The sequence below is a fragment of the Oncorhynchus mykiss genome, chromosome 32 (genome assembly GCF_013265735.2).
Source record: "Oncorhynchus mykiss isolate Arlee chromosome 32, USDA_OmykA_1.1, whole genome shotgun sequence".
NCBI classification, from domain to species: Eukaryota; Metazoa; Chordata; class Actinopteri; order Salmoniformes; family Salmonidae; genus Oncorhynchus; species Oncorhynchus mykiss.
Genome location: NC_050572.1, coordinates 36,584,441 through 36,656,529, shown reverse-complemented (window position 1 = coordinate 36,656,529; position 72,089 = coordinate 36,584,441). Strand labels below are relative to the sequence as shown.

Below are 72,089 nucleotides of genomic sequence, written 5' to 3'. Positions count from 1 at the left end.
AATGAGAAGAAGAGACTTGCTTGGGCCAAGAAACATGAGCAATGGATGTTAGACCGGTGGAAATTTGTCCTTTGGTCTGGAGACCAAATTTGAGATTTTTGGTTCCAACCGCCGTGTCTTTGTGAGAGACGCGGTGTGGGTGAACGGATGATCTCCGCATGTGTATTTCCCACCGTAAAGCATTGAGGAGGAGGTGTGATGGTGTGGGGGTGCTTTGCTGGTGACACTGTCTGTGATTTATTTAGAATTCAAGGCACACTTAACCAGAGAAACAGATGTCTCACAAGTCCTCAACTGGCATCTTTATTAAATAGTACCTGCAAAACAACAGTCTCAACATCAACAGTGAAGAGGCAAATCCGGGATGCTGACCTTCTATTCTAGGCAGAGTTCCTCTGTCCAGTGTCTGTGTTCATTTACCCATCTTAATGTTTTCTTTTTATTGGCCAGTCTGAGATATGGCTTTTTCTTTGCAACTCTGCCTAGAAGGCCAGCATCCCGGAGTCGCCTCTTCACTGTTGATGTTGAGAAGTTTTGCGGGTACTATTAAATGAAGCTGACAGTTGAGAACTTGTGAGGTGTCTGTTTCTCAAACTAGACACTCCAATGTACTTGTCTTCTTGCTCAGTTGTGCACCAGGGCCTCCCACTCCTCTTTCTATTCTGGTTAGAGCCAGTTTGCGCTGTTCTGTGAAGGGAGTAGTACTCAGTGTTGTACGAGATCTTCGGTTTCTTGGCAATTTCTCGCATGAAATAGCCTTCATTTTTCAGAACAAGAATAGACTGACGAGTTTCAGAAGAAAGTTCTTTGTTTCTGGCCATTTTGAGCCAGTAATCGAACCCACAAATGCTGATGCTCCAGGTACTCAACTAGTCTAAAGAAGGCCAGTTTTATTGCTTCTTTAATCAGCACAACAGTTTGCAGCTGTGCTAACATAATTTCAAAATGGTTTTCTAATGATCAATTAGCCTTTTCAAGTGATAAACTTGGATTAGTTAACACAACGTGCCACCGGAACACAGGAGTGACGGTTGCTGATAATGGGCCTCTGTACGTCTGTAGATATTCCATTAAAAATCAGCCGTTTCCAGCTGCAATAGTCATTTACAACATTAACAATGTCTACACTGTATTTCTGATCAATTTGATGTTATTTTAATGGATTAATTGCTTTATCTCAACAGACCAGAGTTTAAATAGACAATCAAGTGTTTTATTTTTCATTCATTTACCTTTCAAAATCCCTTCAGTCTTTTGGAATGCACCAAAGCAAGCCTGTTAAATGTATACTGTTAAATGTATATTACCAATCATAGTTAAAATGTAAAAAATTGTTTTTACAAATTTTATGCCAACTTGCATATGAATGCCTGCCGAACTGCTCATTTGATGAATACATCATTTAAAACGGTCGGACCCTAAAAATATGACTCAATAAATCATTTACGGGGTAACTATCGGGCCTGTTCGCAAGGCATATGGCAGCTCCACAGGACTTAAAAACCTCTGAAATTGCTTTGGCAAGCCGCTCAAGGGAAGGAGCAATAGAAAGGGGGAATAAGTCATTACGGGACGCTCTGCTATACTCCGTCTGAAAACACTTTGGAGCAGCCTTTTTTTCTCTCCACACTGCCTATATGGAATAAGTGTTGATCTCAGTCATTATTGACTCGCCCAGCCATCTCATAACCTAGCTATTGACTGAGCTATTTGGTGCAGCAAATTATACTGCTCCCACAGAACAGCTTTATATTCTAGCACTAGCCATGTGAGTACAACTACTTGGGAAAAGACTAGAGTTACAGAATAGGGTTTTTGATTAAATGAAGAAGTGCTAGTTGTAGCAGTTGGACAGAGGCAATATGGGAATAATAGACCTATCTAGGGACAACCTTGTTAAATTGAATGTCAAGATGCTTCGAGTTATACTTCGTGTGAAATTGCATGTGGAATGTGATTGTTATGATTCTATATATTTGCATACGGTATACGAGTGCAATATTGCAATGTGCTTATGAATGCATACTTTATGTTTATCACAATTATCACCATCATCATATAATACAGTATGAATGCCGAGATATCCCTTTCTTATACAGTTCTCCTGTGAAACGTTCTCACGTTCTCCCCTCTCTGACTGGACGTTGAGTCAGATCGTTTGTTCAGTGTTCCTGGATAGCTGGGAAGTGTGAGGTGTTCCAAGCGAGTGCCTGAAACCTTCTGTTCGACCACCCGTGTAAAAACACCTCGTACACAGAGTCACGGTGCTGACTTCATTGTGTCTACGCAGCAGCGGAGAGGGGAGGGGAGGTATAGGGAAAGGGGAGAGAGCGAGAGAGCGATGTAAAGAGGTGAGACTAAACCATGCTGCTGCACTAGTGTTTTCTCTCTCAGTGGGTGCCCAACAAACACCAGGGCCGGGATGAGAGGGGCCTAGAATCACACAGACCAGTCTTGGCTCGAACCCTGCACAATCTCCCTTCCAAACAATGCAACCAAGTGTTAAATGTACGCATGCCAGCCCCAGCCAGTTTAACACAACATCACATGACAATACGTGGAGCCTCGATGGAGAAAAAGACATCACAGAATGCATTATTCATTGAATTTATTGTATAATTCCATAGATATGCATTACATAGTTACATATACTGTATAGCCTGTCATTGATTACAAATGTTTCCCTCAGTTCCAATAAATATTGAATCTATAGTATTAAAAATGAATATTTTTCTCCCCCTTTTTTTCTCTCCCCAATTTCATGGTATCCAATTGGTAGTAGTTACAGTCTTGTCTCATCGCTGCAACTCCCGTACGGACTCGGGAGAGGCGAAGGTCGAGATCCACACAACACAGCCAAGCCGCACTGCTTATTGACACCAAAGGAATAGGGAAGTGATGGAGAGAGGAGGAGAAAGAAGAGGAGGAAGAGGGGAGTGATGGAGAGAGGAGCAGAAGGAGGAGGAAGAGGGGAGTGGTGGAGAAAGGAGGAGGAGGGGAGTGATGGAGAGAGGAGGAGGAGTGATGGAGAGAGGAGGAGGAGTGATGGAGAGAGGAGGAGGAGTGATGGAGAGAGGAGGAGGAGTGATGGAGAGAGGAGGAGGAGTGATGGAGAAGGAGGAGGAGGAGGAGTGATGGAGAGAGGAGGAGGAGTGATGGAGAGAGGAGGGCGGGAGTGATGGAGAGAGGAGGAGGAGTGATGGAGAGAGGAGGAGGAGTGATGGAGAGAGGAGGAGGAGTGATGGAGAGAGGAGGAGGAGTGATGGAGAGAGGAGGAGGAGGAGTGATGGAGAGAGGAGGAGGAAGAGGGTAGTGATGGAAAAAGTAGGAGGAGGAGTGATGGAGAGAGGAGGAGGAAGAGGGGAGTGATGGAGAGAGGAGCAGAAGGAGGAGGAAGAGGGGAGTGGTGGAGAAAGGAGGAGGAGGGGAGTGATGGAGAGAGGAGGAGGAGTGATGGAGAGAGGAGGATGGGAGTGATGGAGAGAGGAGAAGGGGAGTGATGGAGAGAGGAGGACGAGGGGAGTGATGGAGAGAGGAGGAGGAGGAGGAGGGGAGTGATGAAGAGAGGAGGAGGAGGGGAGTGATGGAGAGAGGAGGACGAGGGGAGTGATGGAGAGGAGGAGGAGGGGAGTGATGAAGAGAGGAGGAGGAGGAGGGGAGTGATGGAGAGAGGAGGAGGGGAGTGATGGAGAGAGGAGTAGGGGAGTGATGGAGGAGGAGGGCGGGAGTGATGGAGAGGAGGAGGAGGGGAGTGATGGAGAGAGGAGGAGGGGAGTGATGGAGAGAGGAGGAGGGGAGTGATGGAGGAGGAGGGCGGGAGTGATGGAGAGGAGGAGGAGGGGAGTGATGGAGAGAGGAGGAGGGGAGTGATGGAGAGAGGAGGAGGGGAGTGATGGAGGAGGAGGGCGGGAGTGATGGAGAGGAGGAGGAGGGGAGTGATGGAGAGAGGAGGAGGGGAGTGATGGAGGAGGAGGGCGGGAGTGATGGAGAGGAGGAGGAGGGGAGTGATGGAGAGAGGAGGAGGGGAGTGATGGAGGAGGAGGGCGGGAGTGATGGAGAGGAGGAGGAGGGGAGTGATGGAGAGAGGAGGAGGGGAGTGATGGAGAGAGGAGGAGGGGAGTGAAGGTGAGAGGAGGAGGGGAGTGATGGAGAGAGGAGGAGGGGAGTGATGGAGAGGCGGAGGAGGGGAGTGATGGAGAGAGGAGGAGGGGAGTGAAGGAGAGAGGAGGAGGGGAGTGATGGAGAGGCCGAGGAGGGGAGTGATGGAGAGAGGAGGAGGGGAGTGAAGGAGAGAGGAGGAGGGGAGTGATGGAGAGAGGAGGAGGGGAGTGATGGAGAGAGGAGGAGGGGAGTGATGGAGAGAGGAGGAGGGGAGTAAAGGAGAGGAGGAGGAGGGGAGTGATGGAGAGAGGAGGAGGGGAGTGATGGAGGAGGAGGGCGGGAGTGATGGAGAGGAGGAGGAGGGGAGTGATGTAGAGGAGGAGGGCGGGAGTGTTGGAGAGGAGGAGGAGGGGAGTGATGGAGAGAGGAGGAGGGGAGTGAAGGAGAGAGGAGGTTTTTCTGTACAATAGCCCATGGACCCACTTTGTTAAGATAACAGAGTGCCACTGCCGCAGCGCTATCACCTGGGGCAACAGCCAATCGGCAGCACTTTTCCAGAATCCTATAGGGGTTCCATCTCTCTTTTCTGACCCCCCCCCCCCCCCCCCCCCCCCCCGCCCCCCCTGTAGGTAATGAGATGGGTCCTGCATGCCTAGTTAAGTGTGCACATTATCCATAACCTGATCATGGAGAGATGGAGATAGAGAGAGGGAAAGAAGGGTGGAGAGAGAGAGAGAGTGAGACGGAGTGAGATAGAGCAGGGTGGGAAGAGGAGAGAAAGCATTTCGGAGAGACGTGGGGCCTTTTTGAAGAGGACACGGGCGCTGCACAATCATGGCATACTTCAAACAGCCTTCATTAAAACATTGCCTGGAGACCAGAAACCCCCGCTCCTTCTCTCCACTTTTCTCTCCCTCTTTTCTTCTCTCTCCCTCTTTCTCTCCTCTCCTCAGCTGCAGTGACAGCAGGTAAAGAGGGAGTGAAGGAGGGAGGGACAAAGAGGAGAGAGAGAGAGGGAGATAAGAGAGAGATCAGCGAGGCAACAAAACGGGGTCTTTGGAGTGGATAATGTATTTTCTTAGGGACTGTTTTCTCTTGTGGTTGCTCATGTATGCCCAGGAATCCTTTCTGATCCTATTTTGTTCTTCTCTATGGTGAGGTTACAGAGAGAACAATATGTGTGCATGTGCTTGAGTGAAGAATTCAAATGGGACCAATGCCAATGGCTAAGGATTGTCGGAGCCTACTGTAGCTTGTCTGGTCCAAGTGTAAAAAAAACATTAAGAACTCCTGCTCTTTCCATGACATAGGCCGACCAGGTGAATCCAGGTGAAAGCTATGATCTCTTATTGATGTCACTAGCTACATTAGTGTGGATGAAGGGGAGGAGAACCGGTGAAAGAATGATTTTTAAGCCTGGAGACAATTGAGACATGGATTGTGTATGTGGGCCATTCAGAGGGTGAATTGGCGAGACAAAAGGCGAATGCATGTGCATTTGAAGGGGGTATGGTAGTAGGTGCCAGAGAGAATAAGGGTTAGCTTCAGGATAATGTTATGACCATGAGGACAAGAGGACAGTAAAGTATCTCCCACAAACAGTACAATATTAATAACTCCTTAATCCACAGTACTCGTAGTATAAAAACCTTTCCTACCATCATCGGGTTCAACATTTTATCTGACGAATATCTCATGAATATAGCATTATAACTTGAATGCCTGTTCTACTATTCCTGACAGCAGTCTTCAGATGTATATCGCCACGGGTTAGATGAGTTGAAATTATAATCGGCATGAAAAACGTTGTTTCATTTTCCATTATTTGTTAGCAGGCATTTTGCTGCTCATCACGACGGAGGTGTACTCCTGAGAGTTGGTGGAAGATCAGTGACTCGGTCCATTGGTAATTCATCAGAGTACAGCAGACTTGATTAGACGTTTGGACGTCGACATGGGCCAAAGGGAGGTAATGAAAGCAGGAGTAGCTCGTCACTTAGCGGCACACGGATATTTGTCACCACTCGATGATGCGGCCGAATTGTCGAACGCGATGAAAACAGCTTGGTGACAGAAGTCAGTTAAAAAGTGTCACGACAGCTTCATTCGTCTCATATATTGACGTGTGGAAGAGAAAACGAATGACACTTCGAATCACCTTTTATCCTTCTTTTTACATGATTAATAAGGCAGAAGAATATTGAAAATGTTTTAAAAGTTTGTTTAAAAAAAAAAATCCAATGTTAATGTCTCTGGGCAGTAGATAACGTGTCCTTTGCGAGAATGAAGATGCATTTTCCGATGTCTTAGGAGAGACATTTCTTGTTGCTAAGGTAATGAGATCTCCAGGGGTCCGGAGCTCACAAAAACTGTTTGTGATGAATAGATAATTATACATGGGGAGAAACAAAGCAAAGATAGGATCAGCATGTTACACGTATCCCGCTCATTGCATTGCCTCTGTGAGGGGGGTCGACACTATAAAGTGTATCTGATGCAGCTTTGATTCTCCTTCCCCTTCGTCTCTATCCGCAGCACAAAACGTACAATATGTAACAAATTTGCAAAACGTATGATATGTTACGACTTCCAATTTGTTGTGGCTGTCATTAGCCAGCTAATGCTAATGTTAGCTCACTCTAGGGGTTAGGGTTTAAGGTCAGGATTAAGGTTAGGAGTTAGGTTAAATCACTCATTCCACGGAGGGCCGAGTGTCTACGGGTTTTCGCTCAACCCTTGTACTTAATTGATGAACTAAGGTCACTAATTAGTAAGGAACTCCCCTCACCTGGTTGTCAAGGTCTTAATTGAAAGGAAAAAACAGTTAAGGTTAGGGGAAGGGTTAGCTAACATGCTAAGTAGTTGCAAAGTAATTCAAATGTAGTAGCTATGTTGTTGCAAAGGTGTTAACCTTTCACTTGTGAGTTCCAAATATCTCTTACAGTCACCACCAGAGTGAGGGAGAGGTTCCAAAATGTGATTGTTACGCAACAGGACAGTTAACCCAAGCCACCTTCAAACTGCCTGCGAATTATATATAGTCTATGTTGCAACTAACAACAGTTTGAATTGAGGTGTGCTTCACATAGAAGGAGCCCATTTCACTGTTGCAAACAATTTATGTTTGCGGCTTTACTAAGCCGGACAAACATCTCTCTTCGACAAGAGCCCAAGCACTTCTCCAGTGTTTCCCCAGATCAAGTATGTAGACATTTGAGCATCTCCTGTCAGAACAGAACCTGCACAAACTGTGTCCCCATGGCACATTTTCAGGCTGTCGCCCACATTGCCTTCGTTGTTGTTTTCCTTATTAATAATAACTTTGGACATGTGTGTGTTCCTATCAAAGTAAGTACCTTATTATGTTATCATTATAGTTTCTGTATATTGGGTTGTCATTTCTACTTTTATTTTTTATTTTTTTCACCTTTATTTAACCAGGTAGGCTAGTTGAGAACAAGTTCTCATTTGCAACTGCGACCTGGCCAAGATAAAGCATAGCAGTGTGAGCAGACAACACAAAGTTACACATGGAGTAAACAATTAACAAGTCAATAACACAGTAGAAAACAAAGGGGGAGTCTATATACAATGTGTGCAAAAGGCATGAGGAGGTAGGCGAATAATTAAAATTTTGCAGATTAACACTGGAGTGATAAATGATCAGATGGTCATGTACAGGTAGAGATATTGGTGTGCAAAAGAGCAGAAAAGTAAATGAATAAAAACAGTATGGGGATGAGGTAGGTGAAAATGGGTGGGCTATTTACCAATAGACTATGTACAGCTGCAGCGATCGTTTAGCTGCTCAGATAGCTGATGTTTGAAGTTGGTGAGGGAGATAAAAGTCTCCAACTTCAGCGATTTTTGCAATTCGTTCCAGTCACAGGCAGCAGAGTACTGGAACGAAAGGCGGCCAAATGAGGTGTTGGCTTTAGGGATGATCAGTGAGATACACCTGCTGGAGCGCGTGCTACGGATGGGTGTTGCCATCGTGACCAGTGAGCTGAGATAAGGCGGAGCTTTACCTAGCATGGACTTGTAGATGACCTGGAGCCAGTGGGTCTGGCGACGAATATGTAGCGAGGGCCAGCCGACTAGAGCATACAAGTCGCAGTGGTGGGTGGTATAAGGTGCTTTAGTGACAAAACGGATGGCACTGTGATAAACTGCATCCAGTTTGCTGAGTAGAGTGTTGGAAGCCATTTTGTAGATGACATCGCCGAAGTCAAGGATCGGTAGGATAGTCAGTTTTACTAGGGTAAGTTTGGCGGCGTGAGTGAAGGAGGCTTTGTTGCGGAATAGAAAGCCGACTCTTGATTTGATTTTCGATTGGAGATGTTTGATATGAGTCTGGAAGGAGAGTTTGCAGTCTAGCCAGACACCTAGGTACTTATAGATGTCCACATATTCTAGGTCGGAACCATCCAGGGTGGTGATGCTAGTCGGGCATGCGGGTGCAGGCAGCGATCTGTTGAAAAGCATGCATTTGGTTTTACTAGCGTTTAAGAGCAGTTGGAGGCCACGGAAGGAGTGTTGTATGGCATTGAAGCTTGTTTGGAGGTTAGATAGCACAGTGTCCAATGACGGGCCGAAAGTATATAGAATGGTGTCATCTGCGTAGAGGTGGATCAGGGAATCGCCCGCAGCAAGAGCAACATCATTGATGTATACAGAGAAAAGAGTCGGCCCGAGAATTGAACCCTGTGGCACCCCCATAGAGACTGCCAGAGGACCGGACAGCATGCCCGCCGATTTGACACACTGAACTCTGTCTGCAAAGTAATTGGTGAACCAGGCAAGGCAGTCATCCGAAAAACCGAGGGTACTGAGTCTGCCAATAAGAATATGGTGATTGACAGAGTCGAAAGCCTTGGCAAGGTCGATGAAGACGGCTGCACAGTACTGTCTTTTATCGATGGCGGTTATGATATCGTTTAGTACCTTGAGTGTGGCTGAGGTGCACCCGTGACCGGCTCGGAAACCAGATTGCACAGCGGAGAAGGTACAGTGGGATTCGAGATGGTCAGTGACCTGTTTGTTGACTTGGCTTTCGAAGACCTTAGATAGGCAGGGCAGGATGGATATAGGTCTGTAACAGTTTGGGTCCAGGGTGTCTCCCCCTTTGAAGAGGGGGATGACTGCGGCAGCTTTCCAATCCTTGGGGATCTCAGACGATATGAAAGAGAGGTTGAACAGGCTGGTAATAGGGGTTGCGACAATGGTGGCGGATAGTTTCAGAAATAGAGGGTCCAGATTGTCAAGCCCAGCTGATTTGTACGGGTCCAGGTTTTGCAGCTCTTTCAGAACATCTGCTATCTGGATTTGGGTAAAGGAGAACCTGGAGAGGCTTGGGCGAGGAGCAGCGGGGGGGGGGGGGGGGGGGGGGGGGGGCTGTTGGCCGAGGTTGAAGTAGCCAGGCGGAAGGCATGGCCAGCCGTTGAGAAATGCTTATTGAAGTTTTCGATAATCATGGATTTATCGGTGGTGACCGTGTTACCTAGCCTCAGTGCAGTGGGCAGCTGGGAGGAGGTGCTCTTGTTCTCCATGGACTTCACAGTGTCCCAGAACTTTTTGGAGTTGGAGCTACAGGATGCAAACTTCTGCCTGAAGAAGCTGGCCTTAGCTTTCCTGACTGACTGCGTGTATTGGTTCCGGACTTCCCTGAACAGTTGCATATCACGGGGACTATTCGATGCTATTGCAGTCCGCCACAGGATGTTTTTGTGCTGGTCGAAGGCAGTCAGGTCTGGGGTGAACCAAGGGCTGTATCTGTTCTTAGTTCTGCATTTTTTGAACGGAGCATGCTTATCTAAAATGGTGAGGAAGTTACTTTTAAAGAATGACCAGGCATCCTCAACTGACGGGATGAGGTCAATGTCCTTCCAGGATACCCGGGCCAGGTCGATTAGAAAGGCCTGCTCACAGAAGTGTTTTAGGGAGGGTTTGATAGTGATGAGGGGTGGTCGTTTGACTGCGGCTCCGTAGCGGATACAGGCAATGAGGCAGTGATCGCTGAGATCCTGGTTGAAGACAGCGGAGGTGTATTTGGAGGGCCAGTTGGTCAGGATGACGTCTATGAGGGTGCCCTTGTTTACAGAGTTAGGGTTGTACCTGGTGGGTTCCTTGATGATTTGTGTGAGATTGAGGGCATCTAGCTTAGATTGTAGGACTGCCAGGGTGTTAAGCATATCCCAGTTTAGGTCACCTAACAGAACAAACTCTGAAGCTAGATGGGGGGCGATCAATTCACAAATGGTGTCCAGGGCACAGCTGGGAGCTGAGGGGGGTCGGTAGCAGGCGGCAACAGTGAGAGACTTATTTCTGGAGAGAGTCATTTTCAAAATTAGTAGTTCGAACTGTTTGGGTATGGACCTGGAAAGTATGACATTACTTTGCAGGCTATCTCTGCAGTAGACTGCAACTCCTCCCCCTTTGGCAGTTCTATCTTGACGGAAGATGTTATAGTTGGGTATGGAAATCTCTGAATTTTTGGTGGCCTTCCTGAGCCAGGATTCAGACACAGCAAGGACATCAAGGTTAGCAGAGTGTGCTAAAGCAGTGAGTAAAACAAACTTAGGGAGGAGGCTTCTGATGTTGACATGCATGAAACCAAGGCTTTTTCGATCACAGAAGTCAACAAATGAGGGTGCCTGGGGACATGCAGGGCCTGGGTTTACCTCCACATCACCCGCGGAACAGAGAAGGAGTAGTATGAGGGTGCGGCTAAAGGCTATCAAAACTGGTCGCCTAGAGCGTTGGGGACAGAGAATAAGAGGAGCAGGTTACTGTAGCATAACGCACTGTATGTATGCATGGAGCATAATGTATTTACTGTTTAATCACATGTTTTCAAGTACTGGTGACAAATCATGCATTCCGCTTCGTGCATAGATTGTAATGGACACATATGATGTGTGTAAAATACTTTTTGGAAGATTGTACTGATTATGATGAGCTAAATGCCAGGTATGTGTGGCGCCATGTTTGTTGATATTACACAATGCATTCCGGTTGTCACGTAAACGTCTGTCAGACCAAAGATGTTATAACAAAACGAGGTGAAGGGATGGTTCACTTGACTGACTTAGATTGTAACTGTTGTTCCTCAGGGTTGCCAGATAATACTCCAGGGGTATTATTTTTGTTTAACTTGTAAACTTCTCCTGTATTTGGCCTATATTTATTGATGAATCCCCCCACAATACCTTCCCCCATTTCCACCCAACAGTGCTGTTTAGACGCGTTTGTTGCATCACACATTCTGTTGCTATTGTTCCAATCACATGTTTGCGGTCAACAACGGTCACCTATATGTGATCGTTTACATCAAAGGGTTAATTAGCTAAAATGCTAAAGTTGTCCGTGATGAGATTCGAACACGCAGCAATTTGGCTTGCGAGACATTTGTGTTCTACACCTACTCATCCACCCGACCAACTACCCTCCTTTCGTTTTTGCCTAAGTTACCTATAATACTAATTGGAGTGTCTCAGATTGATGTTTACTATGTTATGTCTAGTCTATGAGACCAGTCTGCATGCTGCGGTTACCGAGAACCAGAGTCGAAGAACACGGTACAGCATAGTTCCAATATTGCTTCAGATACCAGAACTAGAGGCCTGTAACTTTACTAAACCCTGATGACAAAATGACCAAGTGTGACTTCTACCATTACCTCTACATATTTTTCCTTGTAGCCCTGGATAAACCCACCTCGTTCAACTCATTGAGGGCTTGATGATTAGTTGACGAGTTGAATCAGGTATGCTTGTTCAGGGTTACAATAAAAAACGTGTACTGTTTGGTGTACTCGAGGACCAGCGTTAGGAAAACACTGATTTATACAACGAATTTCCATGGGCTCAAAGCTCAAATCCATGAGTCTTTCTCTCTCCTGAGCATCCAACTTAATTAGAATATAATGATTATAAACGGTCCTATCAGAAAGGCCTTAATCAAAACAAAACTTTCATTTTTCAAAATAGGCCTCCAATGAGCTGGTGGTATTAAAATTAAGCACACTATCGTGTTCCTTGGTGGAGGGAAGAGGAGAATGCTGCCGTGATGATTTCTAAATCCTATCAGGGGGTACTACGGTGGCACATTGGCATTTATTATCAGTCAGTGTTTAATCAAGCGCCGGAGTGATTAAGTAGCGAATTGAGGAGCTTGTCATTTCTCAAAATTGAGTTTGTTGTGTGTGTGAGCAAGGGATATTATTCGTTATCATCTCACAGCCGTTTAATGAGTAAGATTCTAATTCTGTTATTTTTACAAAACTAAATTATTTTTTTACCATTTTGTTTGACATTTGAACTAACTTTGATTGGCAGATTTACGGCTTTGCTCAAACTGAGACACCGTTTAAAGCTGCATTATGTAACTGTTTGGGAGACCCAACCAAATGCACATAGAAATGTGAGTTATAGATCTGTCATTCTCATTGAAAGCAAGTCTAAGAAGTGTTAGATATGTTCTATATGCGCAATTTCTACGCATCCTGTTCCTATGTTGTTTGCGTCTTTTACTTCCGGTTTTGTACACCAGCTTCAAATAGCTGAAAATACAATATTTTTGGTTATTGAAAATACAATTGAAGTCGGAAGATGACATACACCTTAGCCAAATACATTTAAACTCAGTTTTTCACAATTCCTGACATTTAATCCTAGTAAAAATTCCCTGTTTTAGGTCAGTTAGGATCACCACTTTATTTTAAGAATGTGAAATGTCATAATAATAGTAGAAATAATTATTTATTTCAGCTTTTATTTCTTTCATCACATTCCCAGTGGGTCAGAAGTTTACATACACTCAAGTAGTATTTGGTAGCATTGCCTTTAAATTGTTAAACTTGGGTCAAACATTTCAGGTAGCCTTCCACAAGCTTCTCACAATAAGTTTTGGCCCATTCCTGCTGACAGAGTTGGTGTAACTGAGTCAGGTTTGTAGGCCTCCTTGCTCGCACACGCTTTTTCAGTTCTGCCCACAAATTTTCTATGGGATTGAGGTGAGGGCTTTGTGATGGCCACTCCAATACCCTGACTTTGTTGTCCTTAAGCCATTTTGCCTCAACTTTGGAGGTATGCTTGGGTTTAAGCTTTAACTTCCTGCAAACCATAGTCTGTTTTTTTTAATGGTGGTTTTCAAGCAGTGGCTTCTTCCTTGCTGAGCGGCCTTTCAGGTTATGTCGATACAGGACTCGTTTTACTGTGGATATAGATACTTTTGTACCTGTTTCCTCCAGCATCTTCGCAAGGTACTTTGCTGTTGATCTGGAATTGATTTGCACTTTTTGCACCAAAGTACGTTCATCTCTAGGAGACAGAACACGTCTCCTTCTTGAGCGGTATGACGGCTGCTTTGTCCCACAGATGAACGTGGTACCTTCAGGCATTTGGAAATTGTTCCCATGGAGATCTACAATGGATAATTTCTTTGGATTCTTTGGATTGTCCCATGATGTCAGAGCAAAGAGGCAATGAGTTTGAAGGTAGGCCTTGAAATACATCCACAGGTACACCTCCGATTGACTCAAATGATGTCAATTAGCTTATCAGAAGCTTCTAAAGCCATGACATCATTATCTGGAATTTTTCAAGCTGTTTAAAGGCACAGTCAACTTAGTGTATGTAAACTTCTGACCCACTGGAATTGTGAAACAGTGAATTATAAGTGAAATAATCTGTCTGTAAACAATTGTTGGAAAAATTACTTGTGGCATGCACAAAGTAGATCTCCTAACTGACTTGCCAAAACTATAGTTTGTTAACAAAAAATGAGTGGAGTGGTTGAAAATAAGTTTAAATGACTCCAACTTAAATGTTTTTAAACTTCTGACTTCAACTGTATATTTTACAGCTGTTTAGACGGTACAATTATTCTCTACACTTTAGTTTGCTTGTTTTGTCACATAAACTGAAATTAGGATAACTATTTGAATTGTATCAACAAGGAAATGGAAGAGCGATTTCAGCATTATGCACCTTAAAAGAACAAAATGGCCCCAATGTAGGTTTTGGTGTCCAACGATCCATGTAACATCCCTCTAGCTTTAACTCAAAAGTTAATACGCAAAGGAAACTATGAAACTTTATAGTTTGCGTTGGCTTCGTCAATGATTAAACGAGTTACAGCCAGGTATGTGATACATTAACACCCTTCTCATCTGAGCATCGGAAATGTTCAAAACCTTATCAAGCTAAATCTGTAAGCATAAATCGTGTCATTACCGTAGGTTCATCTGAAAACGAAAGCTGTTAAGGGTTTCAGAGATCGCAAAGTGTGTTTTTCACGGGATTCTGACACTAAACGTAGTTTCAAGTAGCTAACTGTTCAAATGATGATAAATGTCTTGCCTGGAGAAAGACAGTGCATGATATACAGTACCAGTCAAAGGTTTGTCTTTATTTGTACTATTTTCTACGTTGTGGAATAATAGTGAAGATATCAAAACTATGAAATAACACATATGGAATCATGTAGTAACCAAAAAAATATTAAACAAATCAAAATATGTTTTATATTTGAGATTCTTCAAAGTAGCCACCCTTTGCCTTCATGACACTTTTGCACACTCTTGACATTCTCTCAACCAGCTTCATGAGGAATGCTTTTCCAACAGTCTTGAAGGAGTTCCCACATATAATGAGCACTTGTTGGCTGCTTTTACTTCACTCTGCGGATGCCAGGTCATCTGATGCAGCACCATCACTCTCCGTCTTGATCAAATAGCCCTCACACAGCCTGGATGTGTGTTTTGGGTCATTGTTCGGTTGAAAAACAAATGATAGTCCCACTAAGCGCAAACCAGATGGAATTGCATATCGCTGCAGAATGCTGTCATAGCCATGCTGGTTAAGTGTGCCATGAATTCTAAATAAATCACTCTCAGTTATCACTGACAGTATCACCAGAAAAGCACCCCCACACCATCACACCTCCTCCTCCATGCTTCATGGTGGGAACCACACATGCGGAGATCATCTGTTCACCTACTCTGCATCTCACAGACACAGCGGTTGGAACCAAAAATCTCAAATTTGGACTCATCAGACCAACGGACAGATTTCCACCGGTCTAATGTTCATTGCTCTTATTTCTTGTCCCAACAAGTCTCTTTTTCTTATTGGTGTCCTTTAGTAGTGGTTTCTTTGCAGCAATTCAACCATGAAGGCCTGATTCCCGCAGTCTCCTCTGAACAGTTGATGTTGTGATGTGTCTGTTACTTGAACTCCTTGAAGAATTTCTTTGGGCTGCAGTTAACTCTAATTTATCTCATTAACTTATCCTCTGCAGCAGAGGTCTTCCATTCCTGTGGCGGTCTTCATGAGAGCCAGTTTCATCATAGCGCTTGATGGTTTTTGCTACTGCACTTGAAGAAACTTTCAAAGTTCTTGAAATTTTCCAGATTGACTGACCTTCATGTCTTAAAGTAATGATGGACTGTCGTTTCTCTTTGCTTATTTGAGCTGTTCTTGCCATAATATGGACTTGGTCTTTTACCAAATAGGGCTGTCTTCTGTATACCACCTCTACCTTGTCACAACACAATTGGTCTGCTCAAATGCATTAAGATGGAAAGAAATTCCACAAATTAACTTTTAAGAAGGCTCAACTGTTAATTTATATGAATTCCAGGTGACTACTTCATGAAGCTGCTTGAGAGAATGCCAAGAGTGTGCAAAGCTGTCATCAAGACAAAGGGTGGCTACTTTGAAGAATTTGTTTAACACTTTGTTGGTTACTACATGATTCCATATGTATTATATTATAGTTTTGATGTCTTCACTATTATTCTACAATGTAGAAAATAGGTAAAACAAAAATAAAAAACTTGAAAGAGTAGGTGTGTCCAAACGTTTGACTGGCACTGTATGTGTTATATTAATTGTTGCGCAACCTTAGAAGACAACATTCACCGTATCCATACATTTATTGTGCCTCGTTGGTACAATCAACAGGGAGGAAACAGTAGTTCACCTCCCCACAGGGGCCAATTACAGTATCAGGCCATTTTGCGGGGTGAGACTGCTTTTCTTTTCCTTTTCACTTCCTCGCCTGTCAAAACTTGAATCCAATAAAGTGTCTTCAACAAATGAACAGCTCTTTGAATGACTTTCTCGCAATCCTGAGAATGAAGAAAAGTGGGCAATCGAGAGAAACATGCTGACCGCATGAGTGATGTAGCGGCAACAACAACAAAAAAGGGTGGGTAAAAATAGTGTTTACGCGAGAGCGTTGCATACGTGTTATCTGACCTTTAGGGTACTTGTTGTGGCGTGAAGCTAGAAGTGGGGAGTTTGAAGGTGTACCGGAGGCGGTATTGTTGGGAGTTTAGGCCAGAAGAAAACTATTTGGTACATAAATTGTAGGGGCCTTAGTTGTCTTGGTGCGCTTTCACACTTCATTACACCATGTTCAGCTGACTTTGGTCTTAGATCTGTCTGGTCAATTCGGATGAAGTATCTGTAACGGCTGTTGTAGGTGGAAGAAGGCGAGGACCAAGGTGCAGCGTGGTACGCGTTCATCCGTTTAATAATGGAACTGAACACTGATTAACAAAAACACAGATAACAACCGAAACAGTTCTGTCTGGTGCAGACACAAAAACAGAAAGCAAACACCCACAACCAAAATGGGGAAAACAGGCTACCTAAGTATGATTCTCAATCAGAGACAACGAACGACACCTGCCTCTGATTGAGAACCATACTTAGGTAGCCTGTTTTCCCCATTTTGGTTGTGGGTGTTTGCTTTCTGTTTTTGTGTCTGCACCAGACAGAACTATTTCAGTTGTTCTCTGAACCAAACACATAGAAATATAACATAGAAAAAAGAACATAGACCACCCACCCCAAATCACGCTCTGACCAACCTAACACAAAGACATAAAAAAGGAACTAAGGTCAGAACGTGACAGAATCAGTCCAGAAATGCAGTCATTTAGCTGCCTTGCAATTTGGCACAGAACAGCTTAGAACTAAGCTCTTTCCACTGATGCCTAATAATACCATCCATCCATCCATACAACCATTCTAACCACCTCTTATTGGCACAGATGTTTGGCAATGATAGGTGTTGTCCAGTAAGGTTCCTGTGGTGTTTGACCCCGTTTGTGGCCATACAGATGACTGTAGTGGTGTGTCAGTGGCCCAGTGGTGTGTCAGTTGGCTGTGTTTGGTTCACTGAGGTGCTATGGGTCCACACCGGCCCTGGCTTAGCCTCCAGCCATGAGTCCTTATGAGGCTTGACAGCGTGTTTACTTTGGACGCCATTTCCTAGAAGTTTCTGCATGGTTTGGCGCTCACTAACAGTTGATGGCCGGCCTCTTTATTGAATTAGTTCTGTGTCAGAGCGTGAGAGTGAGAGAGGGAGAGAGATAGAGAGAGACGGAGTGGCTTTTGTCCTCTTTCGACATCCACCTAAACCCCTTTCCCTACTCTCTCTCCTACTGAGAGGGTCATGAATTTATGTTCCACACTCTGACATATGCACACGGACACTAACCCCAACACAAACATCAACAGAGTCAACCATTCAGGGGGTTATACATTGTGGTCGCACACAAACAGAAGTGGGGAAACTGGATGGATGTGTCGGAGATCCTATTGGATCTCTGCTTTATTCTATTGAGATGCCTCTCTTTGGGATGTGTTGTACATGTATCGCTTTCAGGGCAAATATCACATACTGACGTATAACGACCTTGTCCTGTATAGAGAAGCGTATTCGTACAGCGAAACGACCCGTGCTTCAACCAGTGATAGCATGTCTTCCTTGACCCATTGATCAAGCAAGAAAAGACACAAAAACTCACATACGGTACTCTCCCACGCTACCAACTATAGCACACCCACATCCCGCATCCTCCCACTTCTTCAAAGAGAATACAAATGGCTTCTTCAATCCCAACACTTTGAAGCATGGAGGTCCTCGCAGCCATTATTCAACTGGAGCGTGAGCAGCCCCATTCTGAATGAACTAACCTTGATCGCATGCTAGTTGTAGTGCGCTGGCACTCTAAGCCAAGATTTCAGATGCTCTTTAACCTGTCATCTATGAGCACTTTGTAGTGCCACCTTTTGCTTTTTTTTTTACAGCTGTAAGTCGCTTGGGGTATGTCTCTATCAGTTTTGCACATCGAGAGACTGACATTTTTTCCCATTCCTCCTTGCAAAACAGCTCGAGCTCAGTGAGGTTGGATGGAGAGCATTTGTGAACAGCCGTTTTCAGTTCATTCCACAGATTCTCGATTGGATTCAGGTCTGGACTTTGACTTGGCCATTCTAACACCTGGATATGTTTATTTTTGAACCATTCCATTGTAGATTTTGCTTTATGTTTTGGATCATTGTCTTGTTGGAAGACAAATCTCTGTCCCAGTCTCAGGTCTTTTGCAGACTCCATCAGGTTTTCTTCCAGAATGGTCCTGTATTTGGCTCCATCCATCTTCCCATCAATTTTAACCATCTTCCCTGTCCCTGCTGAAGAAAAGCAGGCCCAAACCATGATGCTGCCACCACCATGTTTGACAGTGGGGATGGTGTGTTCAGGGTGATGAGCTGTGTTGCCAAAAAGTTCAATCTTGGTTTCATCTGGCCAGAGCACCTTCTTCCACATGTTTGGTGTGTCTCCCAGGTGGCTTGTGGCAAACTTTAAACAACACTTTTTATGGATATCTTTAAGAAATGGCTTTCTTCTTGCCACTCTTCCATAAAGGCCAGATTTGTGCAATATACGACTGATTGTTGTCCTATGGACAGAGTCTCCCACCTCAGCTGTAGATCTCTGCAGTTCATCCAGAGTGATCATGGGCCTCTTGGCTGCATCTCTGATCAGTCTTCTCCTTGTATGAGCTGAAAGTTTAGAGGGACGGCCAGGTCTTGGTAGATTTGCAGTGGTCTGATACTCCTTCCATTTCAATATTATCGCTTGCACAGTGCTCCTTGGGATGTTTAAAGCTTGGGAAATCTTTTTGTATCCAAATCCGGCTTTAAACTTTTTCACAACAGTATCTCGGACCTGCCTGGTGTGTTCCTTGTTCTTCATGATGCTCTCTGCGCTTTTAACGGACCTCTGAGACTATCACAGTGCAGGTGCATTTATACGGAGACTTGATTACACACAGGTGGATTGTATTTATCATCATTAGTCATTTAGGTCAACATTGGATCATTCAGAGATCCTCACTGAACTTCTGGAGAGAGTTTGCTGCACTGAAAGTAAAGGGGCTGAATAATTTTGCACGCCCAATTTTTCAGTTTTTGATTTGTTAAAAAAGTTTGAAATATCCAATAAATGTCGTTCCACTGTATGATTGTGTCCCACTTGTTGTTGATTCTTCACAAAAAAATACAGTTTTATATCTTTATGTTTGAAGCCTGAAATGTGGCAAAAGGTCGCAAATTTCAAGGGGGCCGAATACTTTCGCAAGGCACTGTAGTTGATGTTATTCATTACCTAGATGTCAGCATCTGTAAAAAGGGGTCTTGGGGAAACCAGTATACAGTATTCCTCGGTCATTGATTGTGGCCTGAGGGAGGAAAAACAGTGAAGAGAAAAGACACTGAGATCGATATTAGGCCACAATGTTTATTCAGTAGTGTTGTTTCAACGTATAGGTACAATACTGTCTGCTTTTGTAAGACAAAAAAAAGAAAAAGAAAATGCCAGTCATTATCATCACCCCCCTGGTGTAATGTACGCACCTCCCTATTCTCTCCAAGAGAGCGGGTACATTTCCAAATGGTAGGCACTTTGAAGGTTTAAAACATTGGTGAATATACATTTGTGTATATATAATATATCTTTTCATATACTAATAAGCAATTGGACTCAATTGGTCAGAGCTCTAATAGAAATAAAAATATATATATATTTTTTTAAAACAAAGAAAGAAATGTGGCCATAATGGGAATATGTATAGTGATGGTGAGAATACCGTCTTTGGGTTTTGTTTCTGCAGTTCAGTACCTTCCTTTCTATGATAAGCTGAGAGAGAGAGGGGAGGGGGGGGGGTTGCAGGTAGAGGGCAGAAGCTTGAGGGTATAGCAGAGTGGGGAAGGAGGAGGAGGAAGGGTTGCATGGAGGAGGATGGCCTCAGATTGGTGGTAGGAGTTCAGATGACAACGTCTATTTCACATTACCGCACAGCTCAGCATCTCAAAAAAGGCAACTTCACTATCTGTTGTACCTTTCTCCTCGTTGCAGGTTCATGCAGAGGGGACCGTTTTAATGAGAAAGGGTGACGGCAACAACAGGTCAATCCCGTACCTTTGTACTTTTGTCGGTACATGTTTTGTGCTTGGTAACCAACCTCACACTGTCTGATAATCGCTCTCAGGAAAGCTCTTCCCCGGTAAACAGAGCAATTCTGCGGACCAGCACCTGTATTGGGATTAGCTCAAATCGAGATGCATTGACTGACCACAACACTTGAAGCTTTAGAAAAAGGATCCAAAGTTCCATTTCACTCTTAACAACTGGTACTGAACCACTGGGAACATCGCTGCCATCCGCACAGAGCTGACTCATTTCAATTGGCAGCTGGTGCGTGTCCAGTAGTACATAACAGGCCGCCAGAAAGGATCTCCTGACTAAACCAGCGACACGGGGAGACAAAAACACTGGGCGCGCTGGCAACACAGTGGAGTGAGACAAAGGGGAGGGGCCGACAGGTCCATTGGCTCTGGTCCAATCTGATTACCATGAGGAGATGGAGAGAGTGCTGGGGGTGAGAGTCAGAGGTGGTACAGGCAAAGTAAACTAGGGGGAAATATTGGGGGTGGAAGGGAGCCAACGCCCCTGAGCCAAATTTAACCCCAAATATACTAAACGCTCTGAGCTGAACGAGACCAGCAGAGGAGCAATGCAGTGAATGTGAAATGTGAAAAGTTGTATGCAATTAAATAAAATGACATAAACATCCACAAGACACACTGTAAAGTAGATCTTATATATTTTTCTTGAGCCCCTGCCACATCTTCGCTTTTAAAGACCAATTCCCGATTATAAACACGTACGCTGTATAAGAAATGGTTTTGACCAAGAGAAACATTGAAAGAAAACAAAACAAGACAAACAAAAATTAAATTAAACGCTCACTTTCCACTAGATGGGTGTGAGAGCAAGAAAATAAACATTGTAACCTGAAGGGAGAACATTTACATTGACCGTTATCAGCGTTAATATGAAGACGAAAGTACTTCATGAAAACTACAAAGGCATTTTTTTTTTTTACATCTGAGAAAAAAAAAAGATAAATTAATGAAATACACATTTTAGAGATCAATGTCAGACATGCTAGGACAAAAATGAAAAAAAAAAATATGAAGTAGGATTGATACAGAATAATTATATTCAATTATTTCCACTTTTAAAAATATTCTTTACAAATACACACTGCTACAGTTAAATAGTAGTCAGTGACTAAAAACAGCTCCTTTGACAGAAGACAGATGGAATCAGTTTTTCTCACCTTTACAGATTGTGTTTTTTGTTTCGTTTTTTTCAGCCTTTTCAAATAATACACAAAATGTTTAAATACACTGAGATTTGCCATAAAATAAGCAATGCTTGGCTTTTCATTTAAAAAAAGAAGAAAGAAAATGTCTTAATTACAATACTCTATGCAAAAGCTTTCCTTTATGTATTTTTTCCTCAATAAATGTTGAACTTTTTGTTGTTGTTGTTGTAATTTAACAGCTTTTGTCGTTGTCATGGACTGCCATAAACTGTCACTGTGATTTGTCAATCTTCTCGCGAGGGGGCGGGGCTTTAGGCATAAAACTCCTTGGTTGGGGCCTTCTGATATGCTGTCCCAGAGGGTTTCTTCTCTCCCAGGTCGTAGCTGCCCTCATCCTTCTTCCTCATGCGGTAAACCAAGAGGAGGATGAGGAAGATGGCAAAGAGGAAGCCAATAACTCCGCCCGCAATGACAGCTGTGGACAGAGCGCAGGAGAGATCAGAGGTTAGAGGTCAAAGGCTATTCAGAGGACACTGAAGCTTACAGCATCTAGAGAGGGAACTTTGAATGCACTGTACCCTTTCGTAAGCAATCTACCTGTCAAGCTACTCAACATTACTCCCAGATCTTGCACTTTTTTCTTGTGTGCTAATTCTTTACATAGGCTTTCGTAATTTTCCCATTAATACTTGTATGAGGTTTCTTTATAGTCCTTAATCTGTTTTAGGGCCCTCATGACGATACAATCTCCCCTCTGCTTCAGTTTTATTTCAACATCTTGGACTGGCCCCTTGGCCCCATGGGTAAAAAGTAACCTGCCACTCTTACAGCAAATTACCCTCCTGGAAACCGTGCAGTGCCTCGGTGTGGAGCGGATAGATGTACAGGAAATGACGACAATTAGAGTTGTGGGAGCCATGGGGGACAGGAAGAGGAAAATTAGAGGTATAGAGGACAGGAGGAGGTTAGCTAGCCACGTCTGTTTGCACAGTGGGCTGGGCCTTCTGGTCTCTGGGTTTTACATTGAGTTAATCCACAGTATTTACAGGCTTGTCCAGGCCCGGGTTTCAGTGGATGTGGCCAACGTGACAGTAATTGAAAACAAATGAAAAAAGTAGCATACCTAGCAGACAGACTTTGAAAAGGCAGGGCCTCACATGTCTACAGGGTAGATCATTTGAACAATTTTGAAATACACTAGTTAGACAAATATTCAAGTTTGGATGTAACTTTTAGAAATGTCAAACTTTGGAATAAACATAAAAATCCAAATGCGCAAAGGCAACTAACTGGATGGATGTTTGTTGGATACACACTACATGATTAAAAGTATGTGGACAACTGCTCGTCGAACATCTCATTCCAAAATCATGGTCATTAATATGGAGATGGTCCCACCTTTGCAGCTATACCAGCCTCCACATACTTCTGGGAATGATTTCCACTAGATGTTGAAACATTGCTGTGAGGACTTACTTCCATTCAGCCACAAGAGCATTAGTGAGGTCGGGCACTGATGTTGGGCGATTAGGCCTGGCTCGCAGTCGCATTTCCAATTCATCCCTAAGGTGTTCGATGAGGTTGAGGTCAGGGATCCGTGCAGGCCAGTCAAGTTCTTCCACACCGATCTCGACAAACTATTTCTATATGGACCTCGCTTTGTGCACGGGGGCATTGTCATGCTGAAACAGGAAAGGGCCTTTCCCAAACTGTTGCCACAAAGAAGGAAGCACAGAATTGTCTATAATGTAATTACATGCTGTAGCGTTAAGATTTTCCTTCACTGGAACTAAGGGGCCTAGCCCATATCATGAAAAACAGCCCCAGACCATTATTCCTCCTCCACCAAATGTTATGCATTGGGGCATGGAGCGTTCTCCTGGTATCCGCTAAACCCAGATTCATCCGTCGGACTGCCAGATGGTGAAGCGGGATTCATCACTCCAGAGAATGCGTTTCCACTACTCCAGAGCCCAATGGCGGTGAGCTTCACACTACTCCAGACGATGCTTGGCATTGCGCATGGTGATCTTAGACTTGTGTGCAGCTGCTCGGCCATGGAAACCCATTTCATGAAGCTCCCTACGAACAGTTCTTGTGCTGACGTTGCTTCCAGAGGCAGTTTGGAACTCTGTAGCGAGTGTTGCAACCGAGGACAGATCCTGCTCCTAGATGTTTCCTCTTCACAACAACAGCACTTACAGTTGACAGGGACAGCTTTAGCAGGGCAGACATTTGACGAACTGACTTGTTAGAAAGGTGGCATCCCATGACGGACGGTGCCACGTTGAATGTCACTGAGCAATTAAGAACGGGCCATTCTACTGCCAATGTTTGTCTATGGAGATTGCATGGCGGTGTGCTTGATTTTCATACACCTGTCAGCAACGGGTGTGTCTGAATTAGCCAAATCCTCTCATTGGAAGGGGTGTCCACATACTTTTGACCATGTAGTGTATTTCCAGGACAACTATATTGACGTCCGAATTCATCCTCATCCATTTCACTTCTTCCCAGGAACTAAAAGACGGCTGTCACAACAAAGCAGAAGTAAAGTAGCAATCCATTTGTAGCACACGACATGTGTATCTCTGACACTGAAGGGAAAACTGCATCAGTGAGTGTGATTTCCAGTCAGATCATTTCCCTAGTTCGCATTTCACTAGAGCCGGGGAATTAACACTAAATTGGAGCAAACCGCATTATGAACTCTGGAAGGTCCCACTGAGGGGTAATTTAGTTTATATATTAAACTGGTTATTTTCAGGAGCTGTAGAGAGCTTAGAGAGCTTGACAGACGTGGGGAGAAATCCCCCTTGCCCTTAGATGTGTGTTACTGCACCATTACTACCCTGACCTATTAACAGCACGATTAAGGAATGATCAGGAAATAAACTAAATGTATAACATCAATGTTAAAACGACTGTATTATAGATGATTAGGTGTTTTCATCAAGAGTCCCTTTGCAGAGCATAGATGAAGTTGCTGCACAAGTGCATAAAGATAAAGATGCAGCGAAGATGCAACCAACTAAATGTGCCTGACATCAAGCAGACACATTTTGGCATCGATCCAAGCATGGCACCTGACCTACTTCATAATCAAAGACGTACTCAAGAACTCAGTGGAGAATTCAAACGGCAGTTCAGTTACCTGACAGTGGCTAGGTTTCCATCCAATTGGAGACAGATTTTAGTGTGAGTATTCAAAAATCCGCATAAAAACATGTACTGAATTAAAAAGGAAGTGAAATGGGTTTCCATCGCATTTTGAACTCTACTAAAGGTGTTGTCACAAAAACAATTGTGTTATACAGCGAATGTGCTCACTCTGGACTTGGCAAATGCCCTCTAGCCAACAGCACGCAGATACAGTGCGGATAGGGTACCTACAGTGCCTTCAGAACGTATTCAAACCCCTTGACTTACTCCACATTTTGTCATGTTACAGCCTGTATTCAAAAGGGACTAAATCAATTGTTTTCTTTGCCATCTACACACAACACCCCATTATGCCAAAGTAAAAACATATTTTTTACATTTATTTGAGCAAATATCTCATTTACATAAGTATTCACACAAATGATTCAAGCTCTGTCAAATTGCCATTTTCAAGTATTTTAAGCCGAATTAAGTCAAAACTAAGTGGGCCATTCAGGAACATTTAATGTCGTCTTGAAAAGCAACTCCAGTGTATATTTGGCCTTGTATTTTAGGTAATTGTATTCCTAAAAGGTGAATTTGTCTCCCAGTGTCTGTTGGAAAGCACTGAGTGTACTACTTTTATAAAGCCAGCTTCAGTTAGCTTCACATTCTAGCTCAGGCTTCATCCGTACTATGACTCTAGCTGGCTTGTCATATGTGGCTAGGATTTTGTGCTTTGCTCTATTCCGTTTTTTTTAAATCCTAAAAAACTCCCTTGCTGATGACAAGCATACCCATAACATGAAGCAGCCACCACCATGCTTGAAAATATGAGGAGTGGTAAAATTTTAGCAGTTTTACTTTAGTGCCCTATTGCAAACAGGATGCATGTTTTGGAATATTTTTTATTCTGTACAGGCTTCCTTCTTTTAGTATTGTGGAGTAACCACAATGTTGTTGATCCATCCTCAGTTTTAAGCTTTCACAGCAGTTCACAACAGTTTAAACTCTGTAACTGTTTTAAAGTCACCATTGGCCTCATGGTGAAATCCCTGAGACGGCTCTCCGGCAACTGAGTTAGGAAGGACCCCTGTATCTTTCTAGTGACTGGGTGTATTGATACACCATCCAAAGTGTAATTAATAACTTCACGATGCTCAAAGGGATATTCAATGTTTGCTTTTTCGTGTTTATCGATCTACCAATAGGTGCCCTTCTTTGCTAGGCATTAGAAAACCTCCCTGGTCTTTGTGGTTGAATGTGTGTTTGAAATTCACTGCTCGAGTGAGGGACCTTACAGATAATTGTATGTGTGGGGTACAGAGATGAGGTAGATATTCAAAAATCATGTTAAACACAATTATTGCACACAGAGTGAGTCCATGCAACTGATTATGTGACATATTAAGCAAATGTTTAGTCCTGAACCTATTTGGGCTTGCCATAATGAAGAGATTTATTACTTGATTCAAGATGTTTCAGATCAAAAAAATTATATGAATTTGTAAAACATTCTGAAAACATAATTCCACTTTGACATGACGGGGTATTGTGTGTAGGCCAGTGACACACAACACCTCTATTTAATCCATTTTAAATTCAGGTTGTAACACAACTAAATGGAGAAAAAGTCAAGGGGCTGTGAAAACAAAAAAAATACAAAAGAGCGAGATCATTTGTATTTGTCAAACAGCAGGCAAGTATCGATCGCCATGTCACCCGAATAAGACCCTCGATATATATTTGAAAATAGCATAAAGTTTAAGTACTTTAGGCGCATAAAAAGGTTAGATGGAAACCTGGTTGGTCATCTAAGAAATTCAACCTAATTTCCTATTTAAAAGCTCACAACTCATAATCAACCTCTAGTCGATCACAAACAGTAGTCTAGTGTAGATGTGTAGACGCAGGTGCAAGGACTGCATCCTGTGTCCACTGTCCAAACCGCCAAACCCCAGTGTGGTTTCTGTACATACCTGCCAGCACCTCTGTTCTCTGGAAGAGGTTTTCCGAACGCACCTCGATGGGCTCCAGGGGGGAGCTGGGGACGCCGGTGGTGCTGGTGATCTGGTTCTTACGCTCGTCCTCTGTGACGGGTACAGGGGGCTGGGAGGAGAGAATGAAAGAGTTACAGATTGAGGGATACATACGGGTTCTGTACCAACATAATGGCCTGGAGCCTCATTTGTCAATCGTGCGTAGGCACAAGTCTGGGCGTAAATCGGCCACGCGGGATCATTTCCACGAGAAGTGGGCGATTTAGCAACGTTTCCTTGACAGTGTGCGTACATCTACGCACAACCATGACCATGTGTACGCATAGTGCCAAGTGGTGGAATAAGGAAACCGCTTGTCAAGCGTAGAATGTTGAAAATGTCATAATGAGTAATCATTCAAGAAAACGTCATTGTATTTACATTTGACCACGTCAGTGCATTTGTACGATAACGATCCATATAAAGTAGAGTCATTTGTTAAATTAGAGGCACGTGTGAAAGTGAAACTATTGTTGAAACTCTATAAAAGTCTAAGATGATGGGAAATCGAATGAGAGGCTAATCTTGCTCTGTTGGAAGATTCAGCACACGCTGCATTTTGCAGAGGTTGCGTTTTTCGAGACGTGCTATCCACCCTTGTGTTTTTGGCAGCGGGCACTTATTCAGCGGGCGCTTGCCAATCGGCATCTTTCAGCCCTCGATGAGCCAATGTTTTGGATGCAATTCTCAGCAAAACAAATGTACAATCTCCCATACACCATCGCACAACAGGTTGAAGTCAAGAGGGATTTCTTTACCATCAATGGGTTCCAAAATAGGACCGGAGCAATAGAGGGCACCCACGTGGCCATAAAAGCACCATCCCAAAACGAGTTCAACTCTGTGAAACAGAAAAGGCTTCCACTCTTAATGTGCAGGTGATCAGTTAAGTGATGCGCAAAAGACGCTGCTGAAATTGGTGGCACAAGGTGGCCAGGTGGCACGCACGACTCCCCCCTAAACGCCTACAGGAGGGCGCTGTTGAGGATCAGGGCCTTATTGGTGAGTATATTTTCCAGCGCTAAAAGCAACTAATTGTCCTAATGGTCGTCTCTTTATAGCTGTGTTTTTACTTCTAACGGTCAAGCCACAACTGAACGAGCCAAATAAAACCTTTAGGTTGTTTTTTTGTTTTGTTTTTGCGACGTTGTATTTCATGGTACGGCGTTGTATACTCCCCACGGGCTTTAAAGGGGTGATATTTTGACCATATTTGGAGACCATCCCTAGTCTCTTCAGATCCGTAATGATTTGAAGGGGCTAGGGGAACAGGAAAGGGACCACTATTGGCAACAAACCTGTGTCCTTGACTTGGCTTAACGGGAAGTGACTGCCCCTTACCTAGGAAATAATCCCCCTGTACACCATGTATAGGGGGATTATAGTGTTCCAAAATGTGAGATTATGGCTGTTGGTTCAGTAATCCAGCATAACGTACCACATCACCTGATCAACATCAGTGGTCTAGATGACTACTTGATCCTAATTGATCCTAGAATTCCAGCATTGGGGTCAATGCATGTTCAACTATTATCTGGGGGTGGTGAATTGAAAGTCCCTCAAAGAAAATAGCAGGCAATTGTCAACCCGTTGATTGTACAAAGGAATATCTACCATATGCAGCAGATTAGGACTGGTCATAGGGCAGTTCGGGCAAATGCTCAATGGGCTGGTCCATCTTTAGCTTAGTGGGCCGGTCTGGTGTATGGGTTGGTTGTTCTGTTCCCTCACCTCTGTTCGGACTGGCTTCCTGGGCGTTTGCATTGGCAGGTCCTCTCTGGGTGTGGCTGTCTCCACTCTAGGAGTGAAGTCTTTGGTGGAGTCCTTGGTGGGTTCTGCTTTGGGGGCAATGTACAGCGTGCTCACGGTCACCGCCTCCTCGAACACCTCCTCGCCAATGCCTGCAGAGCAAGATGAAGAGATAGCACTGTTTGTACTACATCCCCGGAAGTCAATCCCTTTCACTTTAATGCCTGCTGAAGGCCAAAGGTCGTTTGAGTCTGTGTTTAAGTGAAATCCTGCTTTTTCATAAGACCTTCTTTTTTTTAGAAGTACGTTACATTCGCATTCCTAATTCAATTGCAACAGACAAAAGCCACCTCCTGATATTCTCGAATGGGATGAGGTGGAACTAATGTGAGGTAAAAACAAGAGTTCGCTACAGTTGTCATAGCACTTTGTTACAGCCTGCTTTGCTTTGGCCGCCTGCCTGTCGCTAAAAGGTTTCGTAAAAGGTGCTTCGATACCTAAGTGAAACCTCCGTTTTGACCGACATGCCTGTTCTGGGTGAAAGACACAGTATACAGCAGTGACTGTTTGTGTCCGCCAGCCTGCCTCCCTGTGCGTGTTGACCCAGTTGAAGGCTACGGTGACCAGACTCTTACCTGACCCTGACCCCGAGTTAAAGTCGTCGTCGTCCTCGGGGTAGTAACCCCCGGACCCTGTGTCGTCAATGAAAAGTTCGTCCACTTCGGAGGACGACTTGGCCGCATCCGCTATCTGAAAGGGAGAACAACAGAAACATAAGACTAAGTGTTGGAGGATTTAGACTGTAAAGAGACCACTTTTCAGTGTGCGAGTCTGACATAACTTTCCTGTAGCCACCACTTTGTCTTGGAAAATACTTCTAGCGGTGAACACATTCATGGATACTACGGTCTCACCTTTGGTAGGAGGCCCTGAGTTTCATTGAAAAGTGAACACCAACGCTCTTATCACTGGACTCAAAGCCGTAGTTGCCCCAAAAAGAGTTGCATTGGTAGTTTCGGGAACTACAGAATGTTCTGCCAGGTAGGACCATTGTTATATGCTTGAACATCGTAGTCCGCGTACCTCCGAGGAAACTTGTCTACACAAAACGCTCTGGATTATATCACTGTCTCAAGAGACATAACACCCCTCTCTAAACAGATGAGCATTAAATTAGACGTCTAGCCCCGCCCGCCATCGTTGCCGGGGGGTGAAAGTCCATAGAAGTGTGTGTTTGTCTTACAGCTTAAACGGAGTAGCCAATAGGGAAGCTGAAATTGAACTATGCTGTTTGTGTGACTTGCAAAGGCATCAACCCCCCCGAGACTATAGCATGCTAGTTAATAAAATGTTATGTCATCCATCCTCAATTTCCTTTACACACAACATCATAGAAACTCTGTGTAATGACTGCACATTGGACAAAACATTGCCATTGCTGTGTGCGTGCATGTGGAATAGCTGGGTAGCTGGGTAGGCCCCATGGCAACCTCCATGGCAACCTCCAACCAACCTCCATTCAACCTCACTCAGAGCCCGGGTGTGATGTCCCCTCCATACTGATGCTACTTAAGAAAAGGGCCACAAAAGAGGGCCAACAATAAATCATCCCAGCGTTGCTAAGGTGCTTGTGTGGTGGTGGTGCTAGGTGCTGATAAACCTGAAACTAAATGAACTGGGATTCGATTTTACACTCGGTGCTTTTCCAGAAAAGGCCGGGGAAGAAAGAGTTTCGGAGGGCCTGACATAAGAGATGACTCTTTTCTTTGGAAGGAAGCTGTGATAAAGGTAGAACAGTAGTAGGTTTGTGTTGTCTGTCTGTCTGTCTGTCTGTCTGTCTGTCTGTCTGTCTGTCTGTCTGTCTGTCTGTCTGTCTGTGTGTGTGTCTGTCCTTGCAAGGTTGCCTTTTTTACTATGCCTGCAATAGATGAACAACACACCCACACACACACACACACACACATTATTCAATACATCACAAATATAAAGAAAGAAACACTAAACAATGACACTGCTATAGTGTACAAAGGGCGAGCACACAGTGAATCAAATCAGATATTAAGTCTAGAGCGGAAATTGTCAGTAAACTCCTGCCCCCTTATCACTATTGACATTTTGAACCTTCCAGGAAGACTTGCCTTTGAATTATTCTCACAAGCTGGGAGTTCCAAGCCTAGAACCCCATAACAAAGAAGTGCCATCCCCATAGAAACATTAGACTACTAGTAATTCTATTTCTACGCCATTCTCGCGTGTATGGAAACCCTCTTCTCCTTCCAGATAGTGTCTTCTGTGTTTGTTTACTTTCTTTCCACAGAAAGTGAGAGGCCAGACAGGGCACCGATTCTCTTTCAGCTCGTCAACTAAATGGCAATTAGGCTATTACAGCCTAATGCTGTTCCCCCTCGTGGTGCTCTTCACAAACAAAGCCTGCTCTACACATGATCTGACTACTGCGCACTGGCATTCTTTCAACTCAAGACATAAAGGCTTTCTTCCAAGCAGGCTTTTTCTTTATAAAGACGAGGGCTCTAGAGTACGGACAGACATCTGTTAAGGCTTCAAGCACACACACACACACACACACACACATGCACGCACGCACGCACGCACGCACGCACACACACACACACACATGCACGCACGTACGCACACACACACACACACACACACACACGCACGCACGCACGCACGCAAGCACACACACACACACACACGCGCATTTGAAATACTTTATTTGAATCCACCAATCAAATTTGCATTAAAAAAAGGATCCAAACATTTCAAAGGTCCCTGTATGTATGACACTCAAGGGTACAGAAAGCACCTCCTTCTCCAAATAGCCAGGCTGCCCACGACAGCTGAAACAGAGCAGTACCTAGCCAAATGCTTTGCCCTAGTTTTTGTCAGGCCCGCAGTCTGGAGGCCACGCGCCGCACGCCTGTGTACGTGGCCGAGACTGCCAAATATCAGCCCCACCAGCTTGCACCTCCACCCGAGACTGTCCAAGCGTGCCACGCGGGGCTGGTATTTAAGAAGCTTCCTGGCAAAGGCCTGCTCCATGGAGCCGTCAAAAGAGCAGCCCACTTCCAGAATGAGCCCTTCCCCCCTGGCCTCCCCCCACAACAACAATATGGAACACAGGAACACATCATCATCATCGTCACACCAGCTTCCCCTTACACAAGAATGTTTCTGTACGTGTGCTGGTGGTGAGACTACTTCACCTCTCTGGCTATCAGGTCAACAAGGCGGCCATGTCTAGCAACGCACCAATCCTTTAATGACCAGCAGCCATTCACAACATGGGCAATGGACTCCATTACATTTGACTCATGTAGAATACAAAATGGGTCATGGTTTGCAGGGTTCCAGAGTGGTAGATTATATTTTGTTGGTAGGACTTGCAGCCTCGCCTTGGATGAGATGCTCCATCATGGGTGACAGAAGCCTCCACGACAACACCGAGATCTCACCACAACTGCATCAAGAGGCCGTCACTGGCTCAGTTTGCACATCGGTCCGTGTCCACCTGAGCTCCACTCCAGTCTGGTTACACAGGTCGTTGAGGTCAGGACAGTCTGACCAGACACCAAAGCCCGCAGCGGGAGTGTCCAATTTCCCATTGACATTCCTCCAGGAAGTTGTCCTCGGTGTCCATGGCTAGTGGAACCTTCCTCCCCTCTTTTCCCTTGCATTCATTTATGTGAAATTTGTAAAAAAAAAAAAAAAAAAAAGGCTGTTTAAATCATTTTTTATTCTAGGTCTCTATAGAGTACCGACAGACATCGGTTAATGCTTCAAGCACACGCACATGCACCCCCCCCCCCCCCCCCCCCCCCCCCCCTCCAGCTATGACCCTAACTAACACAGTGAGAGTGAGAGCGGTCGGATACAAAACATACAATCCCTCTCCACTGGTATGAATAAAGGGGAGAAAGCCCGTAGAGAATTCACACAGCCAATCAGAGCCTTAGCCGAGACCCTAACAAGCAACGAGCAGCACCTAGTCGTGCGCCTGACCGACTGACTGACTGACAGAGTGACTGCGATAACAAGGGTCTAGCAGCACTGTGGCTTCTATTAGAACTGAACTACAGCAGTTCCTACTGTCTGTCTGCTCCTCATGAACAACTAGTGGCCAGCAGGAGGCTTGGTGGTGATGCAGTCGGTCTCCATAGAGACCTTGTCTAGGGAAAGAAACATAATAGACAAGAGGAGGAAGAAGAGAGGGGGAGGAGAGAGGAGAGGCAGAAAGAGGAAAGAGGAGAGAGAGAGAGGGGGAGAGAGAGAGAGAGAGAGAGAGAGAGAGAGAGAGAGAGAGAGAGAGAGAGAGATATTATGTGCTGCAGTAGACAATCTGTTGCCAGCAGGTTGCTTTGCTAAAAGCCTGTCAAACCACCAAACCTATGCCTGGCGGTGTCTGGAAGCCAAAGAGGCTCTCTCGATGGCTTGGGCAGTTAGCTGTGAGCTAGCGCTATTGTATGTATGTGTGTGTGTGTGTGGGGGGGAGGGGTAGTTAGAGTAGGGGATGGGTGGCTAAGGGTCGTGGGGGTAGTGTAGGGTAGCTTGGAGGAGCCATCTTGCCCCATCTCTAATCCGCGTTGACACACTGCATTCACTTCTTACACGGTCAATATTAACTCACCCCAAGACAGGGGAGACGGGAGAGATGGGGGGGAGATGGGAGAGACGGGGGGGGGAGACGGGGGAGAGACGGGGGGGAGACGGGGGAAAGACAGGGGAGAGACGGGGGAGAGACGGAGGGAGAGACGGGGGAGAGACGGGGGAGAGACGGGAGAGAGACGGGGGAGAGACGGGGGAGAGACGGGGAGAGATGGGGGAGAGATGGGAGAGAGACGGGGGAGAGACGGGGGAGAGACGGGGAGAGACGGGGGAGAGACGGGGGAGAGACGGGGGAGAAAAAGAGTGTTCCTCAAAGGTATGCAGACACGCATGAATACACTCACACACGCATGGGCTCACACACACACGGACACACGCGCACACACACGGACACACAGTAAGGCTTCACAGGAGTGGAAAACAAGAGACAGGGGACAGGGGGCAGACACTGCCTCAGACATTCTTCGTCGGTCTGGTGCTCTGCTCCCGCTCTGAAATATTTCCTTAAGAGTACCTCAAATGAACTATGAGGGCGAGCGACGCCCATGACATCAGAAAGCACTTGACTTGCAATGCCGTCCTTTCATGTTTCATGAGAATATCCACTCATGCCACCTATGGTACCTCACAGTACAGTGTCCAGGCCATATTAAGCCTTCAATGGTCATTGGTCAGTATTGTCCTCTTCTGTAAGACCATTGGCTACCGCTGTACTATCAAAAGAAATCGGTCTCCTCTCTCCTCTCATGGTAAATAAAAGTAGGGCCTGCTGAACGTCGATGACTTTCTGAATGAGAAAAGGCCTGGGTGTTTCTGTGTTAATCTCTAAATAACAAAGTGCAGGTAGCGGTGGGTTTATCTGTAAACTCAGCGAGCCGCAGATCCATACGGCTCAATACTGCCACCACTCTGGCCTCCTTCCCGTCTCTCTCCCACTGGCACGTTTACAGGTTTTTTGGGTTTGTTATCGGCCCTGAATGGATGGACGGCTACGGATTTTCCCTGTGGCCGACCTGGCTGGGAGGAAAAGATTGGGGGGTGACTGGGCGAGAGCAATTAGCTTGAGTGGGCTAAAATGGCTGGGTTCAAGATGCAGTGTTTCAATAGTGAAGTGTTTCAAAAAGTTAAGAGTTGACTCTTGCTATTGGTCCTATGTGGAATTTAGTGTGTAACTTATTGCATTAAGAGATACCGACAACAACAACGGACTGCTAGGTTGGCATCGGTCGGTGGCCATTTTGTAGGATAACGCTAGAACCTGCTAACACTAAACAAACCAGCAGGAAGCTAGCTTCATAATGTATGTTTGCTGGTGAGGATTTGTTTGTCGAATGCATTTGGGGGGTTGAGAAATGAGTTGAAAAATACCAACGCTGCACCAATGGAGGTGGAGTTTAAACAGTGACCCACAAAATAAACCAAATGCTTGTGGTGGTGGGGGAAAGGAGGGGGAGTAGGGTGGTGGGGATGGGGTCGTCTCTCAGCCGCTCTTCAGAACCTTCAACTTTTATTGCCCTCCCGGGGATCATAATAAGGAACTAATCGATCGTCTTTGAGACACTGGAGGGCAGGGGCTGTTACAGCAGGAAGTTGACACAAATCAAACTCTCCCTAAAACCAGACTGTGTGACCTAGAGCTATTCCAGGAGTGTGGGGGACAGCTTTGTAGCGTGTGTGTGTGTGTGTGTGTGTTTGTGTGTGTGTGTGCGTGGGGGTTGACATTTACCATGAGAAGCAGCCTAATCCAGGAAACAGAATCTGTTCATCTGGCTCTGTTTCTAGCAGCTCACTTTGCCACATGTTCCTTTTTGCATCACGCATAATAGCACAACATAATGCATTCATGATAGGGATTTCTGGTTAATGATTGAACTTCGTATTCTTTTTTTAAAGTATATAAAGTAGAGGTCGACCGATTAATCGGAATGGCCGATTTCAAGTTTTCATAACAATCGGAAATTGGTATTTTGGGGCGCCGATTTCCGATTTTTTAAAAATATATTTATATTTTTATACCTTTATTTAACTAGGCAAGTCAGTTAAGAACAAATTATTATTTTCAATGACGGCCTAGGAACGGTGGATTAACTGCCTTGTTCAGGGGCAGAACGACAGATTTTCACCTCGTCAGCTCAGGGGATACAATCTTGCAACCGTACAGTTAACTAATCCAAAGCTCTAACCATTGCACTCCACGAGGAGCCTGCCTGTTACGCGAATGCAGTAGAAGCCAAGGTAAATTGCTAGCTAGCATTAAACTTATCTTATAAAAAACAATCAATCATAATCACTAGTTATAACTACTAATCCAGGTTAGCAGGCGATATTAACCAGGTGAAATTGTGTAATTTCTCTTGAGTTCATTGCACGCAAAGTCAGAGTATATGCAACAGTTTGGGCTGCCTGGCTCATTGCAAACTAATTCGCCAGAATTTTACGTAATTATGACATAACATTGAAGGTTGTGCAATGTGACAAGAATATTTAGACTTAGGGATGCCACCCGTTAGATAAAATACAGAACGGTTCCGTACTTCGCTGAAATAATAAAAGTTTTGTTTTTGAAATGATAGTTTCCGGATTCGACCATATTAATGACCAAAGGCTCGTATTTCTGTTTGTTATTATGTTATAATTAAGTCTGATTTGATAGAGCAGTCTGACTGAGCATCAGCAGACCCGTAATCATTCACTCAAACAGCACTTTCGGGCGTTTGCCAGCAGTTCTTCGCAAGCACAGCACCGTTTGACTTCAAGCCTAATGGCTGGTGTAACCGATGTGAAATGGCTAGCTAGTTAGCTGGGTGTGCACCAATACTGTTTCAAACGTCACTCGCTTTTAGATTTGGAGTAGTTATTCCCCTTGCGCTGCAAGGCCGCGGCTTTTGTGGAGCGATGGGTAACGCTGCTTCGAGTGTGGCCTTTGTCGATGTGTTCCTGGTTCGAGCCCAGGTAGGGGCGAGGAGAGGGACGGAAGCCATACTGTTACACTGGCAATACTATATTGCCTATAAGAATATCCAATAGTCAAAGGTATATGAAATATAAATGGTATAGAGAGAAATAGTCCTATAAATACTATATTAACTACAACCTAAAACCTCTTACCTTGGAATATTGAAGTCTCATGTTAAAAGGAACCACCAACTTTCATATGTTCTCATGTTCTGAGCAAGGAACTTAAACGTTAGCTTTTTTACATGGCACATATTTTACATGGCACATATTTTTACATGACACACATTTTTAAATGGCACATACATGGCACATATTGCATATTGGCACATATTACTTTCTTCTCCAACACTTTGTTTTTGCATTATTTAAACCAAATTGAACATGTTTCATTATTTATTTGAGGCTAAATTGATTTTATTGATGTATTATATTAAGTTAAAATAAGTGTTCATTCAGTATTGTCATTATTACAAATAAAAACATTTAAAAAATCGGCCGATTAATCGGTATCGCGGTTTTTGGTCATCCAATAATCGGTATCGGTATCGGCGTTGAAAAATCCTAATCGGTCGACCTCTTAATATAAAGACTTTAAAATCCTAATTGGAAAACGAAAGACCCAGTTGAGAGGAGCTAGACAGACGAGTGCTGACAGTATATGCAGTATATACCTTTTGAATCCACACCGTTATCACTCGTAATAAACTGAAAGGTAAACACTGAAATGAACACAGCTGAGGTGCTCTTTCCTGTTTCAAAGCGGTGCCACACTTGCGTTGACATGAGGGGTTACCTTTTTATTTTGTGGTGCTGTGGACGGCGGAGAGCAGACATTTACGGCTTCATTAGCAGATCTTTATGTCCTCGTAAAGATTGAGTAAACGGTCTGAGACTGCGCTGAAATGAAAACCAGCAGACCTTGCTGCTCTATGGACCTGGATCAGTTCACCCCATACTTCTGGGTAAATACGCTCAGTACTTTCAGAACCATTTGACCCGTTTCAGTTCGCCACAAAGGTAGGACATTCGATACCCTCAAAAAGGCCTTCGAGTTCCGACACGGGGGGCATTAAAAAGTTTCAGCGTAAGCTTTGATTTAGTCATCCTAACAAACAATGTGTCACAGTCCAGTCAAGCACCTCAAACCACCTCAAACTACATCCATATGTGAACAAACACAAGCTGCATAAGCAACATTTGTTACAGTTTGACTGAAATAAGTCCCGCCTCGGGAGTTTTGGCAAAAATGCCAGTCTCACAAAGGAGAACAGAGAGTTTGACTAATTCCCTCCTCACATACACTGAGGATTCATCTACCTCAGACTGCATAAATAACACATGAGGCAAGAATCATAAAGAAGCCGATAACACAGAGACGGACAAAATACTTCTTCTTTTTTTTTAAACAAAATACTTTTCTTTTGAGCGAGTGCCAAAACAAATCCAACGTTTTTCCTACAGACGCCCAATAAGACACAACACACTCCAGCTATGACTTCCCCTGCTTCCTGAGTGGAAGAGAGTCAATTGCATGGTTTCCAACGAAAAACAGATGCGCACTGATAGCCTGGCCACGGGACAATAGAGTAAACTTCGCTTTCACCCCTACCTGTGCAATCCTATTTACGCCGTTCGGCATGATAAAATAAGAAAAGCCAATGTGCCCCAATCTCGCTGCGGTCTCGGTGTGTGCCTGCGAGCGCTCACACGCTGCGACACATTATGGCTCATTTACTTCCATCTCAGACCATGAAATAGTTTACCAGAATACCAATTAAAGCCTGTCTACTTGACTCATCCGCAGAGGCACCTGATGAGCCTAATATAAAGTTAATGTAACCCTTCAGTGAACCCCCCCCCCCCCCACAGCACCCATAAAATAATAAGAAACAACGTGGCTCATGTGGTTTCAACATGTAGAGTTTTCAGTGAATACCTCAGCTCTGTGGCATCTAAGCCCGTAGTCCGTGACAAGAGTTCTTTCTGCACACAGCCCTCTACGGATTCCCAAATCCACCGTTCGGTATACTACCTGCCCCCGGGTGGGAATTGGGAAATTCCTCATCCCCGTTAAACAGCTTTGATATGCACTGGAAACCCAAGCTTCTTTGTCAGCTCGGAAACCCAATATGCTGGGAAATGGGCTTCACCTGCGAGTCATTTTTGTGAGGAGGGAAACTGAAAGATTTGCTGCAGCACAACAGGTTCCTTCCCTCAAGTCACAGTGGAAATAGGAGGCTGTAACAGGCATGGCTGAACAGAAACAAGCACGGGGTAGTTTTAAGTGCTTAGGCCTGTATAAAACAAGTCTCATATTCAATAGACCTAAGACCACTAGCTATAACAAAAAAAGGTATCAGTAATCTAGAATTCCTACATCCAGGAGTGGCGTTCTGGCTTGACTACCATACATCAAGTCCACTATCCTCACAAATACCACTGGGCCAGTCAAAATGGTGCCCGTATCAACATGAATGGTACGCCTCTTCAGGGGGCAGCTCTGTGAGGGGAGGATGTTGCTTGTTCAACAGGGGTGGGGAGAAAGGTTGAAGGGGGGCTTAGAAAAGTTTCAATCCTCAGCAAACCACTGACCCTCTAATTGACATCGTCTGAAGTGGAAAAGTAGCGTGCCGTGTTCGCAAATTCACCAATTGGCCGGTTCTGACTTGTCGGAATGACGTTGGAGACGCGCTAGCGTTCATATCACACATCCCTGACTAACTCAGCAACACATTCCTTCTCACAAAGGAACGTTTCAGTAAAGGTTTGAACGGTCCTTCCTTTCACATTCCAGCTCGCCGAAAAGTAACACATTATCAGCGACAAGGCAATGACCGTTGGTCCTCAAACGTCTCCAGTGAAAATGAGCATGAGGACGAGAGTGGAAGAGCGGTTAACAAATGTGATCTTTAAAGGTTATATAGACTGAATTAGTCCTCCAGCCAGTTAATCATTGGCTCATATCACCTAAAGAGAGGTTGATGAGGGGGAGAGAGAGAGAGAGAGAGAGAGAGAGAGAGAGAGAGAGAGAGAGAGAGAGAGAGAGAGAGAGAGAGAGAGAGAGAGAGAGAGAGAGAGAGAGAGAGAGAGAGAGAGAGAGAGAGAGAGAGAGAGAGAGAGAGAGAGAGAGAGAGAGAGAGAGAGAGAGAGCACAAAAGAGAAAGAATATGAGGGGACATTTGAACACACACATTTCCACAGGCGTCATCAGTTTCACCTTTAATTAATAGCCAGGCCAAACCTCTACTGATGCACTTTTGGCTAGAGGCACATTAAAGCAAGATGAGGCGCTTTCAATCTCAATCATGGGGAAAATGAGAAGGCCTGCCCCGCGGTCGGCTCTAGACGCTCCCGCTGAAGAAAATGTGCACTTTCCCAAGAGCTCATTCCCCAAGTCTGAGTAACCTTCCCATGACTCATTGATCTTAATATAAAACAGATCGGATTTCCATTCCTGTAGTAAAATCCCTGGGGGCCCGGGTTGGGGGAGAAATGTTTAATTTGCCTTCTGGCCTCAAAGACGTAGATTACACCTTTCTGACTTCTCCTGCAGCACATTAATATTGTCTTACTTAGCTTTTAGCCTACAGGTGGAAGAGAGGACTGCTTTTTCTGGTAAAATAAGGAAATTAATACTTTTGCTCCCAGGCAGGTATAATTGGCTCTTCGTCATGGGGGCCTGTACACATTAGGCAGAGTATACAGGATGGATATTGCAGGAAACAGGCCTTGGGTTCTGTTCAAAGCGCTCATCTCTTTGGCTTGATATGCAACACTCGAGCGCGATTGGGCTCTCCCTGAACACGGGCCACAGGCTCAGCTGGGCCGCGTGTGGTCCAGATTCGGAGCGCCGTACCGTTCCGCCGGGAGCTGTCAACGACTGAAAGGCATTCCTCCCTGATGAAAAGCTATCGGAGGATGAATGCTGAGAGGACTTGCCAAGTCCTCTTCTCGGAGAGGGAAAACAGGTCTTCGCTTTTTCCTTATATCTTAATATGAGCCAGAGGGAGGGAATGGACGAGGATGGATACTTTCACCAAAGATTCATTGCTGATTACTGCATTGCTGGAATAAGAAGAGGGGTGTGTACTTTGACTGTGACACGAACAGCGACTGGACCAAATCCTCTCAACAGTATTCAGATTTATATTCCAAGGACTCGATTCAAACTGTTCACATGAAAACAAGTTACGTAAAACAGGAGCTAACACCTGGGCCGCGGGGGGGGGGGGGGGGGGGGGGGGGGGGGGGGGGGGGGGGGGGGGGGGGGGGGGGGGGGGGGGGGGGGGGGGCAGACCTTTACAGTGCACTGCCACGGTACACAAACCTCCAAACACGCGGAGAGGCACAAACACATGAAGCGGCATGCGGTCTCACATGTCCATAAGCACAGGGACACATGCTCCCTCGCGTGTGCACTCCGATTTTTTGTTCATGGGTCTTTACTGTACAGGGTTATTAAATTACCTCTGATCCATGCCACTGTTGCCATCGTGTCACAAGGCACTTCTCATTCACGCTTCAAACAGTCTGCGATCCCCTTCAGCGTGTCAGGATAAAGGCATGGCTTCAATCAGCATCGCTCAAAGCCTTTGTGTTCGGTTCCCCCGGGCCTCTAAAAGAGCTATGGCATCCAGGGAGGGGGGCGTGATGGATAAATTACCTGCTGGTTGAATCCAGATTCTAAGCCTCGGCCAGAGTGGTGAAAAAAGTGGCTGTATGCGCCTTTGTCCGGCTTCCATCCAGGCTTTTAAACCTTTTCTTAACAGGAAACTCATGAGTTCTTCAGAGCCAGCTCATTAACCCCATGCAGCCAGGAAGGGCCGTGACATGAAAGAGCTTCTAGGAGCGATGGGTCAAAGGTGACCTGACCACAATGTCATATTGTCTTCCTCACAACATAAAGCAGAAGAGTGGCTCAATGGGGGGGGGGGGGGGGGATTTCCTTGTCTCTTGGTAGTCAAGGCGCAATGGAGATTGCATGTGACTTTTGACTTTTTTTGTCTTTTTAATTGATAACATCCAATGTTATAGGCATGGACAGGCAAATTTGCGTTGACGTAACAAGATTATTTTCCAAATGTATTTAGCATTCAGAGTTTAGCGTCATTTCCAATCTTATCCCTTTCCTTTACTGTAAGAAAACTTAAGAATGGACCGGTGGGATGTGGAAAAGTTCATGCTCTTTCACCCACACTCAAGCTCATTTACACATATGGCCTTTTCCCCACCCACTTATCTATTTGTGCCGAAAAAATTATGACCTGCCAAATTCCTCCAAAGCTCAGTCTATCTCTCACTGCCACACTGCTGCAAATGGGCCTTTATCTGGAGAAATAAAAGCCATATGTATGAGGGAGGGTGGACGGGTGGGAGGGGCGATTTCACTGCTTCAGTGGCTGATCTACTTCAACCCTCACAGCGCAGCAATTAAATTCCCATCCAGCCCTTCCCTTAAGAGGATTTGAGTTCAGGGGGGGGGGGGGGCAGTACGAAGAGGGTGGGCTGCAAGAAATAGGGAGGGGGAAAAAGGAGGTGGAGATAGAGTTGCCATAGGGGTGATGACGCGAGTTCCTCTGAGAGCATGATGTTGACTATGATGCTGTGTTGACTATGAGGCTGACTATGATGTTGACTATGATGCTCACTATGATGTTGACTATGATGTTGACTATGACGTTGACTATGATGTTGACTATGATGCTGACTATGATGTTGACAAGGATGTTGACTATGATGCTGACTATGATTTTGACTATGATGCTGACTATGATGTTGACAAGGATGTTGACTATGATGCTGACTATGACGTTGACTATGATGTTGACTATGATGCTGACTATGAGGCTTACTATGATTTTGACTATGATGCTGACTATGATGTTGACTATGATGCTGTGTTGACTATGATGCTGACTATGAGGCTGACTATGATGTTGACAATGATGTTGACTATGATGTTGACTATGATGCTGACTATGATGTTGACTATGATGCTGACTATGATGTTGACAATGATGTTGACTATGATGTTGACAATGATGTTGACTATGATGTTGACTATGATGCTGACTATGAGGCTGACTATGATGTTGACTATGATGCTGACTATGATGTTGACTATGATGCTGACTATGATGTTGACAATGATGCTGACTATGATGTTGACTATGATGCTGTGTTGACTATGATGCTGACTATGATGTTGACTATGATGCTGACTATGATGTTGACTATGATGCTGACTATGATGTTGAAAATTATGCTGACTATGAGGTTGACTATGATGCTGACTATGATGTTGACTATGATGCTGACTATGATGTTGACTATGATGTTGACTATGATGCTGACTATGATGTTGACGATGATGTTGACTATGATGCTGACTATGATGCTGACTATGATGCAGACTATGATGTTGACTATGATGTTGACTATGATGCTGTGTTGACTATGATGCTGACTATGATGTTGACTATGATGCTGACTATGATGCTGACTATGATGCTGACTATGATGTTGACTATGATGCTGACTATGATGTTGACTATGATGCTGACTATGATGTTGAAAATGATGCTGACTATGATGCTGACTATGATGTTGACTATGATGTTGAATATGATGCTGACTGTGATGTTGAATATGATGCTGACTGTGATGTTGACTATGATGCTGACTATGATGTTGACGATGGCGCTGACTATGATGCTGTGTTGACTATGATGCTGACTATGATGTTGCATATGATGTTGAATATGATGCTGACTATTATGTTGACTATGATGCTGTGTTGACTATGATGTTGACTATGATGTTGGCTATGATGCTGACTATGATGCTGACTATGATGCTGACTATGAGGAGGAAGGGGAAAATAAATGGCGAGAGGTTGATGAAGGGAGCGAGGACACACAGTCAGTACCGGCAGAGGGAGGAGGCAAGAAGCAGGAGGAAACACTAATGGTGTTACGGGAGGGACGGATGACTCAGAGCGAGGGCGTCAGGTGGTGATCTCTGATCACAGTATACAGGGCTAATACAAGCAGAGGACACAAACTGGCGCTGGCACAAAAAAATAACTGGAGCATCGACCCGGTCTCAGCACCACCTGCAAGAACAGTGATCCAGGACCAGGGGGGTTAGTAATTACCTGGTCGGGGTAGCCATGCCCTGTCGCTACGTTCAAACACTGATCCAGAGACAGGTCTAAAGTTTCACACTGAGGCACCAGACCTCACCGCAAGCTACAAATGTTGACCGCACTATGAGGTAAGATGGGAAACAATAACAGCCTTAAAGGCATGCTCAAGTCAAGCGGCAACTTATGAAGAGTGGGAAGCCAATATTAATGTAATAGCCGATTAATGAGGCATGATCCCAGCAAGGCCCTGGGAGCTGGGATAGTGGCCTTATGTGTTTGCACAGTCAGACTGCTCAACAGTGCATCATAGAGACATTAAAACATTGACCTAAACCTCCGATGGCCAGATGCTCGTAGAACAAAGCTGCTCTCTAATGCAACAGCTTTAAATATGTTTTGGTAACTCTGCGGTGCTGGGGACACACCTACTACCCTTTCACACAGTTACACAATTACTGGGTGGATTATCAGTTTAGGAAGTCACCCGGGGTATAGTGGCACATGCTGCAGATTAGCTGCTATAGCCAGCGTTCAGGGAGCGATTCACAGGAAGAGATCAAACACCACTCCACAGAGAGGAAGCCATTTGAATGTGTGTGTAACGCTTGACAGAGCACTACAGCTCCATCCGATTCGGTCTCCACGTTTGTTGAAACAAACTGCTCCACAACAAAAGGGAAATCATTTCCTCCCCGTGTTTTACATGTGCAACCCAGCTGTTGGGAGTCAACTGGAAAACAATGTAGCCGCAGTTAGTTCACAAAGCAAGGGGTAAACGACTCACAAGGCTCTGGACAATATCATCGACACATTATGTAGACAACTTTTGTAAAGCAGCCACAATAGACCAGCCTTTTCCGGTCTCAGTTTATTATCAAATGGCAAAGGCCATAGGCGTATAAGCTACCCTCGGACTATAAATATCAGGGCTTTTACAAAAAAGCAGGTTGGCTTGGATTCTATAGCGCTTTTATGTGACTGTTCAAAGCAGCGCTTTAGCCCTGAGCTCATGTTTGAGAAAGATGAGGCAAAAGGTCTCATTCATATTCCATTCTGTGTAAATAATTGAGTTTGTGGCTACAGAAATAGGTCCTGTGCGAGTAACCACGGCTTGGCTTCGTTCTCAATCTTTAATGATTATGTGGCAGAAAGAGCATTTTCCCCCGTCAGGGCCCCTTGGAGAAGCCCACTTTATCAAGACATAAAACACACTTTTGAGACAAGAGACATACCCACGCATGCACGCACACACAGCCAGAACTTCCAAAAAGGACCGTTTTGTCCTCCGTCGGGAACCACTGATAGTCATCACTGACAAGACTGTGCGGCTAAAAACAGCTTTAATGTATCTGCCAAACCTCACTCTCGCTACGCAGCCCAATTACATCCCTCTGCTGTAATTCCTGAGGAATGTGCGGTTCGGAAGTCCGCCGTCTCGCTTTCCCTGAGTTCCTGAAACAACACAAGGTCACCCCGTGCTCCACCCTCTGTCTTACTGCCTCCATATGGACAGGCAGAAGGTGCTGAGGATACGGTAGAAGAAGCATTCCGATTGGTCCCAGAGACACACCGAGCGCCTCTATTCATTGGTTACCAGAAAGTTCAAACACAACATTAGAGCCTTTGAATGGGTCTTGGTAGCTGGCATGTGGAACAACTTTGAAATGCCGGTCCTCTAAGCAGGAACAGAAGATATGTAGAGCGCTGAAAAGCTGGAGAGCAGAGATTGTGGTGGTACACACCACACTAAAGGGGAGATGCTACTATACCCCACACAAGTACAGATGTCTTTAAAGTATTTGCAGCCTAGACCCCAACAAACCCTGTCAAGATGCCTTATGTGGTCAATAACTCACACATAGTGATGGGAAGCCACACAAAAAGACAAAAGGGTAACAGACTGCTTCAAAAGATGCCATGAACTCCAGAACATTCCGAGGAGGTTCGGAAGACTGTAAATCTGTACGTAATGTCCAGGCCCGGGCACTGGCTGGTAGGGTAGGTCATTGTCTGGAATTTTACTAAGCCTTGGTGTTGGATGCATTCTGGGAGACAGCCACGAGGCTCTATTTTCTCTAGAGGATATCCTGGGTCTGGAGTCAGGGAAGTCGGCCATCATTCCAGCCAGCCAATGAATCACTTGATTAAACAAATGATTGTCATCAAAGTCATCAAGGCTCACGCCTCCAGGCTAACCGGCTTAAGCATAGCATGACAATGCCAAGATTAAAAAATAAATTAGCTTTGGCCCAGTCTCTCCGAAATCAGGGATGGGAGAAAACGGAGATATGATATACACACTATCAAAGGTGACAGATTGGGAAAGTGGATTTTCAATGAGGTCACTGGGGGCCAGAATTTGTGGAACGCCATCCACAAAAGTCTTGTTTGTTTTGGAGGCTTTCCTTGAAATGTTCCACCCATTAAGACTTTGCCGTCGTTTCAAAAGGAGAGTGAGGAAATTAGCGTGTCAGTGACATTTGCATTTAAAATCAAAATGGATTCCATCTCACACGGTTCTTTAACGGCTCCTCCCCCCGTTTAATAAAAGTGCCCTCGTTCTCTCTCTCGGTAACGGGAGCGTTTCGGGACACTGGACATGGCTGGACACCTGAGTCAGAGATGGCACCATATCAGGTTTTGTTCAGCTCTATAAATTATACAAGTGTACCATTTTTCATGCTTCTATACCAGCGTGAACAATTTTCCAGTTTATCTACTGGACTATTTGGGCAGTGTGTCTGCCACCACTGGCCTGGAGAATCAAACTAAAGCACATCTGAAAAGGGCCTTTCAGTCATGACAGGAGATGCAGGAAGCTGTATACTTGCTTCTAAAAACGCCTTAGATTGAGGATAATAGAATGTAGCTATTTTACAAAACACAAAAAGGTTTAAAATGTCTTTGTACAACTGAACCAAATCTGAATTGGCAGCATTTTTCCGGAGAGCAAGAGAGTAAAACATAGCTGTGCCTTGGAGGGCAATTATTAGTTTGAAAAACATTTCCCTACGGTACGATGTACCTAGACAGAGAACTAAAGTACTTCCTGTTTTTCTCAAACTGTTCCTATGACAACCACAACTCTTTGCTGAATATTCATGACTGCTCCATTAAATTCAATGCCAATGAGTAGAAACGTTTACACATGACCTCAGCATTTGGATGAGAGGTGCTATTTCGAAAGCCTCTAAACAAATCTTTACGGAAGTGCCTCAAAACCCTCTGGAATCTGTGGGATTTCTCATGAAAACAACATGAAATTACAGTGTTGCACTGAATCAAGTCAGGGTTTATAATGGAAACACCAGATATTAAAGTGCATTTTTCTGCTTGGCGGAGCACAGTACAGATATCAATTAGGTGCTTTTTAGAACCGATAAAACATGCTCGGAAATATGAGTGAGAACAGACGTGGGAAATGTGGCAAGATGTTTTCCAGCGCAATCTTGGGAGCGGGATGGAAAAATTCAATTGAAGTCATGACTTCTTCATATATCCCCCATTTGTAGATAACACCCCACAGATGAAGCACATTCCCACTCGGATCCTTGTCTATACAGGAGAACAGAGCCAATAGGGAGAAGGAGAGGTTTCACAGGCAGCAGATATACACAACAAGCTTGACCACAAACTATGAAACTCTGCGCCAATAACATTTCTGTAACTTAGTGTGGCGGTCGTGTGCCCAAGTCCGAGCAAGGAGATGGAGAGTGTCGGTCAAAGTTTCTGTTTCTAATGAAGTGACATGAGAGTAACTCCGTGCCACATAAAATACGATGTGTACACCGTCACTCTAACGACGTACGCTGAGAGTGATGGTGAAGCAAGTTCAGGGAGTGAGTGTTTTAATAAATAAATGAAACCAACACGTAACACAAACAAAGCACAAACATGACCCGGGAACAGAAACAAATACGACAGGACGCCGACCAAGATGACGATCCTAGGGATCAGGAGCGGACTGGTCCCCTCTGCTGAGGCGCGGGAACCTGTCCATCCAGCTGAGGCGCGGGAGCATGGTGACCTAGAGCTCCGGAGAGAGCACACTTGACAGTACCCCCGTCCCCGGCGCGTTCGGCTCCAGCTACAGGACCTGGGGATCTGGAGAGAACTGGTCGCCTCCGCTGAGGCGCAGAAACCTGACGTACCGGCTGAGGCGTGAGAGCCTGATGAGCCGGCTGAAACCTCCCCGGTTACCTCGGTCGAGGCACGGGAACCTGTTCACCCAGCTGAGGCATGGGAGCCTATCGAGCCAGCTGAGGCATGGGAGCCTATCGAGCCAGCTGAGGCATGGGAGCCTATCGAGCCAGCTGAGGCATGGGAGCCTATCGAGCCAGCTGAGGCATGGGAGCCTATCGAGCCCGCTGAGGCATGGGAGCCTATCGAGCCCGCTGAGGCATGGGAATCCGACAAACCGGCTGAGACCTCCCAGGCAGCTCCGGCTCCAACACCTGGACCCGACATCACCTCCAACACAAAAAAAAACACTCCGTGATGCTTCCCTTTATTGAGTCGTCATTCTGTAACGATGTACGCTGAGAGTCGGGAAGCAAGTTCAGGGAGTGAGTGTTTTAATAAATAAATGAAACCAACACGTAACACAAACAACGGACAGACATGACCCAGGAACAGGAACAATGACGACTGGGGAAGAAACAAAAGGGAGTGACATATAAAGGGCAGGTAATCAAGGAGGTGATGGAGTCCAGGTGAGTGTCATTGTGTGCAGATGCGTGTAACAATGGTGACAGGTGTGCGCCATAACGAGCAGCCTGGTGACCAAGAGGCCAGAGAGGGAGCACACACGTGACAATCACATACAATTTTGAGGTTTCATCTGACCTCACTCAAAACAACGATCGAATGCGTTGCATGACAATAAGTCCAAATAGCGTTCCAAATATCAACGGGAGATAAGAGCATGCAATTGAATTTTTTGGATCATTCATTTGTCATTTCATTGGAATGATTCAAAGCAGAAATTGATTTTTTGACCCAATACAATGGGTATTTCTCTTGGCAACTGAGACTTACTGGGGATAGTGTTAGGCAGATGTGGGATCGTGTGCTCAGGCCAAACACTTAACTCTCATTACTGTCCTATCTAGCCTAATCCAGCGCCATCCTGCTCGGCACATAGGTCTGCCCCCCCCCCCCCCCCCCCCCCCCCACCCCCAAGTCAGACATCCTCAAGAATTCCTAGCAGTAAAGCACCAGACAGAAGGAGCCCCCTTCGCCAAAAGGGAGACCAAATTCACACTCTCCTCTTCATTTAAAGTGTAACTAGGCTGCATGCATGGTAGTACAGGAAGGAAGCAGACAGGTTAAACACAGGGTCTTTTCCCTGCTTTCCTTTTCTTCGTCACAACCACAGAACCTCCACCACAATCCTCTGAAGGAACGTTTCATTTGCTAACCTAATTAAGGGGACAGAGAGAGAGAGAGAGAGAGAGAGAGAGAGAGAGAGAGAGAGAGAGAGAGAGAGAGAGAGAGAGAGAGAGAGATGGGCTGCTTTATAAACAGTTACTGTTTTCAACAAAAACTTGACATCCACGTTAAGAAAGGTGGGGAGTCACTAGTTTGTCAAATTGTGGCTCCTTACTGTCTACACATGCACGGTGGCAGGGGCCAAAGTTAAACCACCGTCCATGTGCTGCCTCTCCCTAATGTGTTTCCCCAAGCCTAGAAGGCTGGACTTTGTCTTTAATAAAGACAAACAAATACACACACACACACACAACCTCAGCCTCATGAAAAATCCCTTCCAAAAAGTCAAGAGAAGAGAGGGTGGGGGGGGAAGCTGTTCCTTTCAAACAAACGCACACACGTCCTGCAGATGTCCGCGAAGCGTACACAAACACTCCCTTCTCGAGTGTCAGCAAAGCAGAGCGTTGGTGCTGCATCTCCCGTCTTAAAAAACAACAACATTATTTTCAGCTGTCTCAATGTGGAATAATAATGCAACTGTTCTCAGGGTAACTTAAGACGCGGCGGTAATGACAAGCAGCGTCTTAGCCTTGGGGGTGGGGTCGACAAAGCAGGGCTGCGTGCGTGGCTGATGACAAAAGAAGAGCGCATGGGGACAGATGCTTTCCTTCAGAGGCCCAAGGAGCCCGGGCCTGCAGAGTCCATTAGAGATTGCATAACGCTTGGCAGATAGGGAGATTGAAAATGCTAACTTTGTAAGGTAACACCCCTCACCCCGTTTGACCTAAAATCATGAAATTAGGTACATAGGTCCCTCTCCTTACAAGGAACAAATGTCTCGGGGAGCCATAAGGTCAGCCATGATGGATTTTCCGCCATTTAGAATTTTGGGCTAAACTTTTAAAACGCTACTCTTCTGGCAACGAATAACCGATCTGCACGAAACTTGAAGTGTGGCATCTATAGACAAAAGGTCTCTCGATGCAATATTTTTCCAACTAGTACCTAAAACCACAGGGCCACTATTGACCAATAAACATTCACGTGGGGTTGGTCTGGCACATAAATCAGTCAAGGATATTCTTATTGTAACAACACAGTTGCAAACACTATAACTGGCGCTATAACGGGACAAAATGTATATTTTTGACTCAGAGTGATGACATTTGGCTCACATGCTCAGGGATAGGAGCGAGCTAACCCACGCCATATCACAGACACCGCTGGCCTGATTTTGACAAAACTTGGGTGAATGATGAGTCTTGCCATAGAGATCTGGCATTTACAAAATGACACTGATTGGCCCAATGGGGGCACTGCATCATTTGTGGGGGGTGACATGTTTACTGTTCATTCTTGTTTGTTCAATATTTCTTAAAAAATAGATGATGCACTTTTTTTTTTTTTTTACAAAAGGAGGATGGGATAAAGCCCTCTTATAGTCACTTTAAAAGAGACTGCGAGTCGGGTTCTAAAACTGCGCAGAGTCGGGGTGTACAGCTATTCAGGTCAGAACATTCAGAGAAGTTGCAAGAATCTACAGGTAGATCAATAAAGTTGGCTGAAAATTGTATACCGTATCTAGAGGAATAGGAAATGGAAAAAGGCTTGGCATCGGTGGTTCTGGGCCTGCTAGTGAACGCAGTTTGTGTATTGATGTTGCTATTGTCTTCTTTAATACAGAAGCCAAAGACAGCCTCAGGTGTGGAGCTTGGCAGGAGTGTGGGGTGATCCAGCGGTCAGCTAGCAACCTGTGCTACTCGGGCACAACATTACTTCAAATCAGTGAACACAGAACAAATGAGGTGCTGTGTAGTTCTACCCATGGATGCATCTCCCCTGACCTCGTTGTTTTACTTTCCAGTGTTATTTAAGGGCACGGGATCATAAAGCATACAATGCACATCTATAAGCACATCATAAACATTGCTTTATTGCTACATAGCATTATTGCAACGTAATGTAAGTAAGCATGCATTTATGGTGTGCTTATAGATGTGTAAATCCTTATGATATACAGTTTGTAAACAATCACATATTTTGTTATATACAAAGTGTCTATAACCTCAAAAGTGGAATGGAATTTTTGTGTTTTTCCCACTTATTTTCCTTGAATGTCCCGAGATTCATTGGCCAATTCCATGTTTTGAGTTATTCCTTTGAGGTCCTGCATCAGACACTGAGACAGTGCTACCCTCACATAAATCATCAATTTGAAAGGAGGTGAGCACCCACGCTTCCCACCAATACCTGACAAAAATTGACATGCTCCCACATCTGGCAACTAGCGGGAACCCAAAACATAGCTAGGGCCCAACCTTCTTCGCATCCGGGTTACAGGAAATGAAAACTGGGAGAAAAAAAATCCCAGCGGGCATTATAAATCACCTTCGACTACGGCTCTGTCTAAATTGACACACTATTCCCTATACGTAGTGCACTACTTTTGATGAGGGCCCATGGAGCTCTGGTCGAAAGTAGTGCACTATACACGGAATAGGTTGCCATTTAGTCCCATGTTGCTCAGTTGGTACAGCATGGCACTTGCAACGCCAGGGTTGTGTGTTCAATTCCCGTGTGGGACCAGTATGAAAATGTATGCACTCATTACTGTAAGTTGCTCTGGATAAGAGCATCTGCTAAAGGACAAAAATTTTAATGTAAATAGACAATTTGGGACGAAGACCCCAGCTGAAATGTCTTATCTGAAGGGTACAGTAATAACTGTGCTTGAAGGAGTGTGGTAATTAACTGCAGGTTGGCATTTTTTGTTATGAATCTTGCCCTGTAGGCAGCTCTGTAGAGTAGCTGGCACAGTCACAAAGTCATAAAATCTGTTTTTAAACATAACCCTAACCTTAACCACACTGCTAACCCTGATGCCTAACCTTGAATTAAGACTAACAAGCTAATTTCCCCACAGGAATTTAAACAATAGAGACAATTTTGACTTTGCAGCTGGCACATCTAGCGGAATTCGCTCAGTTCTGCCTCCAGGGCAAGATTCATGACAATAAACGTCAACCTTATAATTAACACATAGATTTGCCTGGTGGTTATCAGCCAAACCACTTGATTGACATGTCAACAGGGGTGCCAACATTGAGAATCAATGTCACGCGTCGAGTTTCATTGAGACGGATATTCGCCTCTCACTGCTGCAGGGTACACACAGATAGAGAGAAGCGATAGATTGATAGGGGGAGGGAGAAGGAGGGGGATAGTCAAACATACATGGTCAAACATACATCGTTGCCATGCCCACAAAGCCATGGATCAGACCTTGGTAGGCTACAGCCCAAAGGACCAAGGGGTCAAAGAAAATGACAGGTTGAGGGGCTCTCTTCACAACTGCCTGATGACAATGTTCTTCAAAACAACAAAAATACAAAGTAACATGGCCACTTTTGTGTTTTTGTGAGCTTTGACTTTCTCTCCAATAGTATCCAATGGAGGGAGACCCTATGAGTCAAGCAGACACAAGGGCTTCTGGATCTGAGGCTCATCTGTTAAAAACATGCCCTCTGGGGGTGACTTCATGCAAAACAATGACTCGTTAAAACAGCTAATTGGACAACCATTCCGAGAGGAACGGAGCCAAGTGACAAGACCTGTAAAGCCACAGAGAAAGCAGTGGGACACTTTGAATAAGAGTTCAGTTATAGCACCAAATACATGGAAGACACAAATGCTCAATTATATTTTTCCAAGTACATTCCAGCATTCTAGACAATTTGTGGGATAATCAGTGGGCCCCAATTATATTACCAAACATGAGGATATAGAAACAGCATGATCACATAATAGTAAGTTTGGATATCTATAATAAAACAAATTCCATACATGTCTCTAATATGTTTGGCTCTAATGCTGACTTTCCACTGTAACACCAGTGTTACACTTAAGCAATAAGGCCCAAGGGGGTGTGGTCTAAGGCCAACATACTAAGTCTAAGGGCTGTTTTGGGCACGACGCAACGCTGAGTGCCTGGATTACAGCCCTTGGCCGTGGTATATTGGTCATATAGCACAAACCCCTGAGGGGCCATATTGCTATCGTAATCTGGTTACCAACGTAATTAGAAGAGTAAAAATACATATTTTGTCATACCCGTGGTACCAAGGCTTTAAGCCAATCAATATTCAGGGCTCGAACCCCCCCAGTTTATAACAGTGTTGCAATAGGGAAATTGTGTTTTGAGGACTAGTGAAGAGCAGCATCAACAGCATCGGCGTCATCAAAACAGTACGTCTTGTGTGAGGTGTTAAAGTTCACAGTTAGCTACTGTTATCTAAATGCCAGCTGAAAAGTACCAGTGGCCTGGCTTTGGCCCCACGCCGGAGCCATGGTCCAATGAGACACGGATAGAGCCCGTGTGGAGACGGGAACAGACAAGTCTGAGCCTTTTGGGTAATACACTAGGTAAACAACCTATTGTTACACTGCCATAAACAACTTATTTAGCTCTCACTAAAGTCTTTGTGAGCATTACAGTAGCTTATTGGGTTGCCTGGAATTGTGTCTCACTCTGATAAGCAAAACGGCCAACTGAGCTGGGCACATAACGGAACATAACGTAGCATAAGGATGTATATAACTAGGTTATACTTTCCTGGTTTAGTGTTTGAGTAGGCTAGGCACGTTTACGCAGCCAAAATGATTTTTGGAAAGGCTGCATGCAGCAATAGCGTTTATTTGCATTTCACAATAATAACCTATGAATTGGCCATTACATCTAAACGACAAAAAGCTTCGTAAATGGAACCAGGCTGAGTTTTATGAACTCCAACGGCCAACTGATAACAGGTTAGCTTATAATAAGCAGTGATTTGTAAAAATAAAATTAAAATTATTCTTGTTATTTCCATCCAGAAAGGTTTCCTCTATTTTTGACCAGCAACCTGCCACGTACGTAGAAATGATAGTTTCGGGAAGATGTTCAAATACAGAAATTAAACTAGACAAAACTGTAAAAAAAAAAAAAAAAGAAGATGTATCTCTTCAAAGCAAACTCTGAACGTTGAAACATTGTCAGCATAGACAAACTTGACCGGTCAAAAAAAAAAAAAGTTTAACATTGACTACAGTTGAAGAAATAGCTCTGTCCGGAATTAAATTCTCATTGCTCCTAAATTGTAATATGACCGGCTACAATGTGTCACATTCAGGACAACAATGGGCTACAGTCACAATTGCTTCAAGTGCGTTACGGTATAACATACAAGTGTGAGTGGTCCCAGATTCAACGTTGTTTCCCCCCCATTCTAACGTTACCCGCAAGCAAATCGATATGGTTCACTTTTTTTTAAACTTACCCTTTCCCCCGAGAGAAAGGCCGTCATGCCGAGGGTCAAAATTATCCAAATGTTCCTCATTATTCCTTCAGTGAAATTTGTAGATACAGCCAAAATACCAAATCGTCTTCCTTCTCTCCCTTCCCTCTTCTGTTTGCGACTATCCCCCTCTCCCCTTGCACCCTCGCTCCGGTCCTTTGCGTTTCTCTCACTCTAAGAGTGGAACACCGGATACGTGTTGCGTTTTCTTATTCCGCCACGCACTTTTTCCCTACCAAAACATTTATAGGGGAACGATATACTCAATATATATATATTGAGTCAAATTGCTGCGTAGGACATTTGACTTGGTTGTTTCACAGTTGAATCCGGACTTCTATTCACTTATAGTACAGTTCCGCTAAACTCGCTACGATTCGGCCATTTCACACTTCACAGAAAGTCAACAGTATGCAGAGAGAGAGTCGGGAAGAAAACACAAGGACAGATAGTGCAATGATTGACAGTTACTCCGACCATATGGGTGCATCGTTCAAGCCAAGAGCATTGCCTATCTGTATATCACTACAACGCACTGCCATCAAATGAAATGTCCTATTGCTTGCATCTAGATGTACTTTATTGACGTTTCTGTCATTTAGCAGGCGCGTGTATCCAGAGAGACTTTCAGTAGTGAGCGCATATTCTTTTAAGTACAACCAAGTTCTATCAACTGAGCTACACGGGGACATGATATACTTAGAATATCACTTAATAGCTTACATAATGATAAAATATTGTTTCATGTTCCAGAAAAGTACAGTTACCATTAGTCAACTATAATATAATGTATCATCTTAAATTGTGGGTTATAATTATCTGCATCTTTTAAATCACTGCAGTCATCTCGTCGGGCCTCATCGTTCCCCTTTAACAAAGTATTACTTTACTGAAATGACTGTGACAGCTTGAAATTATAATTGTGCTACTAACTGTTTTTCCTGATGGCCTCGATAGTAGAGGATCATTTTAAGAAATGTTCCTGTCTGTCCATTTCTATGGTTAATTTCCATGCAAAGTCTCCCCCTGCTGGTATAATTCACTCCTAAAGAGATATGAAATGGGATCCAGTTTCAGTAGGCCTACGGTATGAATCCTACAATCATATCACGCATAAATGACAGTATTTGAATCTTGAATGAGCACTTTGTTTCAATTGTTTGACATTCTCATACTGTGAATGGCAAACATGGCTTCTAACTTACAAGTAACCACGCATTCATACTTTGTATCAGACTATATGCTTGTATATTGCCTTTCTCGCACAAATCAAATCCAATTTGATTTGTCACGTGTGCAGAATACAACGGGTGTAGATTTTACAGTGAAATGTTTGCTTACGAGTCCTTCCCAACGAGTAAAACTTGTTTGTATAAAAATAGTAACCCAAGGAATAAAATACACAAGAATAAAGCTATATACAGGGGTTGTTTAACATGATTTTTGAATGACTACCTCATCTCTGTACCCCGCACATACAATTATCTGTAAGGTCCCTCAGTCGAGCAGTGAATTTCAAACACAGATTCAACCACAAAGACCAATGCCTCGCAAAGAAGCGCACCTATTGGTAGATGGGTAAAAAATAAAACAAGCAGACAATAAATATCATTTTGAACATGGTGAAGTTATTAATTACACTTTGGGTGGTATATCAATACACCCAGTCACTACAAAGATACAGGCATCCTTCCTAACTCAGTTGCCGGAGAGGAAGGAAACCGCTCAGGGATTTCACCATGAGGCCAATGTTGACTTTAAAACTGTTAATGCCTGTGATAGGAGAAAAATGAGGATGGCTCAAAAACATTGTAGTTACTCCACAATGCTAACCTAATTGACAATGTGAAAAGAAGGAAGCCTGTACAGAAACCAATATTCCAAAACATGCATCCTTTTTGCAAAAAGGCACTATAGAAATACTGCAAAAAATGTGGCAAAGCAATTCACTTTTTGTCCTGAATACAAAATTATTGATTGTTCAGGGAAGAGTACCACTCTCCATATTTTCAAGTATAGTGGTGGCTGCATCATGTTATGGGTATGCTTGTAATTGTTAAGGACTGGAGAGTTTTTCAGGATAAAAAAGTTAGTGAATGGAGCTAAGCACAGGCAAAATCCTAGAGGAAAACCTGGTTCAGTCTGCTTTCCATCAGACACTAGGAAATTAATTCACATTTCAGCAGGACAATAACATAAAACACAAGGCCAAATCTACACTGGAGTTGCTTACCAAGAAGCCCGGGGATGTTCCTGAGTGGCCAAGTTACAGTTTTGACTTAAATCTGCTTGAACATCTATGGCAAGACCTGAAAATGGTTGTCTAGCAATGATCAACAACCAATTTGTCAGCACTTGAAGAATTTTGGAAAGAATAATGGTCAAATGTTACACAATCCAGATGTGGAAAACTCTTAAGAGACTTACCCAGAAAGAATCACAGCAGTAATCACTGCCAAAGGGGATTCTTATCTAATCAAGATATATTAATGTTTACGTTTTCATAAATGTTTTACCCACTTTGACATAGACAGAGTATTTTGTGCAGATCGTTGACAAAATACATGACAATTAAATCCATTTAAATCCCACTTTGTAACACAACAAAATGAGGAAGAAGTCAAGGGGTGTGAATACTTTCTGAGGGCACTGGATTCAGTCTTGTTAGTGTGCATAGAGTCAATGCAAGATAGGGTCCATGCAGATAGTCTGTGTAACCTTTTAATTGACATTTTTAGCAGCCTTATGGCTTGGGGGTAGAAACCGTCTCGGAGCCTGTTGGTCTGAGAGCCAATGCTCCTGTACCGTTTGCCGGATAGCAGCAGAGTGAACAGTCTGTGGCTTGCTGGCTGAAGTATTTGGCCATTTTTCGGGCCTTCCTCTGACACTGTCGGATTTATTGGTCCTGGATGGCAGGGAGCTCAGCCCCAGTGATGTTCTGGACTGTCCGAACCACCCTCTGTATCGATTTGCAGTCGAGGGTGGTGCATTTGCCATACCAAGTGGTGATGCAGCCAGTCAAGATGCTCTTGATGGTAGCTGTAGATCTCTTTGAGGATCTGAGGGCCCATGCCAAATCTTTGCAGCCGTCTGAGGGAGAAGAGGTGCGGTCGTGCCCTCTTCATGACTGTGCAGGTGTGTGTGGACCATGTTAAGTCCTTAGTGATGTGGACGTCTCTGACCTCCTCCCAGTAGGCTATCTCATCGCCGTCGGTGATCAGGCCTACCACCGTCATGTTGTCAGCAAACTTGATGATGGTGTTGGGAGTCGTGCGTGGCCACACAGTCGTGGGTGAACAGGGAGTACAGAAGAGGAGAGGCAGTGTGAAGTGCAATAGAGATTGCGTCATCTGTGGATCTGTTGGGGCGGTATGTGAAATGGAGTGGGTCCAGGGTGTCTGGGATGATGGTGTTTATGTGTGTCATGACCAGCCTTTCAAAGCATTTAGGCAGGTTACCTTGGAATTCTTGGGAACAGGGACAATGGTGGTCAGCTTGAAACATGTTGGGATTACCGTCTGGGACAACAGAAGCCATGTCACCTTGCTGCCAGACTTTTCTCTCAGCTCAGTCTCACTATCGGTTGAGAAAGGACACTGGCAAACTTCTGAGAAAGGATTTCAACATAACACTGTTTAAATTAGGAGTACAATAGACCTATACCCTTTCGTAGTTAGCACTGTATAAACCTCAACTTTATGAAACACAGTTTTCCTCTTTCCGAATCGCGAGCAGGGTGCTCTGCTTTTGGTCGTCCGCTTCAAACAGAAATCCCTTAACATCCCCTGTCATTGTTGAATATGGATTGTAATTACAGGCATGACTGGTCCTTTACAAGAGGTGACATGCGTCAACTGCAAACTATTTCAGAGAGTATAGACTTTAGGACCGCAACGTTCTGAAGAGCAGAGCAAGGGCCTAATGCATGGAGAATAGAGGAGGCTTTGTGGGAATTTATTGAACTATTTGTCAGAAACTTTTAGTGAGTATAGTTCCAAGTTGGGGGTGTTGTTCTTGAATGTGGTTGTGCTTTTTATAGCAAGACGAAACCAATACATTATGTATCAGGACAAAGATCTTTTATGGTGAAAGGTTCACTACACCATCAACTCTGAGTGAGTATATTGAACTCATAATAATGCTTACCAGAATTGACCAACTTAGGGTTATCTTTTTTTTGATAACTTTGCATACGGCCTTGCAACTATTAACTTAGGTTTATCTTTTTTGATAACTTTGCATACGGCCATGCAACTATTAACTTAGGTTTATCTTTTTTGATAACTTTGCATACGGCCATGCAACTATTTGGCCCACAAGTTGGATGGCCACACTGTACTTAGTACCTATACCATGTGTCATTTTTCTCTCTACTACTATCTCAATAAAACTGATCATCTTTGATAACCACTATGTCATTACTTAGCTATACGTGGTATCTGCAGATAACGGGCTGGAAACAATGACTGAATTGTAATAAATAAAAGGCCCCTGTTCCCACAGTAACTGTGTAACTTAATATAAAGTGTGACCCTGTATCTCCTTCCCCTTGCTTACTTCTTAAGGGAATCTTCTGTGTTCAGAGTCTGGAGCATGGCGCAACCTAGCCATTGCCAAGGCTGGTGGAATGAAATCTATAGGGGGATTTGGCTCCTGCCATCATGCCCTCCTGGTCGGATCCAGCCCGTGTAAAGGAGGGTCCATGGAGGGATCACCCTCCAGCCTCCCTCCAGCGGCCCCTTCCATCCCTGCACCCTGTGTCCCATCCCCCAGTCTCCAGAGCAGGCTTAGCTCTTGCTCTGGCATCCCAGATTACCCAGCCAATTAGAGTGAAGGCAAAGCCCCTTCTGCCACAGTGGCTGGTGCAGCCGCAGCATGCTGAGAAGCTATGGCCCTGTGTTATACGAGGATAGGACACAGGCAGCACTGACTGGTAGACATGCAAGTCACCCTGGGGGAAAGAGTCATGGCAGCTGTCTTACGTCAAATGGATATAATGTATAAGTCAGTATGAAAGACGCAGAATTTACATACTGTAGCATGAGATTTACTTAGCAGTTATACATTTTATGGAGGATAGTGATGCATTGAATACATGCCATGGTATTTTGTGATCATTATATATGCTTTGAAACTGAACCATATACAATGATGGATTGATTGTACAGTAATACTGAAAGAGGAAATCATATTTCGTTATTTCTCAAACAACAGCACCACCTGGTGGCAAATAATAATAGTTCCCGAACATCCAAACGCATTTAGACAGTATACTGGGGGAAACCGTAAACAGGATATAAAAATTATATTTCAAGTGATAGCCCAGAGGCAAAAGTCTTACATGTTGAGAAAAATAATACAAAAATAAACCTGCAGGCATATGTTTGGGAAAAAGCAGCTATTGTCTGTATTTTTCTCCGCCTCGGTTCAAGGCTACAATGTGAAACTCAACACACACACACACAGTAGCAGTGTGTGGGTAAAATCTCTGGGTTAAGCCTAGCCAGGAAAAAAAGCCATAATATTTTTTACAACCTGTTATGATAATTGCGTATTTTCCTCTATAACCCACTGTGATATATATAAGGCCGAGACAACAAGAAGAGAACAGTCACACAGTGGGCAGAATCATTGGTGGAAAAAGTACACAACTGTCAAGATACCTTAATAGAAAATGACTCAAGTAAAAGTGAAAGTAAAAGTCTAAAAGTATTTGGCTTTAAATATACTTAAGTATCAAAGTAATAGTAAAAGTATAAATCATTTCAAACTCCTTATATTAAGCAAACCAAATGGCACAATGTTCTTGTTTTGTTCGTTAATCAATAGCCAGGTGCAAATTTCTGTTCTGCTGAGCGCAAAATTGAACGTTGAACTCTGTGCAACTTCCAGCGTGCCTTTACTATGAACACTGAGGCTGTACCCACTTTAGGTTAGAGTTTTAACAGTGGCCAAGTAGGCTACTGTGGTTATTTGATCCTAATGTAGACCTACCAGAGTGACCTACCACCAAAAACAATGGAGAAAATGCATCCTATAACACTTTAACATGGAAATAGCTGTTCTATCATTCAGCCTACAGTAGCAGCCATTGTGTGGTGTTCAACGTAGACCTACATTCCATGAGACTTTTGGGGGAAAAAACATGCAGGGCTTGACATTCACCTGTTTATCCACTTCACCTTCAAACAAGGTGACTGAAAATGTTGTTTTGTTTTGTGATGCAAGAAACCACTTTACAAAATAAAATGCATTATTATTCCCATACCATTATTACAGAGAATAGGCCAAATTATAATACCCTCTTCCTATTGGTTACTTAGCTTATGCAAGCCTGTCTCAAAATACAACACTGCCCCTTTAAGACAAAAAAAAGCTCTTTACCTGACTTGCTTTTAAAAGATTTCTAGAAATGTACACGTTTTGTGCTCTTGTAGGAAGCAATCACTCCCCTATTGCTGACTACAAATGTTCTATAATTGGACTCACTAAGTAGCAAAGGATATGAACAAAATGTGCACACGTGGCTACATGCAGCTCTCACTTTGATCTCAAAACAAGCACATCTACTCACGACCACTCATGCTTTAAACACAGTCCAGTTCAAAGTGAATGGCACAGATCCATATATGGCAAGGATCTATTTGCATATAGGCCTACTGCAGCTCTGATTGTTTATGCAGCACCGGTCTATGTAGAATACGGGCTGAGTTGTCCATGTCAATGCAATAGAATCCTACTCCGATGCGTTCTGCCTACAACAAAATATCTTGCATAGTTAGTTTTGTTTCAGTAAGTTGCATTGAAAGTGACTAATATTGCATTGATTCTATCACAATTGCCACAGTAAAGGGAAACGTTGATAGTGTTAACAGAGAAAACTCTAGAACAGTGGTCACCAACTTCAAGATCACTTTTTGAGTCAACTTAAAAAATGGAAGCCTATGCAACATTAACCAATTAAAAACAGTGCTCTAGCAATGAGGTTTGTGCAGTCAGCTATAGGCCCAATACATTATCACTGCATATTGTCTTTGCTTGAATTGCCATGCCTCTGCATTGTTGTTCAGAACATTTAAAAACATTATATTTCAACATTTGAGGTAGGCTATATGATCACACCGGTAATAGATCCCTTGTTTTATTTGTGAGGCACAGCTGAGTGAGCATACATTTAAATAATTAGCTTTGATTTTACTGGGCTGATGGTCAATCTCAGCGGAGGGAGAGAGCAGCAGACTGAGGTGACCGTGAAACTCCGAGTTGCACCACATTATTTCGGCCTCAAGCACAAATTCATGTTGTTACTCCTATGAACAGAGAAAGTGAAATATTCCTAGATGTTAAAAAAAAGACCCAAGCTGCTAATAATAACAACAAAAACGCAAGCCTATAGATACACTTTCATACTCATTCATTACTGCTGCAGTGCTTGTTGTAGTGCTGAGTGGAAAAAGGAAGGACGTGCCTTTTAGGACTTATAAAAGTGTTGAATACAACGTGTTGACAGTGCTGGGCAGTGGAGGCTCCTCAGAGGAGGAAGGGGAGGACCAATGAACGTTTTTCAATGAAGGTCTACAGTAGCCTCAGCAGCACTCTGGAAGGTAGCACCATGTTTTAGCCAAAGGACAAAACCTAGGAGGCTCATGGTTCTCACCCTCTTCCAAAGACTTACACAGTAATTATGACAACTTCTGGAGGATGTCCCCGAATCTTTCAGAGCCCTTGCAGCGTGAACTGATGGTGTCCACCCAATCAAAGGATCAGAGAATGAATCTAGTACTCAAAGCATAAGCTACAGCTAGCTAACACTGCAGTGCATACAACGTGGTGAGTAGTTGACACAAAACAGTTTTTAACAAATTCATTTCTTCCAAAATTAAGAAGAAGCAAGAGAGCAAGAACGAGAAAGAGAGGCAGAGAGAGAGAGAAAGCTAGCTATATTTGGTTGTATTTTTTTTTTCACTTAGCTAGCGAATGCAACTACCTAGTTTACTCAAATACCCAGCTCAAACAGAGAGGGATGCTATGTTAGCTAGCAGCTGGCTATGGCTATCCAACACTGGACCTCTTCCAAGTCAAAGTAAGCTTTTGGTGGTATTAATTTATTGCCACCGGTCTAACTGCTAAACTGCTTTCTGACTGTACACTGTGTTGCATGATTGTAGGTGGTTTACCAACGCGTTAGTATAGGTGTGTTGACTATGTTGTGACAAAGATGTAGGCTGTGTGTAGCAGTTACAGGGCATGATATGGTTTGGCTTGGAAAGTTTTTTTCGCCTGGTCACACAGCTAATGTGTTGTGCACTGAAGTCCACAAGGAAAGGGAAAAGGTGAGAGGAGAACCCGTAGACAGTTGAGAGAAGGAATTATGTGTACAACATGCAAAGTGATCATGCTGTTTTTATGTGGCTGCTATGAAAGTGAACTGTATTCGGGGGTGTATTCATTCTGTCGATTCTGTTGAAAAATATTTCTTAAACGAAAGCAAATGGAACGAAACGGGGATAAACATACCTGAATTTGTCCAATAGAAACTCTTGTTTGCAACTGTTGGACTAATGAATACACCCTAGATCAGCTAGATGCAGGCAAGAGTGTGCAAGGCGGTATTGAATGTGTCACTGTCTGTCACCTTGATTACTCAAAATTCGCTCGATATGGGCACCTACGTTATAAACTTTCATTCATAGACTAGGTTGTAGCAACCTCATGATGGGTATAGGGAAAAGTAGTAGCATAAAACCAGCTGTGTTACATTGAGCTAGGTGAATGGAATAATGAATGTCCATGGTACTGGAGTGTGTGTGTGTGTGTGTCAAATCAAATCAAATCAAATTTTATTTGTCACATACACATGGTTAGCAGATGTTAATGCGAGTGTAGCGAAATGCTTGTGCTTCTAGTTCCGACAATGCAGTAATAACAAGTAATCTAACTAACAATTCCAAAACTACTGCCTTGTACACAGTGTAAGGGGATAAAGAATTTGTACATAAGGATATATGAATGAGTGATGGTACAGAGCAGCATAGGCAAGATACAGTAGATGGTATCGAGTACAGTATATACATATGAGATGAGTATGTAAACAAAGTGGCATAGTTAAAGTGGCTAGTGATACATGTATTACATAAGGATACAGTCGATGATATAGAGTACAGTATATACGTATGCATATGAGATGAATAATGTAGGGTAAGTAACATTATATAAGGTAGCATTGTTTAAAGTGGCTAGTGATATATTTACATAATTTCCCATCAATTCCCATTATTAAAGTGGCTGGAGTTGAGTCAGTGTCAGTGTGTTGGCAGCAGCCACTCAATGTTAGTGGTGGCTGTTTAACAGTCTGATGGCCTTGAGATAGAAGCTGTTTTTCAGTCTCTCGGTCCCAGCTTTGATGCACCTCTACTCACCTCGGGTGAACAGGCAGTGGCTCGGGTGGTTGATGTCCTTGATGATCTTTATGGCCTTCTTGTGACATCGGGTGGTATAGGTGTCCTGGAGGGCAGGTAGTTTGCCCCCGGTGATGCGTTGTGCAGACCTCACTACCCTCTGGAGAGCCTTACGGTTGAGGGCGGAGCAGTTGCCGTACCAGGCGGTGATACAGCCCGCCAGGATGCTCTCGATTGTGCATCTGTAGAAGTTTGTGAGTGCTTTTGGTGACAAGCCGAATTTCTTCAGCCTCCTGAGGTTGAAGAGGCGCTGCTGCGCCTTCTTCACAATGCTGTCTGTGTGAGTGGACCAATTCAGTTTGTCTGTGATGTGTATGCCGAGGAACTTAAAACTTGCTACCCTCTCCACTACTGTTCCATCGATGTGGATAGGGGGGTGTTCCCTCTGCTGTTTCCTGAAGTCCACAATCATCTCCTTAGTTTTGTTGACGTTGAGTGTGAGGTTATTTTCCTGACACCACACTCCGAGGGCCCTCACCTCCTCCCTGTAGGCCGTCTCGTCGTTGTTGGTAATCAAGCCTACCACTGTTGTGTCGTCCGCAAACTTGATGATTGAGTTGGAGGCGTGCGTGGCCACGCAGTCGTGGGTGAACAGGAAGTACAGGAGAGGGCTCAGTGTGTGTGTGTGTGTGTGCGCGCACAAGTAGAAAAACATGTTGATTCACCCTACTTGTAGAGGAACGCCTATGCAATCTTCCTCTCTGTCATACAGTAGCCAACCTACTTTTAGTCTTTGTTGTCCTAGACTAGGCTACCAGGCTAAAAGGCATGCCAGCAAGCCTAACCTAATTTCATGGCCGACGATGAGCCAACTCGTTCACGTTAGCCTAATATATCTAGTTACATGTTGAACTTCCATCCTCTCAGGCCAGGGGCACAATGTATCCCCCCAGAGACTTTATGGTTGGATCAGAATTGCCGTTATAATCATTGGCTGGTACACCAAGTCCACAAGTCCAAATCCCTATCTCCATCCATGGCTAATTTAGGAAAGGGACGATTTTATCTAACTAGCTAGCCACCGGAGGACAACTTCACAACGAGATGATTTTTTTTTTTACAATTCTATCAGTGCTTTTGATGCAATATGATTTGTGTGAAGTTAAATAAAAAATGGCTTCACTTGACACTTTTGTTTGGTGCGCCAGGACCATTCACAGTAGAGCTCACTCAGTTTAGCTCAACACTGATTGGCTATTATTTTATTTAAACATTATCAAGGGAGTCCAAATGCTTGCTGGCTTCTCTTGCTAATGAATTCAATGCTACAGGTGGCAACAATGTCATACTCTTTTTGGCCAGACATACTGAGACAGAGGGATGCTGTTTCGCTCAGTTGGATGCTTTCTCTGGTGAGATACATTCAGCCACTTGCGAATTGAAGGACAATTATGAAACACAAATATCATAAATACGCACCACTGCACACAAACACACACGCAGACACACAAACGCGCACATACTATCACTCTGTGTCTGAGGGCACACTGTCAGGTAGAGTAGGCCAGAAGGCTAAACTGAAAAACCTAACCTCCATCAAATAAAAAGATGGCGGCGACGCAAAAGTACTTCTGTGCTTCTGGGTGTTTATTTACATAGTGAATACGGAAGAAAAACAACAGTACTGCCATCCAAAGTATCCATTATGGGACAGCTATAAAAAATGTAATTAAAATAACAATGCTGCCCCATCAATAGCTCAATCCAAAATGGTCCCCCCCTTGAACTGAAAGAGAGGCTCCTTTTTGTAGGGGAAGCCCCTCCCATCAGAGCATACCCAGCACTAATTAATTAGCAATTACCTTCATCAAAGCTTACATTTCCCACTCAGCTAAACATCATGAATGATATGCATTGCAACACGTTTCTCATGATACAATATACCAATATAACATTTACAAAATCCCATCCCTACTGACATGGAGTCTTCCAATAAGCTCATTCACATGAACGAGCCATTCGGGACAGGCACTACAAAGCCAGCCCGATTACCGTACCTCTGGTCCTTATCCCAGCATACACGGAAGCTACAGAGACGGAGAGAGGGGAACAGAACCAAACAAACAACGCACTCATCCATAACATTGATAAGTACAATAAACGTTGCTTAAATTAAACATGAACGCTTGTCTGTATATTCTTTATGCCATGAACTGTTACTGACGGGAGGAAAGAATAAAGTGTGAAATGTATGTACTAAGAGAGTTAACGTCTCTATCTTAGTACATACAACTCTCATTGTTAATGTAGCTAATAACAGAGCAGGGAGGCGCGATTAATGTGTGTGTGTGTTGGTGTACTGACGGACTTCTCCGTCACACACTCCCTCTGTGGGGGCCCGTGAGGCGACTGTATTGGCACGGCTGAGGCTGCTGCGTTGAAGGTGTTCTTACTGCTTCTAACATGGACGCCGGGGTCTTCATCGTCATCATCCTCTTCCCCCTCCTCGTTGTTGGCTCCCTTGTGCATGAGGGTGGTGCAGCTGAACTGGCTCAGAGGCTTCTCTAGAAACCCAAATCTAGGAAAACAGATATTAAAGTTCACACATAACAGACATAAGTTCAGGGGTGTGGCAATACAGTGCATTTGGAAAGTATTCCCTTTGGCACATTTTGCCTTATACTAAAATGAATGTAATTTTTTCCCCCCCTAATCAATCTACACACAATACCCCATAATGACAAAGCGACAACAGGTTTTACATTTGTTTTGCAAATGTATCCAAAATAAAAAACAGAAATACCTTATTTACAGATTTTGCTATGAGACACAAAATTGAGCTCAGGTGCATCCTGTTTCCATTGATCAGCCTTGAAATGCTTCTACAACTTGATTGGGGTCCACCTGTGGTAAATTCAATTTATTGGACATGGTTTGGAAAGGCACACACCTGTCTATATAAGGTCCCACAGTTGACAGTGCATGTCAGAGCAAAAACCAAGCCATGAGGTTGAAATAATTGTCCGTAGAGCTCCAAGACAGGGTTGTGTCGAGGCACAGATCTGGGGAAGGATACCAACACATTTCTGCTGCATTAAACGTCCCAAAGAACACAGTGGCCTCCATCATTTTTAAATGGAACCACCAAGACTCTTCCTAGAGCTGGTCGCCCGGCCAAGCTAAGCAATCGGGGGAGAAGGGCCTTGGTCAGGGAGGTGACCAAGAACCCAATGGTCACTCTGACAGAGCTCCAGAGTTCATCTGTGGAGATGGGGGAACCTTCCAGAAGGACAACCATCTCTGCAGCACTCCACCAATCAGACCTTTATGGTAGAGTGGCCAAACGGAAGCCACTCCTCAGTAAAAGGCAAATGACAACCCACTTAGAGTTTGCCAAAAGGCATCTAAAGGACTCACAGACCATGAGAAACAATATTCTCTGGTCTGGAAAAACCAAGATTTAAGTTTTTGGCCTGAATGCCAAGTGTCCCATCTGGAGGAAACCTGGCACCATCCCTACCATCTCCCAGTCACTGCTGGTGGCAGTGACTGGGAGACTAGTCAGGATCGAGGGAAAGATGAATGGAGCAAAGAGAGATCCTTGATGAAAACCGCTCCAGAGCACTCAGGACCTCAGACTAGGGCGACGGTTCACCTTCCAACAGGACAACGGCCCTAAGCACACAGCCAAGACAATGGCTTAGAGATGAGTCTCTGAATGTCCTTAAGTGGCCCAGCCAAAGCCCGGACTTGAACCCAATCGAACATCTCTGGAGAGACCTGACAATAGCTGTGCAACGCCGCTCCCCATCCAACCTGACATAGCTTTGCAAAAATGTCAAAAAAACAGTTTTTGCTTTGTCATTATTGGGTGTCGATTCCTGAGGGAAATGTTTTAAAAAATCAATTTTAGAATAATGCTGTAACAAAATGTGGAAAAGGTCAAGGGGTCTGAATACTTTTCGAATGCACTGCACAAGAGATATTCAGAAGTTCAATAGAATGTTTCCAGTGCATATTATCAGTCTCTTACACCTCTAGTTTGTTCTTCCATTCAACCTTCTGATTCAGCGAACATATTTATTCCCTAGCCTGGTCCCAGAACTTTATGCTGTCTTGCTAACAATTGGAGTGACAATGGCCATAGGAGTTGGCAAGACAGCACAAACAGACCTGGGATGGGGCTATTCTGGGTTACACAGCGCGGCCTGGCTCTGATTCTTGAGTCTGTTGCGGTGGAACAGGTGAGGAGCCTTCTCCCGCGGATAGGGCAGCAGGGACACCATGACTGGGGAGAGCTGGGTCACGAGCTTACTCAGGGTCAGAGGACGAAAAGCAGAAGACTGAGGACCAATTCCAAACGGGTGCCTATTCCCTAGGCACTAGATATTCATTTGTTTGGGTTTGGGCATAAGAGTGAGGAGCAATCCTACAGTGGGAGGACAAAATCACACGAGTCATACTGTAGAATTTCCTTAACTTCTTATGGCTGCAGGGGCAGTATTGAGTAGCTTGGATGAAAGGTGCCCAGAGTAAACGGCCTGCTCCTCAGTCTCAGTTGCTAATATATGCATATTATTATTAGTATTGGAAAGAAAACAAGTTTCTAAAACTGTTTGAATGATGTTTGTGAGTATAACAGAACTCATATGGCAGGCAAAAACCTGAGAAGAAATCCAAACAGGAAGTGAGAAATCTGAGGTTGGTATATTTTTAACCCAGGCCCTATTGAATTCACATTGGGATATGAATGAAGTTGCACTTCCTAGGGCTTCCACTAGATGTCAACCATCTTTAGAAACTTGAATGAGGCTTCTGCTATGTTGTGGGACTGAATAAGAGCTTAATGAGTCAGCTTACTGGCAGAGAGCCATTTCCTGGTAATGCGCATTCCACATGATATCGACTTGCTTCTGTAGACACAAAGGAATTCTCCGGTTGGAACATTATTGAAGATTTATGATAAAAACATCCTAATGATTGATTCTATACTCAGTTTGAAATGTTTCTTCGACCTGTAATATAACTTTTTGAAGTTTTTGCCCAAAGTTTTTGTCCAAACGCACAAGCGTTTGGATATGTGTACCTAACGCTAACAAAAGGAGCTACTTTGACATAAATAACGGACATTATCGAACAAATCAAGCAATTATTGTGGAACTGCGATTCCTGGGAGTGCATTCTGATGAAGATCATCAAAGGTAAGGGAATATTTATCATGTAATTTCGGGTTTCTGTTGACTCCAACATGGCATCTAATTTGATTAATTTTCTGAGCGCCGTCTCAGATTATTGCATGGTTTGCTTTTTCCGTAAAGTTTTTTTGAAATCTGACACAGCGGTTGCATTAAGTAGAGGTATATCTATAATTCCATGTGTATAACTTGTATTATCATCTACATTTATGATGAGTATTTCTGTTGAATCGATGTGGCTATGCAAAATCACTGGATGTTTCTGGAACTAGTGAACGTAACGCTCCAATGTAAACTCAGAGGCCTGTAATTTTCATCATAGGTACACTTCAACTATGACAGACAAAATGAGAAAAAAAATCCAGAAAATCACATTGTAGGATTTTTTATGAATTTGTTTTGGCCTGGACCTGACAGCATAACAGCAATAGACCTCAAATTACTTACAGAACTGTCTGTCAGATGTTAGGAGCTGACATTAAACATCCTGTCACTCATATCTGACAAGTCTTAAATCTGTCTCAATCAGTCCTATGAGTCCTATGGGATGGGAGGTAGCTAGACATCATTCAAGGAGAGATGGCTTTCCAAACCAAACCATTTGGTTCTTTACTGCAACATAGAAATCACTCAACATGTAATGTGGTAGTGGATAGATAGTCACGCACGCACCCACACCACCCTAGCCCTCCCCCACTCCCCACACACCTTTGGTCTGTCCTTTGTGGCCTCCACCCTGTTCCTGAGGGTGGGGAACGCAGCAGGAGCCCTACCTCCTCCTGGATACCCCTTGGGTCCTTCCTAATGAACGTAGCAGAAGAAGCTGTACAGACACTGGGACAGACCGAGCAGATAGCCAGGTAAAGGTAAAGGTTACCTGAAAAACAGAGCTGAAATGCTACAGTTGGATTGGTGCAGCTAGTTTGTTTATGTTTACTGCTGTCGGCACCATCTTCAGGAGACAGAGGTACAGTTAGCCATCCATCCATTCATTCAGGCAGTCAGCCAGCCAGTCTATTTCAAGCTGCTAGTAAAACACAGAATCTGGGTTTGTGTCACATCATCATTCCTTTTTTTTTTCAAAAGACATTTACTAAGGTCATAAGAGCTATTCTGGTACTAGATGCAGACACACCGGGTGCTGCGTTACCCTATAATAACCCTGATATACTATACCACCACCGCTGGTTAAACAGTACTGCCTGTCAAAGCAGTAGCCTCTGTTGAGTCAACATCTCCTCTGGAATATACAGTTGCAAAGGTCAAATCCCCACTCTGTGGTGTTTGGTACTAACCTCATACAACTGCCTCTTTATAGGTCAGTGCCACGTCTCCTGTATAAACAAAGCACTTAAAGTGATAGTTTAGCGCAGTAGGTGAAATGTTTTGTGCATGGAGGTTTGGCCGCCACACAATTTCTGGACGTATTAGATGTGGTGTATAATCTACGTACATAGATTATTCTGGATATAGACTTTAACTGCTAATCACATTGGCTCTAAGCATCTTCTTAATAATAACCAAATTAGTAAATATCCCCTCCAGCCTTGCTGCGCGGTGACTGACCTGCCATACTCATTAATACGTGAATTAGATAATAATAAAAAAAATAAATTTATATACACCTACCCAAATAATAGTGTAAAAAATATGTGCACAAAAATAAGTCCAGAAAAGATTGTAACATTTGCTACCGCTGTAGCTGCCTGTTACCTGCTAACCTCAAGGGCTTGGGTTTCATCATCCCGGATACATTGCCCAGGTGGATGTATGCTGATCTGGTCATATGAAATAACCATTGTCATTACTGTAAAATGAATCGTTAACACGTTCACGAGTGAGCGTCGTTATTGCAGCAACACGTGCCCGCTTTGTTAAAACGTTGCATTCGAGCCCTCTCGGGCAGTTTGTTGTTCTATATGTGGCACATCTTGCAATTGCTACATTGTAACATTCACAAAAACTCAATGACAACATTATGTCAACCTTGTCACGTTTTACAAACTTACCGTTTCCTTCTTTTGTGGCTTCGGGCACGTCTGCTTTATAAAATAACGCTTATCTTCGTCCCTGACTCCCTGGATTTGTTAACAAAAAATGTAGGCCTAAGGGTGTGTTGGTAAATTAAATCTGGAGTGTCAGAGTGCGCTCAGAGGGCGCTCAGAGTGCGTCCAGAGTGCGTTCAGAGGGCGCACTGGGCGTTCGTAAATTCAGAGCGTTGTCAGATGCGTTGTTAGATTGTCCGTTGGTAAATTCCGAGGGTTTCGCTCTCTGTGCGTCCAGAGCGCATACTGGACGCTCTGGCCTAGGAGTAGGGTTGACCCCAAAGTTCTGACCTCACAACGGCTGTCAAGCACCCAAGCTAACTGGATATCTTGCTGTCTTCTTCCAGACACAAATGAGAGAACGCCTTTTAGGCTGTTTTCGTGTTGGCGTTGTTGACTTGTAACTGTGCTGCTGGCAACAATTGATTATGCTTTTTTTTGCCGAGGTTTACACGGTCCATATTCAACGGGTGTTGAGCATTCATAAATTGATCAGTTATTCTGCACTCTGGCACACTCGGACGAAAGTGCTCTGAAATCGGAGTAGATAGCCAGAGTGAATTTACGAACGCACCCCTAGTATCTAGGCAACAGCAAATCGGGGTCTAGTGTGGAGCAGAACGTGACAGCACGCGAACAAAGAGAAGTGCCGAATCCAATGTATTGGTTAACAATGAGGAACCTATGCATTTCAAGACAGGTCAGAATTATTATAACAATTGCTGTGGAGTATCTAATGCATGTTCCTTGCTTTCATTGTAGAGAATTGTTTTCTTCTTCAACAGGACACAATATCTATGATACAAATAATAAAAAGCAAAGGCACACGGGTATATTTTATTTTATTTTAAATGCCAGACATTTCAAAAACACTGCAAATTCAGTTCATTTCCCATTTGAAAGAATTGACTTGACATATTTCGACATGAGGTCATTTCCAAACTGTCAACAAAGCTAATAACAACATCTAACCTTCACAGAACACCTAACATCCTGACAATCATTTTCAATGCGCTATTTCGCTCAGACATCTCTCCCTGTCCTCCTATGAAGACATCCAAGCCCCATTCCTTATCCTTCACGCCTGGGAGAGCACCTGAAGACTGTATAAACTCAATATCACAACTCCTCCCTGGAATACATATCAAATCAAATGAATATTGTGAAACTACCTTGCCACAATTCTCTCCTACAATATCTTCTCATATTTCACTCAATTGGTTTTTGTGTTAAATATCAAATTCAGTTCAATTACAGGTATACAAAGGAATATCAATAAAGGTACTATCAATGACAAACACAATTGTATTAATAAAACTCACCAGAAAGTCTGTTTATACAAGGCACATAAAATGGAGGACATATAGAGAGGTGTTAACGAATGACAATGGAAGGTTAATAAACTACACGCATACTCTACTGTATGTTTGAATAAATATGCTACTCACATGCATCTA

At 44.0% G+C, this 72,089-nt stretch overlaps 1 protein-coding gene and 1 long non-coding RNA gene across 2 annotated transcripts; both read right to left on the bottom strand.

The window, feature by feature from the left end:
* Window positions 1–19,684: 19,684 nt before the first annotated feature.
* LOC110487617 (syndecan-2-A) lies at window positions 19,685–54,543 on the bottom strand. The gene is made up of 5 exons (XM_036971809.1): window positions 53,977–54,543; window positions 29,136–29,250; window positions 28,483–28,652; window positions 26,692–26,821; window positions 19,685–22,046 (listed from the first exon to the last, which is right to left on the bottom strand). Exons 1-5 carry the CDS (start codon window positions 54,034–54,036, stop codon window positions 21,883–21,885), a joined length of 639 nt encoding a protein of 212 aa, XP_036827704.1. The 5' UTR covers window positions 54,037–54,543; the 3' UTR covers window positions 19,685–21,882.
* Window positions 54,544–65,021: 10,478 nt separating this feature from the next.
* Window positions 65,022–71,161, bottom strand: LOC110489338. The gene is made up of 3 exons (XR_002468559.2): window positions 70,597–71,161; window positions 69,296–69,464; window positions 65,022–65,970 (listed from the first exon to the last, which is right to left on the bottom strand). It is a non-coding gene; the product is annotated as an uncharacterized LOC110489338 (long non-coding RNA).
* Window positions 71,162–72,089: the final 928 nt, after the last annotated feature.

Bases quoted from the DNA above. Each gene is read 5' to 3' on its own strand.
- LOC110487617 (XM_036971809.1), bottom strand. From the start codon at position 54,036: ATGAGGAACATTTGGATAATTTTGACCCTCGGCATGACGGCCTTTCTC. The intron at 28,653-29,135 runs GTAAGAGTCTGG...CTTGCTCTGCAG, and splicing joins TAACTCGGGGTCAGGGTCAG to GCATTGGCGAGGAGGTGTTC. The intron at 26,822-28,482 runs GTGAGGGAACAG...CTCTCCTCCCAG, and splicing joins GGAAGCCAGTCCGAACAGAG to CCCCCTGTACCCGTCACAGA.